Here is a 72,089-nt window from a genome sequence, read left to right on the forward strand (position 1 = left end):
TGGCTTCCTCCCACAGTTCAAAGATGTGAAGGTTAGGTGGACTGTTAATGCTAAATTGTCTGTAGTGTCCAGGGATGTGCAGGCTAGGTGGGTTAGCCATGGGAAGTGCAGAGTTACAGGGATAGAGTGGAGGAGTGAATCTGGGTGGGATGCGCTTCAGAGGGTCAGTGTGAACTCGATGGGCTGAATGGCCTTCTTCCACACTGTAGGGATTCCATGAAATGTTGACTCCCAACTTGAACCTACTGACTCAATTCAACACAGATGAAGAATATCAAAAGCATTTTCAACCCATCAAACCAATTTACCGTGTCAAAAAAAAGAGTGCACTGGCAATCAAACCTGTTTCACGAACTGTCCTATAAGTGCAAATGTTGAACTGAATCAACCAAAATGACCCATTTGTTTCTCTTTTTTACTATCAGAGTAAAAAAAATGTACATTAGACTTCAATATACTCAAAAATAACTTTTTATTATAAGCAAGATACATTCTTTAAACAAGTGGTAACAATGGTTAACAACTGAATTACTCTTGAGATCTAAACTATATTTCCTTGATTCCAAACACACACACATTCATAGGCAGACAAGACAAAACTAAAGCTGTGCAGAGTAAAAGGAACCCCTGTGGACAAACTGAACAAATTCAGATTTCCCATAGTTCTTTTAAGTCCCTTTCAGCGAGATCAAATTGCTGACATCCACTGAGGGAATATCTTCAAGCCAGACTTCACACTCATGTGGAAATCAGTTTGGAACCCTAACATTTAAACTTTATCAAGTTTCACAAATACTTTATTAAGAGATAGTTCAAATGGCCTTACTCCTGAATGAAAAGGGAGAAAGATAGTTTTGCTTTACCCTGCAAGTCTGCTGCTCAGTGATAAAGGGACATAATATTCACGTCTTACTTCTGTCAAAAGAATCCATTGGACTCTTCCCCCAAAATTACATCTTTTGTGCAGTAAACAGTTAAATCACACCATTCTTTGTCCTTTTGTTTGCAAGAAATCACATGATAAGCCCTCTTCCATTAACATAGAGTCTCACTTTCCATAAATATATACATTCTGAATAATATAGGTACACATATAAACAAGATTGCAGTCATCAAAAAAGTCCCTTTGGATCCATTTATCATGATTAGATTAGATTACTTACAGTGTGGAAACAGGCCCTTCGGCCCAACAAGTCCACACCGACCCCCTGAAGAACAACCCACCCAGACCCATTCCCCTACATTTACCCCTTCACCGAACACTACGGGCAATTTAGCTAACCTACACATTTTTGGATTGTGGGAGGAAACCAGAGCACCCGGAGGAACCCCAATCAGACGCAGGAAGAATGTGCAAACTCCACACAGATAGTTGCCTGAGGTGAGAATTGAACCGGGGTCTCTGGCGCTGTGAGGTAGCAGTGCCACCCAAGGGTTTCACAGATTTTTTTTAAGATTAGATTAGACTAGATTCCCTACAGTGTGGAAACAGACCCTTCGGCCCAACAGGTCCACACCGACATTCCAAAGAGTAACTCACCTAAACCCCTTTTCCCTCTGACTAATGCACCTAATTGACAATTTAGCATGGCCAATTCACCTAACCTGCACATCTTTGAACTGTGGGAGCAAACCGGAGCACCTGGAGGAAACACACACAGACACGGGGAGAATGTGCAAACTCCACACAGACAGTCACCCGAGCTTGCAATTGAATCCGGGACCCTGGTGCTGTGAGGCAACAGTGCTAACCACTGAGCCACCGTACCACCCCAATTTATCAGAGTAGAGATATCACAAAGCTGTTACATGGTTTAAACTGAAAGTTAAGTGATCAAAAATAACCATTTTTTTAAAAACAATTATAGAAGAATATCATTAAAATGTATTTTTATGACAAGTATCTTCAAAAGAATCTTTTTCAGATCAAAATGACTTTCAAACCCCCATTTTAGGAGTTAGGTATAAAACTATTGTCCGTATAGGCAGCATCACAAATATTAAACCCCTCATTCCACAAATCCCTGACATAGTCACTAACCAGGAACCATTACAGACAGTGGAAAGTGAGACAGAGAAACTGAGGCAGAACTTTCTAGAAAATGAGGAACACTTGTTCCATTTCAGTACAATAGGAGTCTGTCAGGTTTCTGATATCATTACAACTGCTGTTTTCCACTGGGTCAGTGTTGTTTAATCTCCAAGGGTTAACCTCAGTGGCACCTGTGTGAGCTGACGAAGGCCCAAGGTTGGGGAGATTATTAAAGGGATTAACTGAGAAATAAAAGTCACAAAATAAGGGAATGAGACTAAAGATAAGGTTGGAGGAGTATCAACTTACTCAAGAGTCTTTGTAAAGTGTGCAAATGCTGCAGAAAACAGTGCTCCTGGCGGAATGACAGATGACTTCCTGTCATCCCACCGTCTTAGCTCAGCGAAACTATTAGAATGATTTGCTGGTCACTCTCAGGCATGGGTCCAAATGGCCTAAAGCCAAACACTAGGAACACACACCAGGAGCCAGAGATACTGGGATTGAGTTACAAAGTCTCAATAACATCAACACACAGCCTGCTTCACTGGAATGAATGCAGGAATGGTAAGGTCCCTGAGAGACAGGGCTGATCGGAGCCCTGACAGAATTAAAACTAGGGTGCAAAATCCTATCATTGGGTCTCAAATCAGTAAGTATACAGTGGGTGCAGTATAACTCCAGTCCATTTTAATAAGCACACCTTCTGTTTATGGGCGCTTTACAAAATGGCATTTCAATATTCAATAAAGGGGCTGCTCCCATCATATTAATGATGACAGACAGACAGATCTCCCTCACAGAGGACCCAAGTGACATACAGCAAGTTGACACAATGTCTCTGACTCAGATACCAGCTCAAGACTGGTAGCTGGGGGTCAAGCTGTTTTCAAATAGTTGGGCAGATCCTCCCCAGTTTCTGGAGTCTTTCTATCTTAATTGTAACCACAGCTGAACAACAAGCTCAATTCCACAAAGTGACAGACCCCTTTGGTTCAGTTAAAACGTTTGAATATACAAGGACAGTTAATTATAAACATAGACCCATTTGAAGAGTGTCCATTCATTCAAGAGAAACAATAGTGCAAAGATTTCCCCTATTTTACAGAAAATTGCTGAAATCTTAAATAGAAAGCTGCAATTCATGAAACATTTAAAATTATATTTATCACTTTTAAAAATGAATGCTTGCATTTGTATGTATCTGGTACAATCTCACTATAGGCAAGGGACAGTGATTCAATCGATAAATAATGCCACCTGTCACAATGTAAGCTCCAATTTGTTCTCCTCAGATGAGACTGCAGAGTAAAAGATCAGTGGGGACAGGAATTGACCAAGACCCAAGAGCTTGGTGATTATTAAGGGATGAAATGAGAAGCACCACGACAAATAAAAATCAGGAAGGGCAAGAGACTAAAATTCACGTAAAAGGAGTATCTTAAGATTAGGTAATTGAAAAGGTTAGTCTTACTTGTTAAGAAAATTCAAGCTTAAGTCATAGCAGTTGAGGTCAGCCAAGTGAAGTGTGTCACCTGTCATATGTGGGAAGTCACGGACCCTATCCGTGTCAAAGATGCCCACATGTGCAGGAAGTGCTCCCCGCTGTGAGGCTGAGAGTTAGTTGGAAAGTAGGTTTCAGAGAAGTGGCCGCATCACAGCTAATGGGATTGGAGGAAAGGAAGGATTGGCTGACTGACGGACTGAAAGCAGAGGGTCATTATAAATGTGTCTTTCTCTGGATGATGAACTGTAACTAGTGGGGTGCTGCAGGGTTCAGTTCTCAGACCTCAACCATTTACAACCTACATTTATTGGTGTGCAGGCAGGGACAGAGTAAAACATAGCAACGTTCACAGATGGTACTAAAATAGGTGGGAATGCAGGCAGTGATGAGGAGATAGACAATGTTTCTGCACGTGCAGACCCAACTCCAGGGTGGTATTTTAGTTCCCTGTGCCAGGGTCAGGGATGTCATTGAATGGCTGCAGGACATACTAAAAGGGAAAAGGTCAAAAGTCAGAGATTGTGGTACATATGGCATGTAAGTGACCTCCAGCTAAATTGTACCTGATCTCCACAAACACTTGTAGCTGTAACCCCATATCCAAAGTGGTGCACCACTTCTCCAAAGGAGTATCCCAGCTCTCCAGAAGAAACCCAGAAAATTCAGACCTGCACTTATGAGGTCTACAGAGCACAGTTCGATCCTGTTTTGTTTTCCAAGATTATGATTGTCTCTGTTGAGGAGAAAATATTGGAAGGGGGTGATAATCTTGCATTCTGCCCTGGAAATCAGCATTTTTCATTCTAATTGGTAAGGGAGTGTCATTTCTGGTGGTCCCCAGAGGTAGTACATCAATGAAAATCAGATTCTGGAAGACCTAATGTCTGGGACCACAAGCGTGGAGTTTAGAGCAGGCAAAATTAGGTCAGTTCTCAATGTATTTCCTTTGGATATTGCTTTTGATATGATCCTAGGATACTTTAGAGTGGGAGCTTGGAATCTTAGGGAGCTGCATCTTTGCTTTAGCATTCCCACCTTTTCTTTGAAACATAATCTTTGGTGGGCGGGCGTGGGGGGGGGTGTTGTTTACCCTGACCTGCTGTGCTTTTCCAGCACCATTCTAATTCAGACACGGGTGTTGTTTACAGGTTATTTGATGGGATTAGGTGCCCTTTAAGACTCAACTTTGGGAAGAAGACTGTTTGTAAAAGCTGTATACTCCTCCTTGGAATTTTTCACCTGTTAAACAAAGTGTTGAGAAGTGAGAATTGTTGGGACATATCAGTAATGTTAATAAGTGTCGAGAACTGCCAAGAAGCATCAACTCATCAAAAAGGGTCAATATACATCAAGATTTGTTTTTTCTTTAGGAAAGGGCACATTTTTCAGTACAGTCTGCAAAGTAGACTTAAGTTATAGAGCTATGTTTGAATTCTTGCAAGGAGAGAATTAATCAGCTGGCATTGAAGAGGACAAGTGTGGAGACTAGATGTAGACGCAATGCTGGAGGGGTGCAGCGGGTCAGGCAGTATCCGATGGAGCAGGAGAATCAGCGTTTCGGACATATGCCCTTCATCAGGAATTATGCCCAAAGTGTCATTTCTCCTGCTCCTCGGATGCTGCCTGACCTGCTGTGCTTTTCTAGCACCACTCTTGTTGCACGGAAAATTATGAAAACAAAGTTAAAGACGAAGGTAGAAGTGCAGTTAGTTGAAAGTCTGAAAATAAAAGGCAGGGGCAGAATGTGTGAATATCATATTGCACCCAGGAATCATTAAAATGTCAGGAAATTTGACAGAATCCAGGCTTTGCATTGGAATGCACAACGCATTCGGTATAAAATTAACAAGTTAACAGCACAAATAACGGTGAATAGGCACAATTTGGTGGTTATTACTGAGATAAGGTTGCAGAAAGACCAGATTTGGAATTGAATATCTGGGGTACTCAGTGTTTCAAAAGGATAGGCAGGAGGAAAAAGGAGGTAGTTTATTTAGTTTTGTTAATGAAGGAAGAGACCAATGCTATAGTGAGAAATGATGTCACTTTTGCTAGAAATAAGAAATGACAAGGGAAATAAGTCCCCGGTGGGAGTAATCTGTAGGTCTCTTGACAGTGGAAAGATACAGATGAAGATACAATGAGATGAGGCCAAGTGGAACCTCATAGTATCAGCCATAGTGATTTGTGCGGTTGGCAGCGATTTTGTAGTAATTAGCAACCAATGCAAATATGCACACCAAATTAACATAGGATTGGTCTACTTCCAAAGAAGTGCCATCCTGCACTCGGAATGCTAATTTGGTTTCTCTCTCCACAGGTACTACCAGACTTGCTGAGCTTCTTCAGCACTTTACATCAGTTCCTCATATGTGCTTGGACAGAATTCACTAAACAAGTATTCTATTATAGACCGACTTCCTTTAATATGAGCTCTATGCCGGCCACTTAAAAAATTCCAGATATGGACCCCACGTGTCTTTGTGAATTCATTTCTAATCTCCTCACTGTTCTCGTTCCATGTACCTTCTTCAAAAAACCTTTGCCAGTTGGTGTATGGAACAGGGTAGAACCAGTTGCTGGACAGATACAGGATTCCTTTGCATTTTTTGTTCAGAAAGTCATCGAGATCATCAGTCCCACACCATTTCTTCAAAATCCGAGTCATCAGTTTAGGACCTTGATGGCCCCAATCTGCTCCATTGTAATCCTCAACAAAATCACTTAAGCAACTCTCAATAAAGGAATGAGAGTGGTTAAATCCCAAAGCTGCATTATTGGCACGATTATTGGATTCTTCACAGAGGAAGTTTTCAAACTGCAAAGGTTTGATTGAAATGACATCTGTGTCCAGGTAGATGCCCCCGTACTTCCACAGCAAGGCTAGCCGACAGCCATCAGCGAGCACATGGAACCAGAAAGTTTCCTTGCTGGGATCTACCTGTAAAAGAATAAAGGTTAGTAATCGCTATCTTTTGATACTTTAAATGATCCTTCTCTCCAAATAGTGTCTCCTCCCTCCACACAGTGCTCACTGGTTAAGTACCAGTTCCTGAGAGCACTTTGTAATGGGCTGCAAGGTGGGTCTTGAGGAGAGGGGAATCTGGGCTGGTTCAATTGTAAACTTGCACAGGGTCTTTCAATAGAGAAAAGCTGCAGCCTCTTTCCCCATTGCCCCTGGCATAGTCTCCAATTTCAACCACAAGAGCCAGAGTCCTGGGAACCACACCACAGCCACACGTCAAATAAAACTGTATTTCAAACGTGCATTAAAAAAAATCCCTCAGTCTTCAGATCGAGTGAGAGCCTATTGAGTATTTCTGACCACGTTCTTGCCTAATTCCGTGTCTTATGCTGAAATATTACTGTGGAATAGACAAATGTGTGTCTTTTTGAAATATAAAGGTGGGCTATCACAAGATTGAGTCACTGGATGAATATACCACATTGTCAATCACTCATCCTGCTCTTGCACATTGGATCCTTCAGCAAGGTATATTAAAGAGACAGGAGACAGCACACATGCTCAGACATAAACAAGTTATTACATTTAAAGTTTGTATAGTTATTAGAAAGCCTGATAAGCCTGATAAAAAAAAATCCAGTTGATAGAAACCGAACATTTCAAAACTAGTAGTTAACTTTTGAGCTTGATCCTCAGCGTTGCATTTATGTGTGTGTGTGTGTGTGTGTGTGTGTGTGTGTGTGTGTGTGTGTCACAGCTTTGTTGACCTTTACCTGACTTGAAATCACTTCAGCTGCAGCAAATACCCTCTACGACCAATAGCAATGGCTTCCAATGACCATCCATTCAGCCAACTGGACAGTATCAGTGTGCCAGCCTTTGACAGGATGATGAAGCTCCTGTTATTGTCTCCAACAGGAAAGCCGATGAGAGGATTACAGGACAATGGCACAGACAGTCCAAGAGAACAGAGACCAAATGCTCCCAGGATGATTAGGTGCCGACTTTTCATTTGCAAGTTTGAATGACACTGGTGTCATTGGAAATGCGGGACAATGCTGCCAGTAGCTGTTACTGTTCATGACTCAATAAAAATGTCAGCTACTTTCTGTTACTCATTTCTGTAAAAGCTAAAACACCTACAGCAATATCTGTGGTAAAGCAGTGATGATGCACTGAGCACTTCCACTTGATTGTTCCTCTACATGTTGGCATTAATATGGTTCTTGTACCTTTGAGGAATTTCAGGGATGGGGGCATTCACTTATGTGGCTAACAGGTTGTCACTAGTCCTGCCTAATACCACCAAAATTAGCCTTCCTCCAATTTAGAACTTGAAATTTACATCTGGTCTATCCTTTTCCGTCACTATTTTAAAATTGATCAAAATATGGTCGCTGGCCCCAAATGCTCCCCCACTGACACCTCAGTTATCTGCCCTACCTTATTTCCCAAGTGTAGGTCAAGTTTTGCATCTTCTCTAGTAGGTACAACCACATACTGAAATCAGAAAACGTTCTTGCACACACTTAAATTCCTCTCCATCTAAACTCTTAACACTATGGCAGTCCCAATCTATGGTAGGCAATTTTAATTTTCCAAACATAACCTCCCTATTATTCTTACAGATAACTGAAATCTTTGTTTCTCAATTTCCCGCTGACAATTATACGATCTATAAATACAATCCCATAAGATGATCATCCCTTTCTTATTTCTTGGTTCCACCCAAATAACTTTCCTGGATCTATTCCCAGGAATATTTTCCCCAAATACAGTTATCCCTTGTCAACATACCACTCCCCCTCCTCTCTTGTCCCCCTTTTTATGCTTCCTATAGCATTTGTATACTGGAACATTAAGCTGCCAGTCGTGCCCATCCCTGAGCCACGTGTCTGTAATTGCTATGATATTCCAGTCGCATGTTCCTACTCGTGCTCTGAATTCATCTGTCATCTTTGTTAGGCCTCTTGAATTGACGTAAATGCAGTTTAATTTATTAGTCCTACCTCGTTCTCTGCTTTGTTCCTGCCTGCCCTGACTATTTGACTCACTCCGTTTCCTAACTGAAACAGTCTCAGATTGATCTCTTTCCTCACTTTCCCCCTGGCCCCACTCCCCACCTTTGGGGCAGCACGGTGGCACAGTGGTTAGCACTGCTGGCTCACAGCGCCAGAGACCCGGGTTCAATTCCCGCCTCAGGCGACTGACTGTGTGGAGTTTGCACATTCTCCCCGTGTCCGCGTGGGTTTCCTCCGGGTGCTCCGGTTCCTCCCACAGTCCAAAGATGTGCAGGTCAGGTGAATTGGCCATGCTAAATTGCCCGTAGTGTTAGGTAAGGGATAGATGTAGGGGTATGGGTGGGTTGCGCTTCGGTGGGGCGGTGTGGACTTGTTGGGCCGAAGGGCCTGTTTCCACACTGTAAGTAATCTAATCTAATCTAATCTAATCAGAGGGAGATGGGTCTGGGTGGGTTGTTCTTCAGGGGTTCGGTGTGGACTTGTTGGGCCAAAGGGCCTGTTTCCATACTGTAAGTAATCTAATCTACTAGTTTAAATCATCCAGAGCAGCTTTAGCAAATCTCCCTGCCAGTATATTAGTCCCCTTCCAATTTAGGTGCAATCTGTCCTTCTTGTACAGATCGCTTCTACCCCAGAAGAGATTCCAATGTTCCAAAAAGTGAATTCTTCTCCCCTGCACCAGCTCCTCGGCCATGCATTCATTTGCTCTATTCTCCTATTCCTACCCTCACTTGCTCATAGCACCAGGAGTAATCCAGATATTACTACCCTCTAGGATCTTCTTTTTAAATTCTTGCCTAACTCTCTATATTCTCCCTTCAGAATTTTATCCTTTTCGCTTCCTGTGTGGTTAGTTCCAATGAGTACAATGACCTTCTGCTGAGCCTTCTCCCTCTTGAGAACATTCTGCACCCTCTTGGAGATATTCTTGATCCTGGCACCAGGGAAGCAACACACCATCCTGCTCTTTCGCTGCTGGCCGCAAAAAAGTCTGTCTCTATCTCGGACTAGAGAGTCCCCTAACACAATCGATTGCTTGGAACTCGCCGTACCCCTCATTACAATGGAGCCAGTCTCGATACCAGAAACGTGGCTGCTTGTGCTACATTCCCCTGAGAGTCCATCACCCCCTACATTTTCCAAAACAGTATACTTGTTTGAAATGGGGATAGCCACAGAAGACTGCTGCGCTACCTGCCTACCCCTCCTACCTTTCCCTGAGCTAACCCATGTACCTGACTGTATCTGTGGCTTTTCTCCCTTCCCATCCATCACATCCCTTAGCTCTTGTAAATTCCTCATTGCTTCTAACTGCCTCTCAAACCGATCCATGCAATCGGATAGGATTCACTACATTTCTCTTACCCACCCTCATCTATTCGAATCATGGCATCATTAACCTGACCTTGCATCTTGGCACCCTATCCACTTGACATGCCACTTCCTGCCCACATAGCATCCTACCACATGGTACCAAAGTCCCTATGGGGCAGGCAAACTATCCAGCTGGTACCCCATATATCTGGCACCTTGGATCCTACTCACCTGACACACCATTACCTGGCACTCTAGCATCTTACCGGCCCTGTACCCATCCCTGGAACATCTGGATAACAAAGGACATCTATGTCTACACTCCCATTTATTGATTTTACTTCTGCTTTCAACACCATTAATTCCAACAGAACTCATCTCTAAACTCAGAGACCTAGGACTCTACACCCTCCTCTGCAACTTGTTCCTTGCTGTCTACGGGTCAGGAAGTCAATCAGTAAGGATAGGTGACAACACCTTCTTTACCATAATCCTGCCCCACAAGGTTGTCTATCAGCCCTTACAATACTCTTTACACACTCACGACAGTGTAGCCAAATTCAGCTGTAACTCCATTTCTAAGTTTGCTGATGACACTACTGTAGTACATTGTATCTTAAACAACGATGAGACAGAGTACAGAAAAGAGATAGAGAGCTTAGTGGCATGGTGTAAAGATACCAACCTCTCCCTCAATGAAGCAAAATGAAGGAGCTGGCCAACTTCAGGAAGCGTAGTGGGGAATATGCCCTGTCAATGTCAAATGGTGCTGCAGTCGAGAGCTTTAAGCTCCTCAACGTAAATATGATCAACAATCCGTCCTGGTCCATCCACGTCAATGCCTCTACCTCCTCAGAAGGCTAAGGAAATTCAGTATGTCCACAATGTTTTTTACCAATTTTTAGAGATGCACCATAGAAAGCATCTTATCCAGATACATCACTGTCTCCCAGATACACCACAGGTTGGTATGGTAACTGCTCTGCCCAAGACCAGAAGAAATTACAGAGAGTTGTGTACACAGTCCAAGCCATAATACAAACCAGCTTTCCATCCATTGACTCCATCTACACTTGCCACTGCCTTGGGAAAGTGGCCAACATAATCAAAGACCCCACCCACCACAGTTATAATCTCTTCCACTTTCTTCCATCAGGCAGAAGATACAAAAGTTTGACAACAGTTTCAGGAACAGCTTCTTCCCTACTTTTATCAGACATTTGAACAGATCTCTCACATATTAGGGTTGGTCATTCACTGCACCTTCTTCGTAGCTGTAACCCTGTATTCTGCATTCTATTCTATTATCCTGATGTACTCTCATATCATATGATTTTTCTAGACAGCATGCCTAATGATACTTTTCACTGTATGACAGTACACGTGACAATAATAAACTCAAATCACTCTATCCCTATGTATTCGGCATTCTATCCATGGAACTGACCACTTCCCTAGCAGCACCTTACCCAGCTAGCAATCTACTACACTGGTATCCTGTCCCCTCAACCTCTACAATCTGTGTAAGATTACCACTCCTCAAAATCTGGTCCACATTATCTTAAGCAATAGATCACAAACAAATACAGAATACTGGAGGAACTCAGCAGGTCTGGCAGCAATGTGCTAGGAGATACAGAGATAACATTGAGTCTGGGATGACTCTTCAGACTTTTGTGCACAGATGCTGCCAGACATGATGAGTTTCTCCAGCATTGTGTGTGCGTTTGCTTCAGATTTTGCTTTTACAACAAAAGATTTGACCTGGATCTCCTCTCGTTTTGGATGAGGGAATAACTAGTTGAGTCACCAATTAAAACTGCTACATTCCTTCTGGGGCATGGTTCCCCTGACATCTACTGCCTAAACACCCTCTGTTTAAATGAGCCAAGCCATTTTAACATAGTATATGTGTAATTAACTGGGATATAGAGACAATCCTATTGTATCAAATGAACATCAGAGAGACGCAAAGCAAAACATTAGCTAACCTTTGCTGGATAAAGACAGAATTAATATTCTCTGGGGAGTTGCCAAATTAATGGTCCCCATACCACCAATGAACAAAGTCCAGTCTGAATAATTGAGATAAACATTGATTTTCAGAAAGAAAATTATCCTGGTTTTCTTTCAGATTCTCCAAATGATTTTGTCTGGACCGGAAACTGAAATTCAATCTAAAACCCACAAGAATTCCAGTTCAGCATTATCCATCATCGTATATATAGAAACTGGGATGTAGCTTGTCAGTGTAAAGTTTACTATTTCATTTGGCAGATTAGTGACTAATGGCAGCTATTATCATCCACAAAATCAAGCAGCCAGTTCTGTACAACTCCTTACCTTCTCATACCATCCAGCCAAGGGAGTGCTGCTAAACAGTTCTTTAGGATTCAAAGGCAAGATGAACACATTCTTGAATGAAGAAAGCAGAAGGATGCCTTTGTACTCAGGTTCTTGATACGCAGATATATCACCATTGAATGCTTTCATGAAGAAATAAACTGGCTTGTTTGGGTTTAGTCTAGCTGCCGATTCAACGCTGCACATGATCAACGGGGAAGGGTTTAGTTCACCGGATGTTTGCACAAACATAATTCCGGGCTCTGTGGTTGGATGCGGATGTTTCACAATCAATGCTTGAATCCAAGTGCTCTCAGTAGAGACCTGGCCAGACGTGGTCAATTTCATTTGGGAAGCTTCTGCTGGTTTGCTGGAGTTTCCCAGTTTATACATCAGGGTGTTTTGCTTGAAAGTTCCCTTGACTTCATCACATGAGTTATTGAGCATATAAAATAAACACACAAGCAAAAAAATGGTGATGATGCCCATCCCCATGCGAAGTGATATTTTATACTGCTTAATAACTGGATGTTTTTCTTGGATAACTCCTGTGAAAAGGAAGAACCATTGAGATGTCAGTAAAACAGCCAGGTCTGCTTTATACCTGTGACACGTACCAGCTATGAGTCCAATAGACAAAATGTTTGGTTGCTGAAAATCCAAATAAAAACAGAAAATGCTGGAACTTCTCAATAGGTTCTGACAACAGACCTTATTGGGGGTGGCACGGTGGCTAGCACTGCTGCCTCACAGCACTAGAGACCCAGGTTCAATTCCTGCCTCAGGCAACTGTCTGTGTGGAGTCTGCACGTTCCCTCAGTGTCTGTGTGGGTTTCCTCCGGGTGCTCCGGTTTCCTCTCACAGTCCAAAGATATGCAGGTTAGGTGAATTGGCCATGCTAAATTGCCCGTAGTGTTAGGTGAAAGGGTAAATGTAGGGGAATGGATCTGGGTGGGCTGCTCTTTGGAGGGTCGGTATGGATGTGTGGATACTGTAAAAAATCTAATCTAATCTAATCTAAAAACATTTATGGACAAAGAAGCAGAGTCAGAGACTCTTTACTGAAAACTCAGCTAATTTCAGAGAGTTTCAGAGAATGTTTCTCTTTGTGGGCCTCAGCAGCTCTTCTCAAACATTTCTCTGAAGATCAAAAGAACAAAAGAACAACAGGCCCTCCAAGCCTGTGACGATTATCATGCCCTAACTAAACTAAAAAACAAAGCTTCTGTTCTTATTCAGTCCATATCCGTCCATTCCCTCCCTATTCCTGTAACCATCCAGATGTCTCTTAAATGTCGCCAATGTGCCTGCTTCCACCACTTTTGCTGGCAGCATTCCACACTCTTACCACTTCCTGCATTAAAAACTCATCTTGTACATCTCCCTTAAAAACTTTCTCCCTTCTCACCTTGACTCTATGCCCCCTTGTAATTTAAACTTCAACCCTGGGATAAAACCTCTGACTATCCACCCGATCTATGCCTCTCATAATTTTGTAGACCTCTATCAGGTCTCCTCTCAGCTGCTGTCTTTCCAGTGAAAACAATCTGAGTCTTTTTAACCTTTCCTCATAGCCAATGCCCTCAAGACCAGGTAACATCCTGTTGAACTTACTCTGCACTCTCTCCAGAGACTCCACGTCCTTCTAGTAGTAATGTGGTGACCAAAACTGGACACAATACTCCAACTGCGACCTAACAAGGGTTTTTTTTACAGCTACAATATGATCTGCCAACTCTTGTAGTCCATGCGCCAGCCAACAAATGCAAGCACATCATATGTTGTCTTGGCCACCTATGTTGGCACATTTAGAGAACTATGGATCTGCATGGCCAGATCTGTCTGTGTGTTAATCACTTCAGGATCAATGCAGTATGCCACAATGATGTCTGGCTCATGTCTTTATGGTCTTGCTAGCTGCATGAATCCTCAAAACTTAGTGCCAACGCTATCTTTAAAACTGCTGTGCACCAGTCAAATGCTGTCAGTCAGGAGATCCTGAGTATGGGCCAGCATTAATTACTCATTCCTCATTGCCCTCGAGAAGGTGGCGATAAGCTGCCTTCTTATGCTGTTGATTGACCCACAATGCCCTTAGGGAGGGAATTCCAGGATCTTGACCCAGTAACACTGAAGGAACTGCAATGTATTTCCAAGCCATGATAGTGAGTGGCTTGGAGGAGAACTTACAGGTGGTGGTTCCATGTATCTACTGCGCTTGCTCTTCTAGATGGAAGTGGCCATGGGTTTGGAAGTTGCTATTCTTGGTGACTGTCAGTGCATCTTGTAGACAGTACCCATTGCTGCGACTGAGCATCTGTGGTGTAAAGAGTGGATATGTGTGGATGTGGTGCCAATCAAGTGGGCTGCTTTGTCCTGGATGGTGTCAAGCTTCTTGAGTGGTGTTGGCACTGTCCCCATCCAGGCAAATGGGGAGTATTCCATCACTCTTCTGTCTTGTGCTTTGTAGATGGCTTGGGGAAGTCAGGAGGTGGGTCACTTCCCACAGTATTCCTAACCTCTGGCCTGCTTTTGTAGTCAATGTGAGTCCAGTGAAATTTCTGGTCAATGGTATTGTCCTGGAAATGGCTGACAGAGTCACACTGGCACCCTGCTTTGCTGACAGGAATGTCAAGGTATGGTGGAATAGGTGATGGAGAAGGGGGTCACCAGAGGAGACTGTAGCACCAAACTCAGCCAACTTGGTCAGACAATGCCACCTGGGTCAATGTAGTGTCCACAGTCTGGAAGAATGCCCAGGAAAGTGGTAGAGTGCAAAAGCATAAACTCACAAACGAGATCACAGCAGTATTACCAAAACTGGAGGAAATTCCTGCCATAGTGCTAAAGCCCTGACTTAGCAAACATGAACAAGACTAATCTAGATGTGACTAGGAGTGTATAACCATCAGCTCAGCCTTGGGTTCAGGGCAAAGATTTGCCATCAGACATTGGGATTGAAGAGAGATCAGTCAGCCAGGGTGCAGTGTCCATCGAATGAATATACACACGAGTTTGAAGTGGGAGTAAACCATGCAGCCTCTCAAGACTGCTCCAATATTTAGTAAGATCACGGTTGACCTGATTGGAACCACATTCCCACATACTTCTGATAACCATTCAACCACCCCCCAACCTCCACCCCCCCGCCCAACCTCCCACTATAAGAATTTCCATACTCCTGGCTTAACGATATTCAAGGATTCTTTATCCACCGCTTTTCAGGAACCCGGTTCCAAATGAACACTCACAAAGTTCCGAGAGAAACAATTGACCAGAATTCTCATTGAAGTTGATGACCTTGTAACTATAGTCTATAGTAACAGGAATAGAAAGCTAACTAGCAGAAGGGACTTGCAAAGGGAATGTGTATGTGACTGTGAACTTGAATTAGATACTTGAATTAAAATAGATACTGCTTTATGTTAGCCTGCTGAGAGTTCATTATTGTTCCTTTTTTTCTGGAATGCATTTTCATGGTAACTTAGTACAGGAGAGCGAGATCAAAAAATATTGGCAGTAAAGCTCTTTAAGATATTCAAGGTTAAACTACTTAGAAATGAGGTGTCAACTTCGTAGAGCCACAATACAGGAAAACAGAGGATAAACAACATAAGGCAATCTGTGATAGATAGAGTTAAATGATTCAACATCCAAGATCAGATTTCAACTTTGGATTCCTGCCACATCATAACATTTAGAGTCATAGCGTCATAGAGATAGACAGCACGGAAACAGACCTTTCGGTCCAACCTGTCCATGCCGATCCCAACCCAATCTAGTCCCACCTACCAGCACCCGGCCCATATCCCTCCAAACTCTTCCTATTCATATACCCATTCAGATGCCTTTTAAATGTTGCAATTGTACCAGCCTCTACCACTCCCTCTGGCAGCTCATTCCATACACGTACTATCCTCTGCGTGAAAAAGTTGCCCCTCAGGTCTCTATTATATCTTTCCCCTCTTACCCTAAACCTATGTCCTATAGTTCTGGACTCTCCCACACCAGGGAAGAGACTTTGTCTATTTATCCTATCCTTGCCTCTCATTATTTAATAAACCTCTATAAGGTCAACCTGCAGCCTCCGACACTCCAGGGAAAACAGCCCCAGTCTAGTCAGCTTCTCCCTATAGCTCAAATCCTCCAGCCCTGGCAAATTCCTTGTAACTCTTTTCTGAACCTTTTCAAGTTTCACAACATCTTTCCGATAGGAAGGAGGCCAGAATTGCACGCAATATTCCAACAGTGGCCTAACCAACGTCCTGTACAGCCTCAACATGACCTCCCAATTCCTGTACTCAATACTCTGACCAATAAAGTTGTGCCCCACAAATGCCAGGCAATGACCATCACTACTGAGACACAAACCAACCACTGCCGATGGACATTCAATAGTGTTACCATCACTGAATTCCCCCACTATCAACATTCTGGGGTTATCATTGACCAGTAATTCAAATGGACTCAACACATAAACACAGTGGCTACAACAGCAGGTCAGAAGCAAAGGAACACTGCGGTGAGTAACCCATCTCCTGACCCCTCTCAAAGCCTATCCATCATTAACAAGGCACATGTCAGGAATATAACAGAATACGCCCCATTTGCCTGGATGGGAGCAGCTCCAACAATATTCAAGAAGCTTGACACCATCCAGGACAAAGTAGGCTGCTTGACTGGCACATCCATAACTATCCACTCCCTCCACTGACACTCAGCAGCAGCAATGTGGAGAAGGTGAGGACTGCAGATGCTGGAGATGGGAATCGAGAGTGTGGTGATAGAAAAGCACAGCAGGTGAGGCAGCATCCGAGGAGCAGGAGAAATGACATTTTGGGCATAATTCCTGATGAAGGACGTATGCCTGAAACGTTGATTCTCCTGCTCCTCGGACGCTGCCTGGCTTGCTGCGCTTTTCCAGCACCGCACTCTCGACAGCAGCAGCAATGTGTACTATCTACAAGATGCGCTGTAGTATTTCACCAAAGATCCTTAGATAGCACCTCCCAACTCACAACCACATTCACTTAGAGGGACAAAGACAGAAGGTACATGGGAATGCCACCATCAGCAAGTTCCCCTCCGAGCCACTCACCATCCTGTCTTGGAAATATTTGGCTGTTCCTTCAATGTCCCTAGATCTAAATCCTGGACCTCCCTCCATAACGACTTCATGGGTCTACCTACAGCACATGATCTGCAACAGTTCAAGCAGGCAACTCAACACCATCTTCTGAAGGGAACCAGGGACTTGGCCCAGCCAGCAACGCCCACACCCCATCAGTAAATGTTCAAAAATATCCAGTCATGAATCATGAATGGCAGTTGGCAACTAAAGAACCAACTGCAGCAGCAGTTTCCACAAAGACCGCCATCTGTAATGACAGAAGAGTTCAGCACATCAGTACAAAAGATATTGCTGAAGCATTTGCCAGAAGTCTTAGCCTCTCAGCCTCTCTAGTCGTCCCTTGGATCATGGATTGGTGTTCAGCTAATTCAATTCCTTGCATGGCACTGGATACTGAAACTAGGTGAAATACACCACTCATGGCCAAACTGGTGTTGTAGACAAGTTTAATGGAACCACTTTGCTTTTGTGTTATGTGTCCTTAGGATACTGAATATTTTATTACCTGCGTGATTGCCAACTTCAATGATTTGTGCTGATGTACATGCAGCTCTCTCTGCCCCTGCATCTACTTTGCGATTATATCCCTCATGGTCTGAATGCACTCTTACTAAAATATATAATCACTTCACATTTCTCTGCTTTGGATTTTATCTTTCACTTATCCAACTATTTCATGAACATTTCTGCATCTTTCCTAAGTTTTACCCCGTCCTCGCCATTTATGAAAACTCCAAGTTTCGTACCATCGACAGAGTTTGTCGTTCTATCCAGCAGACCAAGATCTGGATCATTCCGATATCAATTTACATCCCTCACCACTGAGGAAAGGATGATTTGTGGAGAGTCTTTTTGCAGTTACTTCTCTAATCGCGCAAACATGGGGAATGCAAGAGCTGACAGTGACTCTGTGGTGCAAGGAAACACTCAAAATTTGGAGAATTAAAAGAAATGCACTGGTACAGGGGACTACATGTTTTGGAGGGATGAGATGCTTTTTCCTAACATAGAACATAGAACAATACAGCACAGAACAGGCCCTTCGGCCCACGATGTTGTGCCGAACTTCTAACCTAGATTAAGTACCCATCCATGTACCTATCCAAATGCCGCTTAAAGGTCACCAATGATTCCGACTCTACCACTCCCACGGGCAGCACATTCCATGCCCCCACCACTCTCTGGGTAAAGAACCCACCCCTGACATCTCCTCTATACCTTCTACCCTTCACCTTAAATTTATGTCCCCTTGTAACACTCTGTTGTACCCGGGGAAAAAGTTTCTGACTGTCTACTCTATCTATTCCTCTGATCATCTTATAAACCTCTATCAAGTCACCCCTCATCCTTCGCCGTTCCAACGAGAAAAGGCCGAGAACTCTCAACCTATCCTCGTACGACTTCCTCTCCATTCCAGGCAACATCCTGGTAAATCTTCTCTGCACCCTCTCCAAAGCTTCCACATCTTTCCTAAAGTGAGGTGACCAGAACTGCACACAGTACCCCAACTGTGGCCTAACCAAAGTCCTGTACAGCTGCAACATCGCTTCACGACTCTTGAATTCAATCCCTCTGCTAATGAACGATAATACTCCATAGGCCTTCTTACAAACTCTATCCACCTGAGTGGCAACCTTCAAAGATCTATGTACATAGATCCCAAGATCCCTCTGTTCCTCCACCTGACTAAGAACCCTACCATTAACCCTGTATTCCGCATTCTTATTTGTTCTTCCAAAATGGACAACCTCACACTTGGCAGGGTTGAACTCCATCTGCCACTCCTCAGCCCAGCTCTGCATCATATCTAAGTCCCTCTGCAGCTGACAACAGCCCTCCTCACTGTCCACAACTCCACCTATCTTCATATCATCTGCAAATTTACTGACCCACCCTTCGACTCCCTCATCTAATAAAAATTACAAACAGCAGAGGACCCAGAACTGATCCCTGCGGAACTCCACTTGTAACTGGGCTCCAGGCTGAATATTTATCATCTACCACCACTCTCTGCCTTCGACCGGTTAGCCAGTTTTCTATCCAATTGGCCAAATTTCCCTCTGTCCCATGCCTCCTGACTTTCCGCATAAGCCTACCATGGGGAACCTTATCAAATGCCTTACTAAAATCCATGTACACTACATCCACTGCTCTACTCTTATCCACATGCTTGGTCACCTCCTCGAAGAATTCAATAAGACTTGTAAGGCAAGACCTACCCTTCACAAATCCGTGCTGGCTGTCCCTAATCAAGCAGTGTCTTTCCAGATACTCATAAATCCTATCCCTCAGTACCCTTTCCATTACTTTGCCTACCACAGAAGTAAGACTAACAGGCCTGTAATTCCTGGGGTTATCCCTATTCCCTTTTTTGAACAGGGGCACAACATTCGCTACTCTCCAGTCCCCTGGTACCACCCCCGTTGCCAGTGAAGACGAGAAGATCATTGCCAACGGTACTGCAATTTCCTCTCTTGCTTCCCACATAATCCTAGGATATATCCCGTCAGGCCCGGGGGACTTGTCTATCCTCAAATTGTTCAAAATGTCCAACACATCTTCCTTCCTAACAGGTATCTCTTCTAGCTTACCAGTCCATTTCACACTCTCCTCTTCTACAATACTCCCTCTCGTTCGTAAATACTGAAGAGAAGTACTTGTTCAAGACCTCTCCTATCTCTTCCGACTCAATACACAGTCTCCCACTACTGTCCTTGATCGGACCTACCCTCGTTCTCGTCATTCTCAGGTTTCTCACATACGCATAAAATGCCTTGGGGTTATCCTTGATCCTATCCGCCAACGATTTTTCATGCCCTCTCTTAGCTCTCCTAATCCCTTTCTTCAGGTCCCTTCTGGCTATCCTGTATCCCTCCACTGCTCTGTCTGAATCCTGTTTCCTCAACCTAATGTAAGCCTCCTTCTTCCTCTTTACCAGACATTCAAGCTCTCTCGTCAACCAAGGCTCCCTCACACGACCATTTCTTTCCTGCCTGATAGGTACATACATATCATGGACACGTCGTATCTGCTCTTTGAAAAAGTTCCACCTTTCCACCACATCCTTCCCTGACAGCCTATGCTCCCAACGTATGCTCCTCAAATCCTGCCTTACAGCATCGTAATTTCCCTTCCCCCAATTATAAAATCTACCTTGTTGTGCGCACCTATCTCTCTCCATAACCAAGGTGAAAGTCACAGAATTGTGGTCACCATCACCAAAATGTTCACCCACTAACAAGCCCACCACTTGTCCTGGTTCATTACCGAGTACCAAATCCAATATGGCCTCCCCTCTGGTTGGACAATCTACATACTGCGTTAGAAAAGCTTCCTGGACACACTGCACAAACACCGCCCCATCCAATCTACTTGATCTAAAGAGCTTCCAATCAATATTTGGGAAGTTGAAGTCGCCCATGACTTCGACCCTGTGGCTTCTGCACCTTTCCAAAATCTGTTTCCCAATCTGTTTCTCCACTTCTCTGCTGCTATTGGGGGGCCTATAGTAAACACCCAACAAGGTGACTGCACCTTTCCTATTTCTGACTTCAGCCCATACTACCTCCAGAGGCAGATCCCCCTCAAACTTCCTTTCTGCAGCCGTTATACCATTTCTAATTAGCAATGCCACCCCCCCTCCTTTTTTCCCACCCTCCCTAATCTTACTGAAACACCTGTAACCAGGAACCTCCAACAGCCATTCCTGTCCCTCATCTATCCACGTTTCCGTGATGGCCACAACATCGTAGTCCCAGGTACCGATCCACGCCTTAAGTTCACCCACCTTATTTCTGATACTCCTTGCGTTGAAGTATACGCACTTGAGCCCATCTCTGTGTCCGCAAGTACTCCCTGTCAGTGCTACCTTCTCCACAGCCTCCCTACAGTCTTGGGCATCCTGACACACAGCTAGCTTACTTGCTGGACTGCAAGTCCGGATCCAATCCCAGGAATGAAAGTCCAGATTGCTATGTAGGCTGCCCCTTGCCTGGATTCAGGATGTCTGCTCATGTTTGGATAGGATTATGTGAGGAATTGGGGTCCCCTTTTGGTGGTTCATATTTGGTACAATAACATAGATAAGACTTGGAAAGAGGATCTGTTTGTGCAGCTAAGGGCCAAAGTTCAAAACAGGACCACAAAGACAATATTCACTGAATAACTTCCTGAACTGCACACATTAGTTAAATAAATAACATTAGCAGTTGAATGCGTGATGATGCCCTGATATCATTGTTAGACTATTGATCCAGAAACCCAGTTCATGTTCAAAGAATCATAGAATCCCTACAGTGTGGAAACAGGCCATTCAGAACACAGAGTCCATACTGACCCTCCAAAGAGCATCTCACCCAGACTCAGCTCTCTAACCTATCCCTATAATCCTGCATTCCCATGGCTAACCCACCGAGCCTGCACATCCCTGGACACTATGGAAAATTTAGCATGGCCAATCCAGCTAAGCTGCACATCTCTGGACTGTGGGAGGAAACCCACATAGACCCGGGGAGAACACAAACTCCACACAGTCGCCGAGGCTGGAATCAAACCCGCGTTCCTAGTGCTGTGAGGCAGCAGTGCGAACCACTGAGCCACCTTGTCGCCCTGCTGCAGTTGAAATGAGGAATCTTTAAAGTGAGGTACAGGCACCACTGGGACCCAGGTTCAATCCTGCAACAGCAGATAGTGGAATTTGAATTCAATTAAAACAAAACTGGATTGAAGAATATTCTGATGGCCATGAAATCATTTTCGATTGTCAGCAAAGACTCCATCTAGCTCACTGACTCATAACTCTCTAAACCTTTCCCATCCGTGTTTTTTAAATGTCATGGGAAGTTGAAGGAGGCAGGGGAAGAAATTGCAGAGATTTTTGCTTCATCTTAATTGCTTCATCTTAAGCCACTGAAGTTCCAGAAGACTGGAAGGTGGCAAATATTGTTCCATTGTTTAAAAAAGGTAGCAAAATCAGCAGGCGGGTGAGCCTGACATCAGTGGTAGGCAAATTATTGCAAAGGATACTGAGGGACAGGATCAACAAACATTTGGATAGTCAAGGTCTGATTCGGGACAGTCAGCATGGATTTGTGCGCAGGAAGTCATGTCTGACAAATCTCTTGGAAGAGAGAGCCAAGAGAATAGATGAGGGTAGGGCAGTGGATGTTGTCTATATGGATTTTAGTAGGGCCTTTGACAAGGTCACACCCAGCAGGCTAGTCATGAAGGTTAGCTCATATGAAATCCAGAGAGAGCTCACTAATCGGATTCAAAATTGATTTGATGGTAGGAAGCAGAGGGTGATGTTTGAAGGCTGTTTCTTGGAGGTCTATGACTAATGGTGCACCAAAGGGGCCTGTGCTGGGACCTTTGTTATTTACATATAGATGATCTTGATATGAATGTGCAAGGCATGACTAGTATGTTTGCAGATTACACTGAATTGGGAGGTCCTGTATCTCTTCCAAAGGAAGGTAATGTAAAATCACAGTGGGATCTTGATCAGGTGGGGAAGTGTTGGTAAGGAAAAACCAGGGAACTATAGACCAGTGAGCCAGACGTCAGTGGTGGGCAAGTTGTTAGAAGGGGTCTTGAGGGACAGTATTTACATATATGTGGAAAGGCAAGGAGTGATTAGGGATAGTCAACATGACTTTGTGTGTGGGAAATCATATCTCACAAACTTGATTGAGTTTTTTGAAGAAGAAAAAGAGAACCGATCAGGGCAGAGAGCGCTCTATATGATCTATACGGACTTCAGTAAGGCGTTCGACAAGGTTCCCCATGGGAGACTGATTAGCAAGGTTAGATCTCATGGAATACAGGGAGAACTAGCCATTTGGATACAGAACTGGCTCAAAGGTAGAAAACAGAAGGTGGTGGTGGAGGGCTGCTTTTCAGCCTGGAGGCCTGTGACCAGTGGAGTGTCACAAGGATTGGTGCTAAATCCATTATTTTTGTCATTTGTATAAATGATTTGGATGTGAACATAGGAGGTATAGTTAGTAAGTTTGCAGATGACACCAAAATTGGAAGTGTAGTGGATAGCGAAGAAAGTTACCTCAGAGTACAATGGGATCTTGATCAGATGGGCCAATGGGCTGAGAAACAGTAGATGGAGTTTAATTAGATAAATGTGAGGCGCTGCATTTTGAAAAAGCAAATCAGAACAGAACTTATACACTTAATGGTAAGATCCTAGGGAGTGTTGCTGAACACAGAGACCTCAGAATGCAGGTTCATAGCTTGAAAGTAGAGTCGTGGGTAGTTAGGATAGTGAAGGCGGCATTTGGTATGTTTTTCTTTATTAGTCAAAGCACTGAGTATAGGAGTTGGGAGGTCATGTTGCAGTTTTACGGACATTGGTTAGGCCACTGTTGGAATATTGCATGCAATTCTGGTCTCCTTCCTATCGGAAGCATATCGTGAAACTTGAAAGGATTCAGTCAAGAGTTATAAGGATGTTGCCAGGTTGAGCTATAGGGATAGGCTGAATAGGCTTGGGGCTGTTTTCCCTGAAGCATCAGAGGCTGAGGGGTGACCTTACAGAGGTTTATAAAATTATGAGGGGCATGGATAGGATAAATAGACAAAGTCCTTTCCCTGGGTGCGGGAGTCCAGAACTAGAGGACATAGGTTAGGGTGAGAAGGGAAAGATATAAAAGAGACCTGAGGGGCAATTGTTTCATGCAGAGGGTAGTACATGCATGGAATGAGCTGCCAGAGGAAGTGGTGGAGGCTGGTACAATTGCAACATTTAAACGGCATTTGGATGGGTACATGAATAGGAAGGGTATGGAGGGATATGGGCCAGGTGCTGGCAGGTGGGACTAGACTGGGTTGGGATATCAGGTCGGCATGGACGGGTTGGACCGAAGGGTCTGTTTCCATGCTGTACATCCCTATGACTCTATCACTCTACTGGAATGGAGGTGAGGTAGGGGGAGTTGCAGATGGGGGGGGGGGGGGGGGGGGGGGGGGGGAGTAAGGCAAAGGTTATGGGTGGTGTGGGGGGAGTTGAGGTGGTGATAGGTGAATATAAATGGTAGGCACGACCTGGTAGTTTGATAGGAAGAATGAATCCAGTTGGTAGCTGGAAGGAGGGGTCAGTCGGAGAGATGAAAGAGAGGAAGCGGGGCTGGGAAGGGATTTGGAGGATGGGTGGGAAGGTTATTTGAAATTAGAGAACTCACTGGGGAGTCCTCCAGGCTGTAGGCTACCCAGGGGGAAGATGAGGTGTAGTTTCTCTAATTTGTGGTCTGATTCACTGTGGCAATCGAGAAAACCAAGGATGGACATGTCGGAGAGGGAGTTGGAAGGGGAATTGCAATGGCGGTGACTGAGAGATCAGGCTTGCTCTTTGGGCCCAGCTGAGATGCTCAGCGAGACCACATTGGGAGCTCCGGATACAATAAATTAGATGGGAAGAGAGGCAGGTGAACCTCTGTCTCACTTGGAAGGACTGTAGAGAAGCAGCGACTGCAAAAAGAGGTTCCATACTACAACAGAGTATTTGCCTGGACTTTCTCTGAAGTCTCTCCAGCCTATAAGGGCGTCTGTTTGAATTTACCTTTTACCAAGGGGTGTGTATATGGGATGTTGCAGGGTTTGGAACATCCTTCATAAGTTGTGATAATGGGTCTTAAAACATGTTAAGTTATTCTAAATTCTGTTTTCCTTTGTTCATGTTTCATCCATAGTTTAAATAAATTCTGTTTTGTTTAAAGCTGACTGGCTTGTGCATCATTCCTGGAATAACCACTTTACACTTGCCTTTACAAAAAGATAACAAGTTAGGGACTGGGCTACCTTCTTAAAATATTTTGAGGGGTCTGGCCTGGTCCATAACAGAGGTGTGGATGTGGAATAGGCTGCCCGAGAAAGTTGTTGAGGCGGGTACAAGAGCAATATTTAAATAGGTTCATTGGTGGGAAGGCTTTAAAGGGGTTAGAACCAAATGCAGGCAATTGGAACTAGCTGAGTGGGCACCATGGTTTGGGCCGAAGGGCCTGTTTCCATGCTGTATTACTCTGACTCTAAATGTTGCAACTGTATCTGTATCTACCACTACTTTTGGCAGTTCATGTCACACACAAACCATCCTGTGTGCACAAATGCTGCCCCTCCAGGCCCTTTGCTATCTTACACCTCTCACCTTAAAGTTATGCCCTTTAATTCTGAACTCCTCCCACCCTCGGGAAAAGACCTTTGCCATTCACATTATCTACGCGTCTGATGATTTTATAATGTCACGCTTCAACACCCTACTTGAGGCAATGGAGTGACCCGGGAAATGATAAACGGAATGCAACAGGAAAATACAGAGCATAAAAGATGGAAATTTACCAGCAGATCAGATCAGAAGGTGCAAGAATTATAAAAAAAACCGAGTTAAAGCCCCTGAATTTAACACACACAACAGTCATCATCAAAGCTTACAATGAATACACTAATAGAAATAATTAAGTCTGATCTGACACCCATTAGGGAGACTACATTACAATGAAACAAACTGGGACTTGAACATTTTCCAAAAATACTTCAGAAACGTTTCAGCCTCTCTGCTCTTTACACTATAATTATCCTAATATTCACTCAGATAATAAGTCACTAACTATAACAATTTAATCCTCGTACTGCTCTGTAATTTCCCCACAAATCTATTTGTCTTTATAAAAAGAAAATGTCTCACACTTCTACTGTGGTTTTTCACAATCAACAAACCTCTTAATTTGCATGACAGCCAATGAATGATTTGTGTCGGCTGGTTACTGTTAAAATAGAGAAACAGGCGTTCATCCTGCACTCCCCAGACTTCCGCTGACACCACGGAGATGACTGGATGATCTGTTCTGTTGATGTTGACTGGGGGATACACGCCAGTCTGGAATAACACCTTCTTGAACATGTTAGAGTCATAGAATCATAGAGATGTACAGCATGGAAACAGACCCTTCAGTCCAACCCGTTCATGCCGACCAGATATCCCAACCCATCTAGTCCCAACCTGCCAACACCCAGCCCATATCCCTCTAAACCCTTCCTATTCATATACACATCCAAATGCCTCTTAACTGTTGCAATTATACCAGCCTCCACCACTTCCTTTGGCAGCTCATTCCATACACGTACCACCCTCTACATGAAAAAGTTGCCCATTAGGTCTCTTTTATATCTTTCCCCTCTCACCCTAAACCGATGCCCTCTAGTTCTGGACTCCCCGAACCCAGGGAAAAGACTTTGTCTATTTATCCTATCAACGCCCCTCATAATTTTGTAAACCTCTATAAGGTCACCCCTCAGCCTCCGAAGCTCCAGGGAAAACAGCCCCAGCCTGTTCAGCCTCTCCCTGTAGCTCAGATCCTCCAACCCTGGCAACATCCTTGTAAATTTTTACTGAACCCTTTCAAGTTTCACAACATCTTTCTGATAGAAGGAGACCAGAATTGCACGCAACATTCCAACAGTGGCCTAACCAATGTCCTGTACAGCACAGCATGACCTCCCAACTCCTGTACTCAATACTCTGACCAATAAACGAAAGCAAACCAATCGCCTTCTTCACTATCCTATCTACCTGCAACTCCACTTTCAAGGAGCTATGAACCTGCACTCCAAGGTCTCTTTGTTCAGCAACACTCCCTAGGACCTTACCATTAAGTGTATAAGTCCTGCTAAGATTTGCTTTCCCAAAATGCAGCACCTCGCATTTATCTGAATTAAACTCCATCTGCCACTTCTCAACCCATTGGCCCATCTGGTCCAGATCCTGTTGTAATCTGAGGTAACCCTCTTCGCTGTCCACTACACCTCCAATTTTGGTGTCATCTGCAAGCTTACTAACTGTACCTCTTATGCTCGCATCCAAATCATTTATGTAAGTGACATAAAAGCAGAGGGCCCAGCACCAATCCTTGTGGCACTCCACTGGTCATAGGCCTCCAGTCTGAAAAACAACCCTCCACCACTACCCTCTGTCTTCTACCTTTGAGCCAGTTCTTTATCCAAATGGCTAGTTCTCCCTGTATTCCATGAGATCTAACCTTGCTAATCAGTCTCCCATGGGGAACCTTGTCGAATGCCTTACTGAAGTCCATATAGATCACATCTACTGCTCTGCCCTCATCAATCTTCTTTGTTACTTCTTCAAAAACCTCAATCAAGTTTGTGAGACATGATTTCCTACGCACAAAGCCATGTTGACTATCCTGAATCAGTCCTTGCATTTCCAAATACATGTACATCCTGTCCCTCAGGATTCCCTCCAACAACTTGCCCACCACCGAGGTCAGGCTCACCGGTTTATAGTTCCCTGGCCTGTCTTTACCCCCCTTCTTAAACAGTGGCACCATGTTTGCCAACCTCCAGTCTTCCAGCACCAAACCTGTGACTATTGATGATACAAATATCTCAGCAAGAGGCCCAGCAATCACTTCTCTAGCTTCCCCCACAGAGCTCTCAGGTACACCTGATCAGGTCCTGGGGATTTATCCACTTTTAACCGTTTCAAGACATATTGCCATAGGATCGATGATAACCGGCAGAATCAGCAGATTGGGCCTCTGGCTGAGCCAAAAAGCTGCACTTCTGGCAGTGCAACACTTCCATGGCGCCACACTCAAGAGTCAGCCTTGAGCCTTAACCAACCTCCCCCTCCCACACTGCCACGTGGAGGTTAATTATGGTGTGCAATCTGACATTGCTGTGTCAGTCCCTGAGGCTGGGTGGAGGTGAGAGGGAGCAGAAATTGCCCTGCCATTCCATCACTTTGTAATAAATCAGCTGCTGAGCTCAGTGATGACCCAGTGGTGGGCAATGTTGCATTTCCCGCTGCACTTTCCAGGCGTCAGACTGGAACACGTTTGAGGGGCAGCTTTACAGTTGCCACAAGGAGATGGCACAAGTGGCTGGAATAATGGGCTCTGCCCACTGGGATCAGGAATGGATGGAGCAGCAGATTCTGCAGCTGGAGCTGCCAGTCTCTATCTTTGATTCATTTCATTTCGTTCTTTCGGAGCCTGCTATAGGGATTGAGGGGACACGGGCTCTTTACACTGGGGGCTGACAGGGAGTTCCTGTTTGTGGAACAGAGTCTTTGTCTCACAGGGTCCTGGCCGAGATTCCCCACTGAGCACTGAGCCGACTCCCTGCCCACTGCTCATTGGATAAGCTCCAGCCTAGCTGACCCTGACTGGGTGAGGTCGAGCAGTGGATAGCCAGTTACTGGGTGGATTGGGCTCAGAGGGAGGGTCAACACAGTTACACTAATCTCTCTTACATGCACCCCACCTCACACTTTCTTGCTGCTTGTAGAGTCAGTCTGGTTGTGGGGCAAAGAGGGGAGCTGACATTAGTGGTCAGCGATAGCATGGATATGTGCTGGGATGAGGATGGCGTGAGATGGCTGCCTTGGGCATTATGCATTGGATTGGGGTGGCTAGGATGAGTCAGGAGGAGAGAGGGAGGTCGCATAGGGCCTGATGAGAAAGATAGAACTATGAAGAAACAAGGATCAAAATACATGGGGCCAACATTGGAAAACAAGTTTTGAAGTTACTTTTCAGTAAAACAGCAAAGCAGGTTTAATTTTAAAAGCACAGAGCTGACTTGCAAGGACTGCACAGTTAACAGCCTTCACAAGAATTTGCCATTACTGATAAAATAAAAATCGCGCACACCTAAAAAGGGTATCAAACAGTTCCCTGAAAAGGAGCAACATGCAGAGTGATGGGTGAAAAGCATGAAAATGGGTTTATATGGAGTGCTCGATTGGAGAGCCAGTGCAGACATAATGGGCCTCCTTCTGTACACCAAAATAATTGTCAAACTGTGATCAGTCATTGATGTGGATCTGGAATCATATGTAGGTCAGAATGAATAAGAGACAGATTTCCTTCTTTTTAAAAGGGCATTAGCGAACCAGATTTTTTTAAATTACAGCAATCTAATGATGGTGGCTAATCTAGATAGACTAATTGAATTTAAATTCCACTAGTTACTATGATACAATTCAACCACCTCTGGATTATTAGTTCAAGGCAATCAGCACTGGCTCCCTATGTAGAACAGCCTCAGTTATCTGAACATCAATTATCCGAATTTTGGATTACCGAACAAGATCTCAAGATCCTGTAAAACCATTATCCAAACAATCTGTTGTCCGAACAGATTGCCTGTCTCATTCAGATAATTGAGGTTGTTCTATATAGGACAAACACTATATAGGACAAACAGGAAGACAGCTAACAATCCGCATACATGAACATCAACTAGCCACGAAACGACACGACCAGCTATCATTAGTAGCCACACACGCAGACAACAAGCAACATGAATTCGACTGGGACAACACTACTATCGTGGGGCAAGCCAGACAGAGAACAGCCAAGGAATTCCTAGAGGCATGGCATTCATCCACAAACTCCATCAACAAACACATCGACCTGGACCCAATATACCAACCACTACAGCGGACAGCTGAAACTGACAACCGGAAGCGGCAGGGACAGACCACTATAAACACCGGAGGAAACATCAAAGAAGCGCTTCGCAGGAGGCTCCCAAGCACTGATGATGTCGCCTAGCCAGGGGACGAAACGTTTGCAACAAAAACTTCCAGCTTGGCGAACAGAACCATAACAACGAGCACCCTAGCTACAAATCTTCGCACAAACTTTGAGGTTGTTCTGTCTATAACATCAACTATTTTCAACATCTAACCTTTCACCCACAACTGTTCTGCATTAGCAAGCCATTGTACAGTCTTCTCCAGTATTAACAGAAACAAGTAAATGAAATTGTTCCAAGGAAGGGCACAGTGCTCAGGATGTTATCTGGGCTGAAAAGTTCCAATTATGAAGACAGATTTGATAGACTGGGGTTTCACTTCCTTGGAGTAGGGGAGGCTGAGGCAGGGACATGATTGAGATGTATAAAATGATGAGGGGCATAGAAAGAGTAGACAGGAATAAACCTTTCCCCTTGATGGAGGGATCATTGACCAGGGGCATAGATTTAAGGGAAGGGGCAGAAGGTTTGGAGGAGATGTGAGGAAAAACATTTTCACGCAGAAGGTGGTGGGTATCTGGAACTCACTGTCTGCAAGGGTGATTGAGGCAGAAACTCCTTAATAGTTAAGAACTATTTAATTATGCACTTGCGATGCCAAGGCATACAAGGCTATGGACGAAGTGCTGGTACGTGGAATTAGAAAAACGAGGTGGCTGTTTTTCACCAGTGTGGAGCAAACAGGTCAAAGAGCTTTTCTCTTTGCTGTAGCTCTCTGCGACTCTAAAGAAAACAGTGCGACAACACCCGCGATGTTTTTCATGGGTGGCTTACAGAAATGCTCAGTCAATTAAATTTCAGTTCCAAACAATTCACATGCTGTTGTCCCTGCTGTTAGAGTAGGCTCAGAACAGAGGAATGTAATCTTTTGAAACAAAGACAAGTCATTCTACTTTTGCAAAGCATTTAGGGCTGTGTTTATTTCCAGATCGAACCAAGTCAAAAGTCCATGTTAAGGATCAGCAGCTTTGGCATGTAAATAAAGGCCAAACACAGGAAAGAAAGGTAGAGAGAAATGTAATTAGATATTTCTATAACCTCTGGACTGAGTGACAGATGGAGATGAATTTAGATAAATGTTTGGTAAGGCAAACAAGTGCAGGACTCCTACAGTTAATGGTAACACCCTGTGGATTCAGCAGGCAACTCAGTGCTCTCAGACTTGGGTAGCCATTAACTGGCCAGACTGACAGAAGACTGGAGTGTTTATACTAGGGCAGGGTGGAAATTCACTAAGTTAACAAGAAAAGAGAAGACTGTAGTGCTGGGTAGTGAGAGAGTTCAGAAACATTTACTCAGTTAATACCCTGTCAAGCTCCACTAATATCTTATCAGTTTCAATCATACCACCTCCCGTTCTTATCAACTCCAATGAGTCCTGGCACAACCTTCTCAACTTTCCTTTCCTTATAAAATAATCTCTTCATTCTGGGAATTAGCATTATAAACCTGCACTGAATTGTTTGCATTACAAGAATATCCTTTCTTAAATAGATAGACTAAACGTATACCTATCACCCCAGATGAGCTCTTAACATTGTCCGACACAATTACAGAAAATTGGGAAACCTTGCTATACCACCTCCATCTTGCAACAGTCAGCATGGATGGGTTGGACCGAAGGGTCTGTTTCCATGCTGTACATTTCTATGACTATGACTCTATGACTATGACTCTATGATTATTTGATGTGGCTTTTTAAATAACTATTGCAATTGCAGACTAGGGGGTAATTATACCTTGTCTTGGAAAAGCAACTAAGTGCACAAGGAGTGAAGAGAAAGTGATGCCAGGTCAAATGGAACTGAAGTCTGACTCGGAGGGATTTTGGAAGATGTCCATCCTTGACATATTGTTATATTTAATAAAGCTTGTTAATTTTCATTTACGTGGTGGTAGATGGTGAGTAGACCCACAGAATCAGAGACAAAAAGTGTGTAGAACCTGAAGTGAGGACCCAGGGACAGTATAGTGGATGAAGGACTATAACACCAATTAGGGGAGGGGGGGGGGGGGTTGGGGTTCACAGATGACACAAACAGCTCTGCTGGAGAAAAACTTTAACTTGGCCAACCAAGGAATTCACGAATGCTGGTCAAATAACAGCCTGACAGGTATGATTCCCTGAAAATACCTATGTCCCAGACAGGCTCCAGGTTGATATGGTATATTGGGGCCTGATAACCAAACCCTGGGGCTGCTGGACCCAGGTTGGGGACCAACACCATGATCTGTGATTTCTGACTCCAGCCCTGGTTCCAGATGTATGGCTGGGTCCTGCCCCATCGGCACAACAGACCTCTAACAGGCGGTAGACCAGTGGTAGACAGTTAGGAAGGAGTTGCCCTGAGCATCCTTAACATTGACTGCAGTTTTTAAATCGAATTGAAATTTCAGCATGTGCCATAGTGGAATTCAAACCTGGGTCCCCGCTCCATCAGAGCTGAAAAATGTGTTGCTTGTAAAGTTTTTCAGCTCTGATCTCCAGCATCTGCAGCCCTCACTTTCCCCGCTCCATCAGCTGAGTTTCTGAATTAATAGTCGAGCGATAACACCATTTAGCCAAAGCCTCCATGCCTGGTGCTGCCAAGCCATTCTTGGTGGTGGAGTTTGAAATGTATTTCCTCCCAGAGTATTTCTGCACCCTTGCTACCCTCAGTGCTTCATCCGACAATTGTTCAACATGGAGGAGTGCTGATTCCTCAGCCAAGGAGAGCATGGTTGGCAGTAATCAGCAGGCAGTTTCCTTTCTCACGTTTGACCAGACACCTAGACTATTAATCCAGAAACTCAGCCAATGTTCCGGGGATCCAGGTTCAAATTCCGCCATGCTGAAATTTCGATTTGATAAAAAATATCTGGAAATATGAATCTATTAATTACCTTGAAACCACTGCTGATCATTCAAACAACCCCTGTGGCTCACTAATGTCCTTCAGGGAAGGAAATCTGCCATCCTTACCTGGTCTGGCCTGCATCTGACTCCAGACACACTGTGGCTGACTCTCAACTGCCCTCTGAAATGGCTTAGCAAACCATTCAGTTGTATCAGTCACTATAAAGACTCAACAAAGAAATGAAACTGGACGGATCATATACCCCACTCAACCATTACCACCAAGCCATGTTCAATGAAGAGTGCAGGAGAGCATGATAGGGCAGCACCAAAAACTGGGGAAAGGTGAGAAAAGAGTTAAAGGGAATCAGGATAGGACGCACAAAAACTGAAAAGGCCAAAAAAAGAACCCACAGTCAAAAAGGTTTGGGATCAACAGCAGGAGACAGTCTCATGAGGCTGGATGGTAACAGCAAAGCTCTACTGGCTGCAGAAAGCATGAAAACCTTTACACGCCTTGCAGGAGGTGAGGCAACCAGTCAAGAATAAAAGGTGCTCAGGAGAAGCTTCCCAATTTTACAAAGACTGACATCAGGGAAATAAAATTAAAAATTGGGTCAAAAAGAGATCTCACAAGAGGGAGTGAGCCAGAAATCGATCTGGCAAAAGCTGAACTGTATGGGCACTATTTCAGGGCAGTTCTGGTGCAAATGAACCAACCGGGAGAGGGACTCCATACTCAGTTGGCTGACTCAGCAGAGCTGTTGAAGGTAGGCTGCTCTATTTCAGCCTGGGTGGTCACAAAACAACATGGAATAGAACAGGGACTACTCCATCCCCACAAGAACTGAGTTGGAAAAAACAATTACTCCTCCAGAGGCAAAACAGCCCTTTAACCAAGTAGAGGATAGTTTGACTCTACTGGTGGCTCCCATGGCCATCCAAATCTGGTGTGCAAGACTCAGGCTGGGGAGCTGGAAAAGTAGCAATGATGCTGGAGTGAGATCAGCAGAGGTTGAAGGAGAACTAGCAAGCATGGCAGGATGACTCCACCCAACCTGGGATAAACAAGAGCACTGAAAGCTCCCAGACGCAGATAGATTGTTTAAAAGGAAGCCTGAACTCTTGTTGAGTTGGGAGGTCTGGCGAACTGAAACCTTCCTTCCGTATTTAGGTAGAGACCCAAGAGATGAGAAAGCTACCTCACCTTGGTTTTTAAGGAAGACAGTCCCTAACCTTGGTCAATGAGTGTGAGTTCTTGTTAGCTAAAACATTCTTCTTCTTGAGTTTTGAAGAAAGAGGCTCCAAAATAGAGCCCTCGCTGGTGTCGAAGCTGCTGTGAGACAGAGCAGCTGAAGCTAGACCGATGCCTGTGGCTGAGAGTGTCCCTAGAGATAGGAGGCAAGACTGGGATGTGAGAAAGGTCCAAAACCAGGGAGCAAAATTCATGAAGATAAGCGGCAAGTTTGGTCAGTTGTCTGCATCCTTTCAACTTAGACAGGGAGAACAGGGAGGTTCCCAGAGGTGGCCAGACAAAGAGGGAGATGCCTCACCTGGATGAACAGCTGCTGTCCAGTGCAACAGGAGATGGACTGCCATCAGAGCGGCAGTTTGTGTCCCAAACACACCCCTCCATAAATTAACAGGATACAACAAGTTAGTACCCTCCCAACTGTGATTGCCACTGCCATACGTCGGTCATCAACAATCTACCTATCTCTGCTTTAAAAATATGTATAGATCTTGCATCCACTGTCTTTTAAGGCTAGGAATCCCAAATATAGGGCAAATAACCAAAGTCTTTTCCCAAAGGTAGGTGAGTCCAAAACTAGAGGGCACAGGTTTAAGGTGAGAGGGGAAGATTTAAAGGGGACCTAAGGGGCAACTTCTTAAATATAGAGGGCGTGCATGTATGGAATGAGCTGCCTGAGGAAGTGCTGGAGACTTAAAAGGGATGAGATAGTGAGAGATCAGAAACAGAATATTCTTCTTAGGGTGAAAGGAAAGGCTGGTAGGTGTAGGGAATGCTGGATGACTAAAGAAATTGAGATTTTGGTTAAGGTATAGACAGCAGAGATTGAGTGAATCCTTAGAAGAGTATGAAGGCAGTAGGAGTATAATTAAGAGGGAAATCATGAGGGCAAAAAGAGGACATGAGATAGCTTTGGCAAATAGGGTTAAGAAGAATCCAAAGGGATTCTATAAATACATTAAGGACAAATGGGTAACCCTCAAAGATCAGCAGACATGTGTAGAACTGCAGGAGATGGGGGCGATACTAAACTAATATTTTGCATCAGCATTTACTTTGGAGAAGGACATGTAAGATACAGAATGTGGGGAAACAGATGCGGCATCTTGAAAAATATCCATATTACAGAGGAGGTGGGGCAGGATTTCTTAAAACACATAAAGGTGGATAAATCCCTAGGACCTGATCAGATGTACCCTAGAACTCTGTGGAAAGCTAGGGAAGTGATTGCTGAGCCCCTCGCTGAGAGATTTGGCTCATCAATAGTCATATGTGAGGTACCAGAAGACTGGAGCTTGGCTAATGTGGTGCCACTATTTAAGAAAAGTGGTATGGAAAGGCCAGGAAACTATAGACCAGTGAGCCTGACATGGCAAGTTGTTGGAGGGAATCCTGAGGGACAGGATGTACATGTATTTGGAAAGGCAAGGACTGATTAGGGATAGTCAACATGGCTTTGTGTGTGGGAAATCATGTCTCACAAACTTGACTGAGTTTTTTTGAAGAAGTAATGAAGTGGATTGTTGAGGGTAGAGTGGTGGATGTGATCTATATGGATTTCAGTAAGGCATTTGACAAGGTTCCTCATGGTGGACTGTTTAGCAAGGTTACATCATATGGATTATCAGGAGAACTAACCATTCGGATGCAGAACTGGCTCAAAGGTAGAAGACAGAGGGTGGTGGTGGAGGATTGCCTTTCAGGCTTTGGCCAGTGGTGTGCCACAAGGATCGGTGCTGGGTCCACTTCTTTTTGTCATTTATATAAATGGTTTGGTTGTGAATATAGGAGGTATTGTTAGTAAGTTTGCAGATGACACCAAAATTGGAGGTGTAGTGGATAGCAAAGAAAGTTACCTCAGAGTACAATGTGATCTTGATCAGATGAGCCAATGAACTAAGGAGTGGCAGATGGAGTTTAATTTAGATAAATGTGAGGTGCTACATTTTGGAAAGACAAATCAGGGCAGGACTTATACACTTAATAGTAAGGCCCTGGGGAATGTTGCTGAACAAAGAGACCTTGGAGTGCAGGTTCATAGTTCCTTGAAAGTGGAGTCACAAGGAGATAGGATAGTGAAGGTGGCGTTTAGTATGCTTCCTTTTATTGGTCAGTGCATTGAGTATAGGAGTTAGGAGGTCATGTTGCAGCTTTACAGGACATTAGTTAGGGCACTTTTGGAATATTGTGTGCAATTCTGGTCTCCCTCTGATAGGAAGGATTTTGTGAAATCCTTGAAAGTGTTCAGAAAAGATACACAAGAATGTTGCCAGGGTTGGAGGGTTTGAGCTACTGGGTGAGGCTAAATTGTCTGTTTCTTCTGGTAAATTTGTGGATGACACTAAGGTTGGTAGAGTTGTGGACAGCGTCGAAGGATGTTGCAGGTTACAGAGGGACATGGATAAGCTGCAGAGCTAGGCTGAGAGCTGGCAAATGGAGTTTAATGTGAAAAATGTGAGGTGATTCACTTTGAAAGGAGCAACAGGAATAAAGGGTACTGGGCTAATGGGAAGACTCTTGGCAGCGTAGATGAGCAGAGAAATCTTGGTGTTCATGTACATAGATCCCTGAACGTTGTCACCCAGGTTGATAGGGTTGTGAAGAAGGCATATGGTGTGTTAGATTTTATTGGTAGGGGGTTAGATTTCAGAGCCATGAGATCATGTTGCAGCTATACAAAACGGCACGGTGGCTCAGTGGTTAGCACTGCTGCCTCACAGCACCAGGGTCCCAGGTTCTATTCCAGCCTCGGGCGACTGTCGATGTGGAGTTTGCACATTCTCCCTGTGTCTGTGTGGATTTCCTCCCACAGTCCAAAGATATGCAGGTCAGGTGAATTGGCCATGCCAAAGTGCCCAAAGTGTTAGGTGCATTAGTCACAGGGAAATGAGTCTGGGTGGGTTACTCTTCGGAGGGTTGGTGTAGACTTGTTGGGCCAAAGGGCCTGTTTCCACACTGTAGGGAATCTAATCTAATTGAAACCTCTGGTGCGGCCAGTGCTCTGCAGCTTATCCATTGAAACCACTTGGAGTATTGCGTATAGTTGTGGTCACCGCATTGTAGGAAGGATGTGGAAGCTTTGGCAAGGGTTCAGAGGTGATTTACTGGATGTTGCCTGGATTGGAGGGAAGGTCTGAAGAGGAAAGGCTGAGGGACCTGAGGCTGTTTTTATTAGAGAGAAGGTTGAGAGGTGACTTAATTGAGACATAAAAGATAATTAGAGGGTTAGATGGGGTGGACGGTGAGAGCCTTTTTCCTTGGATGGTGATGACTAGCATGAGGGGACATAGCTTTAAATTGAGGGGTGATAGATATAGGACGGAATTCAGAGGTAGTTTCTTTACTCAGAGAGTAGTAGGGGTTTGGAGTGCACTGCCTGTGAGAGTAGTGGACTCGTCAACTTTAAGGGCATTTAAATGGTCATTGGATAAACATATGGATGAGAATGGAATAGTGCAGGCTTCAGGATGTTGCATGGACCTGTGGAACAATTGGGGGCCAAAGGGCCTGTATGTGCTGCAGGGTTCTATGTTCTACGTAAAATGTGGGGTTATGGGGAATAGGGTATGGTGGGGGGTCTAGATGAGATGCTTACTGGAGGGTCAGTATGGACTTGATCGGCTGAATAGTCGGCTTTCACCCAATGTACAGACTCTACAATTCTGCAAACTTTTCCTATTCTTGTATTTACCTAGGCATCTTTTAAACATTGTAACTGTGCCAGCATCAACCCCTTCCTCAGAAATGTTTACTCCACAAGCGAACCATCCTCCTTGTAAAATAAAATTACCCTTCATGTCTTTTTAAAAATCTCTCTGCTTAAAAATATGCCACCTTGTCTTGAAACTCTCCATCCTCGGGATTCAAGGGAAATAAAATTAGTAAAAGGGAGTCGAACAGCAGTTAACAAAAACAGAAGTTCTGCAAGCATTGATTTTGACCAAAATGGAGAACAAAGTTAAAAAGACGAAGTTGAAGAGAATTCATTTGAATATTTATAGCATTTGCAAAACACTAATTATGTAAACGCACAGTGAAGGAAACAAATGTTATCTAACTGGCATTAAAACATCATGGCTGCATGGAGACGGAGATTGGGAACTAAATATGCAAAGATATTCTACAGATAGGAGGAAGAGACAAAAAGGAAAAGGAGGTGGGACAGCATTCCTCATTAGTACATTAAGAGACATCAAGATGTAACATTAGTTTGGATTACATTGCAAAAACATTTATTTATGGAACACCAAACTGTAATGTAAATGTTCAGTACACTACAAAATCACCGTGGGCGGCACGGTGGCACAGTGGTTAGCACTGCTGCCTCACAGCGCCGGAGAACCGGGTTCAATTCCCACCTCAGGCGACTGTCTGTGTGGAGTTTGCACGTTCTCCCCGTGTCTGCGTGGGTTTGCTCCGGTTTCCACCCACAGTACAAAGATGTGCAGGTTAGGTGAATTGGCCATTCTAAATTGCCCGTAGTGTTAAGGGGTAAATGTAGGGTATGGGTGGGTTGCGCTTCGGCGGGTCGGTGTGGACTTGTTGGGCCGAAGGACCTGTTTCCACACTGTAATGTAATCTAATCTAAACTACAAAATCAGAAAATTAGAGATGCATGTAATGTGGGTAACATAATAACATTGGGCAACTTCAAATTTGCATAGAGACTAGCTTAAGCGATGAATTCCTTGAGAATGTACAAGATGAATTTATTTTACAATTTCAGAAATGTGGCGCTGGAAAAGCATAGCAGGTCAGGCAGCATCAGAGGAGCAGGAGAGTTGACATTGAGCATAAGCCCTTTGTCAGAGCTTATGCCTGAAACGTCGACTCTCCTGCTCCTCGGATGCTGCCTGACCTGCTATGCTTTTCCAGCACCACACTTTTGGCTCTGATCTCCAGCACCTGCAGTCCTCACTTTCTCCTAGTTCTTTTACAATTTGTTGAGGAGCCAACTGGGGATCATGCTAATATGGTTTTGATATTGCGTAATGAGAAAGGAATAATGAACTTTTCTGCACATGAACTTTTGGGAAATAGCGAGCATAACATGATAGACTTTTAAATACAGCATGAATCTGACTAAAGGAAGCTATGAGAGCATGAGGAGAATATTGGCTGCGATCAATTGTGAAAATACATTATGTTTTGATGGTGGATGGTCAGTGGCTTGTATTTAAAGAGATACTACAAAGTTTACAACAGATATACATTTCTCTGAAAATCAATATTGAAAGGGAGGTGACTGAACTATGGTTAACAAAATAGGTTGAATATTTCAATAGATCAAAGGAAGTGGTTTGTAAGAATACCAGAAATAGTGGTAAGCCTGAGGATTGGCAGCAATTTAAGACCCAGCAAGAGGGGCAAGAAATTGATAAAGAAAGGAAAATAAGAGAGCATGAATGCAATCTAGTGAATAATATCAAGATTCTATTGATCTGTGACAGGAAAATGGCTAGCAAGGATAAATGTAGGTCCATTGCAAGTGGGGACAAGAGAATCTTCATGGAAAATACATGAAATGTGGAGAAACTAAATGGTTACGTAGCACCTTCATGGAAGATGGCACAGAAAACCTCTCTGCAATACTCGGTGCCCAAGGGACATGTGTTACTATCGTGCTGAAAGAAATTAATATTGGTGAGAAGGTATTTGAAAAACAAGCTAAATTGAGAGTTGATAAATCTCAACTAGGAGAAGGAACTGAAGGAACCCAAGATGCTGAAGGAACTAGCAATAGAGATAGCTAAAATGTTGATGGTTATCTTTTGTGATTATATGGCTTCTCAAAGAGTTCCTGCTCTCAGGAAGGTAGAAAATGCAAGCCTAGCATTTAAGAGGAGGAAGAGGGAAAGTGGACAGTCATTTGTTTGAGGTGACTGTGAAAGATGCCCCTCATTTGTCTGTGGACTGTGTCAACCTGATTCTCAGAAATGATCTGGTGGACTCAAAGGTAATAGCATCCCCAGTCATCTCCTAGAAATCCACTGAAGTCAGGCAGATTAAACAGGACTGCATGAGAATTTCTCTTAATTTCTCTGGCTGTGTGGTCATGTGGCCAAGTGAAAGCAAAAGATCCTATGACTGGTTATCTGAAACCATCTTCAGGATTCTGGAAGAGGTGCTGGAAAAGCACAGCATCAATTTTACTGCTCCTCGGATGCTGTCTGAACTGCTGTGCTTTTCCAGCACCTCTAATCCAGAATCTGGTTTCCAGCATCTGCAGTCATTGTTTTTAACCTAGGATTCTAGAAGATTCAAGGAGGTCAGAATTAGCACTTCTTTGGAAGGATACCAATAATTTCAGACTTGCCTCTTATTTCTAATCCACATTTGTGTGTGCTACATTCCTAGTTCTTCTTATGTCAGAACAAACTCACTCCTTGTTTACACAAAGTGTGGTACAAAAGACAAGTTCATTTGAGTCTGGGTGAAAGGGATCCACAGAGAGAAGGGATTTTTTTTAAAACTAACCTTGTTACAATCAATCATTGTAGGGTGAGGGTGAATAGAAGGGAGCCAGTTTGTTCCTCTGTGACTATTACGAACTGATCTGTCTAAAGGGGTTTTCTTTGTTCGGGGCCTCTCTTTGACTCGACTTCGCATGGACCTAGCTTGGACAGGCTGTAATAAACTTTAGAGTCAAGATAAGAGTGGTGCTGGAAAAGCACATCAGGTCAGGCAGCATCCAAGGAGCAGGAAAATCGACGTTTCGGAAAAGAGCCCTTCCTAATGAAGGGCTTGATTTTCCTGCTCCTCGGATGCTGCCTGACCTGCTGTGCTCTTCCAGCATCATTCTAATCTTGACTCTAATCTCCAGCTTCTGCAGTCCTAAACTTTAACTGTTTTCAGAAGTTGATGTGTGTGAATTGCAGCTCATTTGCAAAACCTTGGGAAAAGAATCTAACACTGGGAGCTTAACAGTTTTGTGTATCTAATCTGGAACCATAACAATCTGGGAACTTCACCAAGGGTATGGTTGTACCAATAGACAGAAAGTCGAGAATTCAAATGGGGCGTCACAAGGGTCTGCACTATGTCCATAAGTGTTCATAATTTATACAGTCCATTAAGATGTGGGGGCCAATTATAATATTTCTAATTTACTGATGACAAAGAAGTGGAATGGAATTTGCATGGAGTGTGCAAGGAGGTTTCAAGGGAACTTGGCCAGGCTAAGTGAATGGTCTAGAACATAGCAGATGGAACATAGTGTAGTTGAGTGTGAAGTGATTCACTTTGATAGACACAAAGGTTGGGAAGTGAGAGCATCCACAAGGTGGCTCAGTGGTTAGCACTGCTGCCTCACAGCACCAGGTTCGATTCCAGCCTCGGGCGACTGTGTATGTGTGGAGTTTGCCCATCCTCCCTGTGTCTGTTTTGGTTTCCTCCGGGTGCTCTGGTTTCCTCCCACAGTCTGAAGATGTGCAGGCCAGGTGAGTTGGTCATGCTAAATTGCCCATAGTGTTAGGTACATTAGTCAGAGGGAAATGGGTCTGGGTGAGTTACTTGTCGGAGGGTTAGTGTGGACTAGTTGGGCCGAAGGACCAGTTTCCACACTGTAGGGAATCTAATCTAATATAATCTAATCTAAAGAGAGTATCCTTACTCACGAGTCACTAAAAGCTAGCACGCAGCAGCAAGTGATTTGTCAATGTCGCATTTAAAGCAGATCCCAGTCCAGAAGTAAAGATGTCTTGCTGCAGTCGTGTAGATCCTTTGGGAGACCTCATCTGGAGTTTTGTGCATAATTTTGATCTCCTTACCGAGCAAATGATACATGTGCCATAGAGAGTTTGCTTGATTAATCCCTAGGATGGCAAACTATCTCCTGAGAGTCTGAGAAGACTTGCTCTGTATTCTCTAGGGTTTTGAAGGATGAGGGGTGCTCACAGTGAAATTGATAAGATTGATATCGATGGGATGTTTCCCTGGTTGAAGACTCCACCTGATGAAGGAGTGGTGTTCTGAAAGCCTGTGATTTTAAATAAACCTGTTGGACTATAACTTCTAACTTGGCAGACTCTAGAACCAGTTGACATAACTGAACAGTTCATTAACTTTGCCAACACATTGATGACTGTATCTGCGCCACCTCATGCTCCCACGAGGAGGTTGAACACTTCATCAACTTTACGAACACCTTCCACTCTGACCTCTAATTCACCTGGACCATCTCAGACATCTCCCTCCCCTTCCTGGACCTCTCCATCACAGTCTTTGGCAACCGACTAACCACAGACATATACTACAAGCCCACCGACTCCCACAGCTACCTAGACTACACCTCCTCCCACCTTACATCCTGTAAAAATGCCATCCCTTATTCCCAATTCCTCCGCTTCTGCTGCATCTGTTCCCACGATGACCAATTCCACCTGAGAAAGTCCCAGATGGCCTCTTTCTTCCACGATCGCAACTACCTTTCCCATGTGGTTGACTATGCCCTCCAGCACATCTCCTCCACCACCTTTGAACTCCACCCCTCCCAACGTAATAAGGACAGAACCTGCCCGCCCAGTCCTCATCTTCCACCCCACCAACCTCCGCATACATCGCATCATCCTCTGCCACATCAACCACCTCCAAACAGAGCCCACCACCAAAGATATACTTCCCTCCTCACCCCCAACAGCATTCCAAAGAGACCATTCCCTCCGTGACTCCCTCGTCAGGTCCACGCTCCCCCACCAACCCACACCCCACTCCTGGCTTCTTCCCCTGCCACCACAGGAAATGCAAAACCTGCGCGCACATTACTCCCTCACCTCCATCCAAGACCCAAGGGATCCTTCCTCACTCATACGAAATTTACCTATACCTCGACCAATGTCATCCACAGCATCCATTGCATCCGGTATGGTCTCCTCTACATTGGGAAGACAGGACGCCTTTTTGTGGATCATTTCAGAGAACATTTCTTGGACACCTGCATCCATCAACCACACCGCCCCATGGCTGAACACTTCAACTCCCTCTCCCACTCAGTCAAGGATATGCAGGTCCTGAGTCTCCTCCACTGCCAAACTGCTACCACCTGATTCCTGGAGGAGGAATGCCTCATCTTCCACCTTGGGAGCCTGCGTCTACATGGGATAATTGTGGATTTCAACAGCTTCCTCATTTCCCCTCCCCTCACATTATCCCAGTCCCAAGACTCCAACTCGGCACCAGCCTCTGAACTTGTCCATCACTCCCCCCTTTGACCTATCACCTTCTCCCTCACCTTCATCCACTTATATTTTCCCAGCAACCTTCCCCCCCTCCCCCCCCAACCCCACACCACTCCCATTTATCTCTCAGCCCTGACCCACAAGCCTCATTCCTGATGAAGGGCTTATGCCCAAAACATCGATTCTCCTGCTCCTCGGGTGCTGCCTGGCCTGCTGTGCTTTTCCAGCACCACACTCTCGACCCAGGTGATGTAACCTCAGGATCAGGGAAGGGCCCTTTAAATCTGGGTTAAGGAAGAATCTCTTTGTCCAAAGGGTGATGAATCTTAAGAATTCTGTACCCCAGGGGGGCTGTGAAGGCTCAACCATTGAGCAGGCTCAAGATAGATTTCCGGAAATTCATGATGTTAAGAGACAGTGTAGGAATGTAGCATTGTGAAGACAACCAGCTATAATCTACCCTTGGGGGGAGGCTGTACTGGATATACTGAGTGCCCTACTCCTGCTCTTGAACTCTGACACACCCTGGCCAAGGTGAATCCTCAAATGAAGAGCTTGTGTCTGGGATGCGTTACTATGACTGTGAAACTGAGTGTCACAAAAAACTCGCTTTAGTGTTTTGAGACAGTTCTGGTTCTGGGATGAAAGTGGCCTGGGATCACAGTACGTATACTATTATGGGTGGCACGGTGGCACAGTGGTTAGCACTGCTGCCTCACAGCGCCAGAGACCCGGGTTCAATTCCCGCCTCAGGCGACTGACTGTGTGGAGTTTGCACGTTCTCCCCGTGTCTGCGTGGGTTTCCTCCGGGTGCTCCGGTTTCCTCCCACAATCTAAAGATGTGCAGGTCAGGTGAATTGGCCATGCTAAATTGCTCGTAGTGTTAGGTAAGGGGTAAATGTAGGGGTATGGGTGGGTTGTGCTTCGGCGGGTCCTTGTGGACTTGTTGGGCCGAAGGGCCTGTTTCCACACTGTAAAGTAATCTAATCTAAAACCTGCACAATGACTAAAGCAAGTGCAGCCTCAGAGGCAGAGAGACGACTCAAGGAGACCTTCACACAAGAGCTGAGAAATCCTGTAGTGTCCACAGCAGCATTTGCCATCTGCAGATCGGCCTTGGCGGTTACATTGATAACCACTACCTTCCCCCACCCCCAGCTCGCCCAGGCTGTGAAAACATTCCCACCTCAGCAAGCACACAAAACGTACCTTCGGCATCAGATGAAGCCATGGTGTCTCTCGGTGTTAACAGTATCAAACACATTAACTTGTGGTTGAAGGACAAAGGTCAGCTTTTCTCGACCTACTCGGGCGTAAGCAGCCAAGATTGTCTCTCCAACACAGTTTGCCCCGCCGTTAGTTTGCACGGCTTCCTGTTTCACAGCAGACTGTGGGAGTGCAGCAGACTTTACCGGGGCCAACTCTCTCCAAGATCCAGCTGTAAACTTCACCCGAGCCTTTTGTCCACTTCGGCAGCATTCTCTAACCCTCTCCCCTCCACGTAGTCGAGCGTGCTTGCGGGTCTGTTCCTGCTGGGGTCTGTTCTTCTTCCTATTCAGTGCGTCATCTGATGCACTTCATTTCCTGCAATTCTGGCACCGTTTAACACGTCAGGAGCTGAAATATTCTCTGCTGTAGGTCTTTCCCCCAACCCTACCGTCAACAGCAGCCCGCACCCAGTTAAACCAGCTCCATTACTAGCCAGCGGGAACAACTCGAGTTGTCACTGTGAAAAGTTGGTTAAAAGCTCTCGGGTTGCAGCTCACTACCCCGAAGCTACAAAGTCGCTGGACGCTTTCCACATAGTGCAGCTGCAAACCCTGGTATGAAATGCATTGACTCAATTTTCTTCAGATCTCAGTGTGGTTTCACTGTTTCACCCAGTTCAGGCCACACTGGGCTGCGAGTCACAGTTTCCCCACACCCTTCAATATTTCGAGAATACAGTACCCCAGACTCATTTCATTACCTCAGACACTGACCCACCGAAGAAAGTAAAGTGAACAACAACTCCAGTCTCTGGGCGTATGGAAATGGATTAAAAAGCAAAAGCAAATCGCTGGGATAATTGGGTGAAAATAGTCACACTATAACTTGGCTGGACATTGCTTCACTTCCTGAGGTTTAGATTGTTGTAGATTCAGGCTCCAGTCCAGGCTTTTAAAAAAAATGTCAGAGTGTGTTGCTGGAAAATCGCAGCAGGTCAGGCAGCATCCGAGGAGCAGGAGAATCAACGTTTCAGGCATATTCCTGATGAAGGCCTTATGTCTAAAACGTCGATTCTCCTGCTCCTCGGATGCTGCCTGACCTGCTGTGATTTTCCAGCACCACACTCTTGGACTCTGATCTCCAGCATCTGCAGTCCTCACTTTCTCCTCCCTGTTTAAGAATTGGGCTCAGGAAAGCACTTCAGTGACTGTCTGGACTGTCACCTTTCACACAAAATGATAAATAAAGAGCAGCGTTGTGAGAAACAAAAGCTCACTCACTTTAATAATTTCAGTCCGAGAACAAAAATCTGAAACAGTGTTGTTTATTTGTACACTTGCAAGTGGATGCCATGTCTAATGCCAGGTAAGGCAATGACAAATGCACACCAAATCCAACAAACTCTCGAAATTTATAGAGTTTGACTCCCCATATTTTTTCCTTATTCCATTGTTTGCCCCCATCCTCCGCTTACGTCATTCATTTCCTTAAGACTGATCCCACAACTTCTGTTTATCCGGCCTTGTCAGTGACAAATGCCTATCTCTGGCCCCCCATAAGGTTGTTTGACGTCATCCCATCCTTTGCTTACCATTATCTACTCCCTCCATCTGCGCTGCCCCTCACAGCATCTTATCACTAAGCCCTTTTAATTGGGGTTTGTTCCTGTGTCTCTGTACAAGTGGGAGACAGATGTCTATAAAGGCCTCTTTTCACAGCATTTTATCTAGTGCCTGTATTTCTACCATTGTTCTGTAATCACGTCTCATGCTAAGTCCTTCCTCTATGTAGTTCCCATTTTTGCTAACTCAGCTCTTAGCTGAGAAAACGAACACAGACTAATGTGAATTCATTTACTCTGTATCAGAACTTATAATTTGCAGAAATAATATTAATTCACCTATATCCCACAATTTCCCCTTTTTCTTTTCATTACCATTTGTTATCTTCTGCATTTTTGTCTCTTTTTTTTTAAACATCATTCCCAAAATCCGCAAGCATCATTTCAGAGATTTCATCCATCTTGGTTTCACTCATCTCCTCATTATTTAGCCGATAAAGTTCCTCTGTCTGATTCCCTCTTAGGGGCATCTGTTTCATCAAGGCTGTTTCAATCAGTCTCTGGGTGAGCCCTTGTATACAGGATATGACACAACAGCCAAAGGCCACCAATACCCCGACTACTACTATCAGGGAAGTAAGGATAGAAACCACCACCCCCTTCCATTTTCCAAACCAGGATTCAAGCCATCCCGTGAGAGATGTGTTTACTCCTGAATTCTCAGCCAGTTCCTCTGCTAAAGTAGTCAATCCCCGTAAGGCCCGAGTAATTGAACCATCAGGCGCAGTATTATTAGGAATAAAGGTACAACAGCTTCCTCCTAACATCACACATACACCCCCTTTTTCTGCTAAAATCGTATCAAGGGCTATTCTGTTTTTCCATGCCATCCTACTTGTCGCATCAAGCTGTTCTGATATTCCATTAACCGCCTCTCTTGTATAATTTATAAATCGCTGTTGATTATATAAAATGTAATTTATCCAATCTACATTTTTATTAATTGTTACCCACCAAAAGAGAGCTGACTCAAAGCCTGCTGCAATCTGGTTACGAGCTTTGAATTCATCAGGTACCCCCCTAGGAACTCCTACCGAATCAAGATAAATCCTGTCATCAAAAGAAGTATCAACAGTAATCTCTTACCCCTTCCCGTTTTCCCTACGATCTTTTCCTTCTCAAATGCCAGGGTAAATGAAATTGCCAATTGTACAAGTGCACATATCCCTCTCCAATCCGGAGGGAGGGTGGGTCTCAATATTTTGCCTCCACAGTACCACCACAGATCCGCTCGGGGAACCTTTAGTGCTGAGTAGTTCCCTCCCTTCTCCGTTTAGGTAACATTCTTAATCTCTGTACATAATTTCAGCTCCCACAAATCTCTCGACCGACTTGTACATTGCCTGCGCACACACGACATGTGATTTCCAACTGCGGCGGAAAATGTGGGGGGAATTTTTACATCTTTCTTCTCCAAGGGAGGGAGCATCAGAGATAGGGAAGTACAATTCCTATCATTCCATGCAGTCTCATCCTGGTACAGGGCTATCATACATTTCATGCCCTTCCTGTCTTGCTTCCACCCGAGCGGAAAGGGAACCACCTGGGCCACTGGCCTACCGGAGGCACATGCACAGCAATTGCTCTTGTTCAGACTTTTTACAGTATACTTTACCCATTCAACCCAGGCATTTGCATCCCCGTACCCAGTTTCTATCTCGATGGTCTGTTTCAAGTCTTTTACCTCTGTAATTTTTACTACTTTAGGATCATCGGGAGGGGTGAAATGTTGTATCTCATTATTCAGTAATTCTACCCATTCTCCCTGTCCTACACTAATTCGAAAACAACAGCCCACGAACTCCTTCCCATTTGTTTTCATTTCAATCCCAAATGTTTCATTTAATTGTATCTCATAAGTGCCCCCCCCCGCAAAAAAACTGCTTCGTGCCATGTGGTTTTCCTTATCGTTCAGTATATTGGGTTACACTTCTTATCGAGACAATCGCGAGCTGGTCAGAAGGGGGCCCGGTGTACTGTGACGAGACCATTATACCAAGTACCATCCCCATAAGACTTAAGATGTATCTCTGAGCTGCGGTATTGTCTCTGATTAGCTACATTCCCACAATTTACTCAGCTGCATGCATCAGTGTCTATTACTTGTGAATTATCAGACTCAGGAACCGTTAATAATACATATGAAAATGATATTTGACAAAATCCCAATACCAAGAGGGCTAGCATCATAACTCTAAACATTCCCAGTATTCTAATCATCATGCTGAAGCACAAAAAGGCTTAATATACAATCTTACTGAAATAATCCCGCGCTCGCGTCGCCACTGTATAGTCGGTTACTCAAAGTCTCTTTAGTCTGAGTTTTAGCGGGTCTTGCGTTGATTCGGCTGTCCAGACTTCTTCCTCAACTGGAGGGTCCACAGGCCCTTTGATCCGAGTGTAATGAGTCCAGCCTTTTTCCTCCGTCCTTAGTGCCGTTTCGGTAGTCAAAAGAGCCTGGTACGGCCCTTCCCAGTCCGGCTGCAATTTAGTCTCTGTCCATGATTTTACTAAGACCCAATCTCCTGGCCGGATGGGGTGAACAGCGAATTCAAGTCTGTGCCAATAGACCCTGTTTTCTGAGGAAAGATAAAGAGGAGGACAAGCCCAGTATATACTTCTTTAAAAACAAATCTTTAGTTTTGGGAATTGGCAATTCTCCATTCGTTCCCAGATAAGGTAATCCAAATAAGATTTCATAGGGGGATAGTCCCAAATCTTTCTTCCGCCAAGGGACAAGCCCAAAAGGCATCCTTTAAATCTATCACACTAAACCATCTGTAATCATGAGGGATCTTACTTAATAATGTGTAGGGGTTTGGCACCACTGGGTGCCTGATCTGTACTATTCGATTCAATGTTCTCAAATCCTGCACCAATCAATAAGTTCCATCAGATTTCCGCACTGGTAGAAATCTGGGGTATTGTAAGGAGACATACATGGCTCCAACAGTCCATCTCTAATCAGTCCCTCAATTACTGGCTGCAGTCCTCGTTTACCTTCTATGGAAATAGGGTATTGTTGTTCACAGACAACGTCCCCTTTCCGTTTTAAATTTATTAAAAGGGGAGGGATCAGTAGTTTTCCACGATTCCCTTCTCTAGCCCATACAATAGGGTCTATCTGTCTCTCTGCATCCTCTGTCAACATAGCCAGTTGTACAACTAATTCCTTTTCCTGAATTCCAATCTCCAGTCCTAAAAGGATAATTAACTCTCTCCCCAGTAAGTTACTTCCTATATCAGGGATATACACCAGTTCCCCTGTGACCCTATCCTTAGGACCTTCTATCATCATAGGTTCAAATACTGGAACAGTAAATCCTTCCCCTTTTACCCCCGAAACAGTAATTGATCGTGTTGACATTCCTACCTTCTTTGTTTTAAAATTCAGCGATGACCGTGCTGCCTCCGTATCTACTAGGAAGACTGCCTCCTCCCTACAGGGTCCCACCTTCAAGTTTATCAAGGGCTCCTGGTGGGCCCCCGAGGGCAGGAACCCCTGACACCCCTATTCGTCAACAAAATTCATAAGCGGAATTGCCCTTTCTTCCCTTTGTAGATCAGGACACTCCTGCTTAAAATGCCCTATCTTTCCGCAATAATAGCATCCTGCCTGTGGAGACTTCCATCTCTGCCCCTGTCACCCAAACCCTCTATCAAATGTTCCCCCTTGTCCTCTCCCTCTCTCTCTCTGTCCTACATGCTGCCACCCGCCGCTCCGGTTGCTCACTATTGGTTCCATTCTCCCCTTAATTACCTCATCAACCATAGCTACCATCATTTTCGCCTTCTGTTTTTGTCTCATCCTCCCTCTTTACAAACACTTTCTGTGCCTCTCTCAACAATTCATCTAATGGTTTTTCACTCCACCCTTCTATCTTCTGTTTCTTTCTCTGTATGTCTGGCCATGCTTTTGTCACAAAATGTACTTTCAAAAGACCCTGTGCCACTGGGTCCTCAGGGTTCATTCCAGAATATTTCCGCATTGAGTCCCTTAATCTTTGCAAGCAAGCTGAGGGAGTCTCATCTTTCTCCTGTCTAACTTCAAAGGCTTCAGTCAAATTCTGTGACTTTGGAACTGCCTCTCTTATTCCTTTTAGAATCAGGTCTTTCAATTCCTTCATTTCTTCTCTATGCTCCGGGTTTTGGTTTTCCCACTGGGGGTCTCTGAGGGGAAACTTCACCTCTCCCTGTCCAGCATCCCCATCACCAATCGGGTGTTCCCTGTCCCATATTTTAATAGCAGCTCCCCGTATAAGTCCCCTTTCCTCCCCAGTAAATAGTATATTCAAAATAGACATTAACTCAGCCCAGGTATACAGACTGGGCCCCAGAAATTGATCAATGTGTTCAGACAACCCCACCGGATCCTCAACCAGGACCTTCATTTTATTTTTAAATGTTCTGACCTCCCCACTAGTGAGGGGGGCACTTACAAACCCAATCTCTTTGTCCCCTATGGGTACCTCCCGAAGGGGATAAGTCGTTACGTTCTTCCCCTTTTTCTTTCTTTAAAGAAATATTGCAATATTTCTAGCTCCCCATAACTTCAAACACCAGTTCATCAATTCATGCTTGACTAACCTTTAAAGCCTGTTCCAAACTTATAAATATATTTATATATTTACGTTCATTTCTTCAGTATTTAATAGTTAAAATGCAAAATGCATACAGTTCCCAATTTTGCAATTCACTGTAATTACCCAGTTTTAGTCCTTTAATTTAAATCCAAAATTAGTTTTCTTAAATAGTCCTGACCGATCATTGCTCAATTACAATACTATAGGTCGCAAAATAATCAGAGCTGCCTTAAAAGAATTTGTCTACTCAAGTTTTAAAAAAAAACTTCTAATGCATGAACAATGGCTGAATCCAAGGTCACAGATATTAACCATAGAATTTTGCTTTTACTACAATCCAATGTTGAACTGAAACTTCAACTGTCCTCCATAAATCGCTTTTATGTAAAGATAAAAGAGATTAGTTAGAAACTGATAGTAAGGCAGTCATGATCTGTAAAAAGAACAGGAGTTATCATTCTTTTTTTTCATAATCTCGATAGAATCCTTAACCTTAAAAGAAATCATGTTAAGTTTTCATAATAAAAATCAGATTCAAAACAGTCCTGGAACTCAAGCTCCAGGGAATAAAACACAAACATTCAATCACCAACAAACAAATGTTCACTCAAACCAAATCACAAAGGGTTAAACTTCCTACCAGCTGTATAGCTCTTTTCATTCTCTCTCTCTCTCACACATTGACATATAAATTCAGATATTTACAAACCCAGTCTTCGTTCGATCTGTACTTTGGCCAGAAGACAGTGGGACAAAGAATGGATTCCTTAGTCCATACAAAGCAACAATATTTAATCATCTTTCTCCCTTGTACAAGTATTATCTTGCCAATTCCACAACATCCTGCCCAAAGGACTTTCCGGAGGTATGTTGTAAGGGACCCCGCCTCCATTTCCATTGCCTTTTCCTTACTTTGTTTTCTCGGAGGCTTTTTCCTCACCCACAGCACAATCCATATTGAGTTCCTTTGTTAGACCCTTATTAACTACTAAAACTCAATCCCGGCCACCAAGGCAATACTTAAAAGTCAATTTTCTTACCTTGGGCTGTGCACAGAGTTGCCTGGCCCCTTTTTTCCGTATTGTCTATCAACCTCCTATCACTGTCTGATTCAGATGTCTCTCTTGTAGGATTCACACCAGTCACCCAAGGGAGCAGACCAAACCGGGATACGAGACCGCTCCTCAATGGGGAACGGGACGCATCTTCCCAGGGTCCAAGGCCAGCCACTCCCCCTGGCGATGGAAGAAAATCCCGGACAGCCCCCAATTGTGAGAAACAAAAGCTCACTCACTTTAATAATTTAAGTCCTAGACCAAAAATCTGTAACAGTGTCGTTTATTTGTACACTTGCAAGTGGATGCCATGTCTAATGCCAGGTAAGGCAATGACAAATGCACACCAAATCCAACAAACTCTCGAAATTTATACAGTTTGAATCCCCATATTTTTTCCTTATTCCATTGTTTGCCCCCATCCTCCGCTTACGTCATTCATTTCCTTAAGACTGATCCCTCAACTTCTGTTTATCCGGCCTTGTCCGTGACAAATGCCTATCTCTGGCCCCCCATAAGGTTGCTTGACGTCATCCAATCCTTTGCTTACCATTATCTACTCCCTCCATCTGCGCTGCCCCTCACAGCATCTTATCACTAAGTCCTTTTAATTGGGGTTTGTTCCTGTGTCTCTGTACAAGTGGGAGACAGATGTTTATAAAGGCCTCTTTTCACAGCATTTTATCTAGTGCCTGTATTTCTACCATTGTTCTGTAATCACGTCTCATGCTAAGTCCTTCCTCTATGTAGTTCCCATTTTTGCTAACTCAGCTCTTAGCTGAGAAAACAATCACAGACTAATGTGAATTCATTTACTCTGTATCAGAACTTATAATTTGCAGAAATAATATTAATTCACCTATATCCCACAAGCATTCTCTCAGATCCAGTGTCCATTCTCATTAAAACTGTTGACAAGTTCTGAAGAGGGTAGGAGAATAGTGTGATCTTATTGTTTGTCACAGATGCTCAACAACAAACTCTGCCACCTCCTTCGATCGTCAAGCCCAGCATTTCCCCTTCAACTCCTCGAGCTGTTCGCAGTTCAGACAGAAATAGACTTCCTGGCATAAACAGCTGCTGACAGGCCAAATGACTGCAAGCAGGTGGCAAGACCAATGAAGCTGCTGATGAACAGTAAAGATAATCTTTGGCAACATTCAGCCTGAAGTAAGGCTGAGTCCAGATTGAGTCATGGATTGAAGTCGGAGGATTCTAGATTTGAAATGAAATCCAGGAGCCCCCAGGGAATCTATGTGATGTAGATTTTCCTGCGTGAACCCAAACCCAAAATCCCAGCTCTCAGATCTATCCAAGATCTGACCCCCTTCTTGGCTCAAGGTCTCCATTCCAATCTTAAGCCGTTGAATTAACCCCCAGGATTAAACCCTTGCCCCTATCTGCCCTGATGCCCTGCCCTTACACACTGAGCCCTTCACACAGGTTCATGATTATCTCATCATGAGACTCTAATGTCCAATCTTGTTGACAAGCTCCTCTCTGTGCGGGATTTACAGCTGGTCCCATTGATCCAGCTCCCCACTCAAACCATCAGCCCAATCCCAACTCCTTTCCCATCATCAACTCCCTCCTGACCACCCACTCCAGTTAACCAACTCCTCATCAAACCACCTTCAATCAACATCCCCTTCCAACTACCATCCCTGCCACAGACCCTCTTTGCCCCTCCAAACCAAAGTCTAATTGCTGCTTCCTGTTATCCCACCCTCACAATCAAAGACTGCAAGACCCACGATTCACCTTCGCTCCTTACCACTCTCCTTTCACCAGAACCTGTCTCTCTGGTCCAACTCACACCTTCCACAGAATCAAGCCACTCTTGGCCACAAATTGACTGCTGTCCTTATCACATTCCCCACCCCACCATCCCCAACTCCTCCATCAAAATCTCAGCAATTATGTTTATAGAAGACGTGATGCCCTCTGTAGTGTTGGATGAGATGCCACCCATGCTCCATTGGCAGCCTCTCTCAGATCAGCTGGGGTTGCCTACCTGGCTAGGACATACCTGAAGAGGGAGTGAATGCCACACCACTGGCACATCCTCCACCCAGGCTTCCTCAGCTGCTCAACTGCAATGTTCCTTGCAGCCATCAGAACAGAGAGATGAGCAGGGAGGCTCTACCCTCCTCTGGGGCACTGAGGAGCGAGCTGCATGAGAGTGTATGAATGCGGAAAGCCAGTTGTTAGTTCATTAAGTTGATCCCTCTTCCTTATGTTTAGCCCTCAGTGACAGCCTCCCAGTCTTGAGTAGGATCCAGACTGGTTCATCATACTGATATCTACTGACTCCCGTCTAGCGAGGTAGGGGCACAAGGTAGCAGGTGTGAAACTAAGTATTTTGGTTAGGTTGGGGTGAATGAGAGAAATTGGAACCAACGGTGAGTGGGAAGGATTGGGGTTTGGCAAAGGGTGTTGGTAGGGTCTAGCTGGGGGAGGGTTGAGTTCCATTCTGCACTGGAGGGGTCCATGTTAATGAATGGTTGGAACCGATGGCATGGGGCAGGTCTGATCACAGTGGAAGAGGGAAGGTCATGGTGGGAATTGGGTCAGGTTGGATGGGGATGGTGGTGGGGTGGGGGGGGGGGGAGGGTGGTGAGGTGGTGAGGATGGAAGAGTTGGGGGATTGTGTCTGTAGATTGGGGTATGTTGAGTCCTGGGTCAAAGGCATAACATCCTGGAGGTGTCAGGTAAACTTCTGAGGGCATTACAGTTTGGGGCTGTGAGAGGTAGCTGTGAAGTCAATGTAACATTTACTCAGGAGAAGTTAAATACATGATCTAACACCTGAGTACAGTACTTGTTAATGTTAATGTTTAAGTCTCCCTTTGTCTACTATCACTTCATTGACACTTAGGAATTTTCCTTCTCTGAATTCATGTGCCAGTGAGTAGTATGGTGACATTGTGCTGAAACCATTGACATGCTCTGGAGTTGAGTTCAGATATTATTCTTGCAACAATCTCTTTCTCAACAAACAAAAATCTAACTGTGAATCTAACTTTACCTTTCACCTTTCTAAATTGGAGCCTGCAGTAGTCAGAGGGAATTTGAGGAACAAATATGTAGAGTTCTCAGATCCAGGTAAGAATAATAAGCTTGTAATGATAGATGATTTTAATTTTCCAAACATTGATTCAGATTATCATAATGTTAAAGATTTGGATGGTGAAGAATTTGTTAAATGTATTCAAAACATTTTCTTTATCAATATGTAGATGTCCCTACTGGAGAAGGTGCAAAAGTTGACCTTCCCTTGGGTAATAACGCAGGCCAATTGACTGAAGTGATAATAGGGAACCACTTTGGGTCCAGTGATCACAATTCCATTTGTTTTAAAATAGTTATAGAAAAGGATAAGCCTTCCATAAAAAGTTAATATTTTTAATTGGAGTAAGGCAAATTTTAATGGTACAAAACAAGTACTTTCAAAAGTTGATTGAAGTAGACTGTTGCCAGGTAAAGGGATGTGTGATAAGTGGAAGGCTTTCAAAAGCGTGATAATGAAAGTTTAGGGTCATTATGTTCCTGTTAGAGTGAAAGGTTAGGCTGGTAGGATTAGAGATCAATAGATGCATAAATATATGGAGGTTCGAGTCAAGAATAAAATGAGTCATATATTAGATACAGAAAACTGTGTTCAACTGCATCGCTTGAACAGTGTAAAGAGTGTAGGGGCATTCATAAGAGGTAAATCAGGAAGGCAAAGAGGGATATGAAACAGCCTTGGCAAATAAGGTTAAGGATAAGCCAAAGTACATTAAGAGCAAGACAGCAACTAGCTAGAGAGTAAGGTTCCTTAAAGGTCAAAGAGGCCACCTATGTGTTGAACTGCAGGACATGGGAGAGATACTAGATGAATATTTTACATCAGTTTTTACTGTGGTGAAAGAAATGGAGGCTAGAGAACTCAGAGATTTAAATCTTGATGTTTTGAAAACAGTTCACATTGCAAAACCATCAGCCCATAAGACATAGCAGCAGAAATTAGGCCATTCAGCCCATCAAATTTGCTCTGCCATTCAATCATGGCTGATAAGTTTCTCAACCCCATTCTCCCGCTTTCTCCCCGAAAGAGGAAGTACTGGAGGTCTTAGAAAATATAAAGGGACCTGATCTAGTGTATCCCAAGATGTTGTAGGAAGTTAAGGGAGGAAATTACAGGGCCACTTGTGTCATCTATAAATACGGGTGAGGTGCCAGAAAACTGCAGAGTGGCAAAGGTTGTGCCTTTCTTTCAGAAGGGATGTAAGGAGAAGCCTGAAATTATGGACCTGTGAGTCTGACTTTAGTGGTTGCTAAGTTGTTGGACGTGATACTGAAATAAATGATTGGATTTATGTGCATTTGGAGAGGCAAGGAATGAATATGGATACTCAGCATAGTTTTATGCAAGGGAAATCGTGTCTCACAAACTTGATTGAGTTTTTTGAGGAAGTAACCAAGAAGCTTGATGAGGGCAGAACAATAGACATAGTTTGTTTGTACTTCAGTTAAGCCTTTGGCAATATCCAGCATGGTAGACTAATTAGTTAAATTAGATCACATGATTCAGGGTGAGCTTGCCAATTGGATATGAAATTAGCTTAAGAGTAAGAGATAATGAGTGATTGTGGGGGGTTATTTTTTGAACAGGAGACCTGTTTTCAGCAGAGATCAGTGCTGTATACACTTTTGTTTGTCATTTATATAAATGATTTAGATGAGAATATAGACGGGATGGTTAGTATGTTTGCGGATGACACCAAAATTGGTGGTTCATTGGACAGTGGGAAAGCTTTTGAAGATTGCTAAGAGACCTTGATCAATTGGGTCAATAGGCTAAGGAGTGACAGATGAATACATTTTAATTTGTGTAAGTGCAAGATATTGCATTTTGGTAAAACAAACAAAGGCAGGATTTATGAAACTAAAAATAGGACCTTGGATAGCGTTGGCAGAACAGAGAAACCTAAGGGTTCAACGACATAATTCTTTGAAGTTTGCATCACGTGTAGACAAGTGGTTCAGAAGGAATTTAGCACACTTGCCTTCTTTGCTCAGAACTTTGAGTGTGGGAGTTGAGACATCATGTTGAGACTGTACAGGACGTTGGTGAGGCCTCTTCCGGAGTACTGAGTGCAGTTCTGGTCGCCCTGTTATAGGAAGGATATTATTAAGCTGGAGAGAATTCAGAAAAGATTTACAGGGATGTTGCCAGAGGTGGAGGTTTGAGTTAGAAGGAGAAGCTGGATAGGCTGAAACCTTTCCACTGGAGAGTGGGAGGTTGAGTGATAACTTTATAGAGGTTTATATAATAATGAGGGGTAGAGACAAGGTAAATAGCAGGTGAATTTTCCCTTGGATGCGGGGTTTTCAAGACTCTGGGCAGATCTTTAAGGTAAGAGGAGAAAGATTTTAAAAAGACATAGAACATAGAATGTTACAGCACAGTACAGGCCCTTCAGCCCTTGATATTGTGCTGACCTGTCAAAATAATCCGATGCCCATCTAACCTACACCGTTCCATTATTATCCATACGCATGTCCAATGCCCATTTAAATGTACTTAACGTTAGCGAGTCTACTACTGTTGCAGGCAGGCCGTTCCATGCCCCTACTACTCGCTGAGTAAAGAATCTATCCCGATATCTATCCTAAATCTATCACCCCTCAATTTAAAGCTATGTCCCCTCGTGTTAGCCTTCACCATCCAAGGAAAAAGGCTCTCACTGTCCACCCTATCTAACCCTCTGATTACCTTATACATCTCAATTAAGTCACTTCTCAACCCTCTTGTCTCTAATGAAGGTCTCCTCATAAGACCTTCCTTCCATACCAGGCAACATCCTAGTAAATCTGAACCCTTTCCAAAGCTTCCATATCCTTCCTATAATGTGGTAAGCAGAACTGCACATAATACTCCAGGTGTGGCTTTATCAGTGTCTTGTACAGCTGAAGCATGACCTCGTGGCTCCAAAACTCAATCCTCCTACCAATAAATGCCAACGCATCATATGCCTTCTTAACAACCCTATCAACCTGGGTGGCAACTTTCAGAGATTTATGCACCAGGACACTGAAAACGACACTGCCAATAATTTTACCGGTAGCCTAATTCTCGGCATTTCTGTTACTTCTTATGAAGTGAACTACTTCACACTTTTCCATATTAAACTCCATTTGCCATTTCTCAGCCCAGCTCTGCATCTTATCTATGTCCCTCTGTAACCCATAACATTCTTCGGCACTATCCACAACTCTGCCTACCTTAGTGTCATCTGAAAATTTACTAACTCATTCTTCTATGCCCACATCCAGATCATTTATAAAAATGACAAATAGCAGTGGCCCAAAACTGATCCTTGTGACACACCACTGGTAACTAAGCTCCAGGATGAACATTTCCCATCAACCACCACTGCCTTCTTTCAGTTAGCCAATTTCAGATCTAAACCGCTACATTACCTTCAATCCTGAAACTTCGTATCTTGTGCAATAGTCTACCGTGTGGAACGTTATCAAACGCCTTACTGAAATCCATATGCACCACATCAACGGCTTTACCTTCATCCACCTTTTATCACCTTCTCGAAGAACTCAATACGGTTAGTGAGGCATGACTACCCCCAATCAAATTATTCCATTCCAGAAGATTATAAATCCTATCTCTTAAAACCTTTTCCAACACCTTACCCACAACCGAAGTAAAGCTCACTGGCCTATAATTACCAGGATTTCCTGACTCCCCTTCTTAAATAAGGGAACAACATTTGCTGTCCTCCAGTTTCTGGCACTACTCCTGTCGATAATGATAACATAAAGATCAAAGCCGAAGGCTCAGCAATCTCCTCCCTGGCTTCTCAGAGAATCCGCGGATAAATTCTATTTTCAGATCTTCCAAGATTGCTAAAAACCTCCTCGTTGTCAACCTCAACCCTATCTAATCTTGTAGCCTCAGTTTTCTCACTAACATTGCCCTTTTCCAATGTGAATACTGATGAAAAGTATTCATTAAGTACTTCTCCTATGTCCTCAAATTCCACGCACAACCTTCCACTACTATCTTTGATTGGCCCTAATCTTACTCTACTCATTCTTTTATTCCTGATGTACCTATAGAAGACTTTCGGGTTTTCCTTGATCCTAACCGCCAACAACTCCTTATGTCCCCTTCTGGTTCTTCTTAGCCCTCTCTTTAGATCTTTTCTGACTAACTTATAACTCTCAGGCCCTCTAATTGAGCCTTCATGCCTCATCCTCACATAAGCCTTCTTCTTCCTCTTGACAAGAGATTCAACTTCATCATTAAACCATTGCTCCCTCTCTTGACAACTACCTCCCTACCTGATAGGTAAATACTTTTAGGATGTAGGTTTGCTCGCTGAGCTGCAAGGTTCATTTCCAGACGTTTCATTACCCTACTAGGTAACATCTTCAGTGGGCCTCAGGTGAAGCAATGATGAAAATTCCTGCTTTCTATTTATATGTTTGGGCTTCTTTGGGTTGGTGGTGCCATTTCCTGTGGTGATGTTATTTTCTGTGGTGAAGTCACTTCCTGTTCCTTTTCTCAGGGGATGGTAGATGGGGTCTAACTCGATGTGTTTGTTAATAGAGTTCCGGTTGGAATGCCATGCTTCTCAGAATTCTTGTGTGTGACTTTGTTTGGCTTGTCCTAGGATGGATGTGTTGTCCCAGTCGAAGTGTGTCCTTCCTCATCTGTATGTGAGGATACTAGTGAGAGAGGGTCATGTCTTTTTGTGACTAGTTGGTGTCATGTATCCTGGTGGCTAGTTTTCTTCCTGTTTGTCCAATGTAGTGTTTGTTACAGTCATTGCATGGTATTTTGTAAAAGACATTAGTTTTGCTCATTGTCGGTATAGGGTATTTCAAGTTCATTCGCTGCTGTTTTAGTGTGTTGGTGGGTTTGTGGGCTACCATGATGCCAAGGGTCTGAGTAGTCTGGCAGTCACACTGAGTTAGACCCCATCTACCACAGAACAGGAAGTCACTTCACCACAGGAAATATCATCACCACAGGAAGTGACATGATTCACCCAAAGAAACCCAAACATGTAAATAGAAAGCAGGAATTTTCAGTATTGCTTCACCTGAGGCCCACTGAAGATGTTACCTAGTAGGGTAACAAAACATTTGGAAATGAACCTTGCAGCTCAGTGAGTAAATCTACATCCAAAACCTCAACCTGAGCTACAAATCTTCTCAAAACTCGTTTGGTATATACTTAGCAAGGACCCTCAGTAGCTGTTCCTTGAATAAGCTCCATATTTCAAGTGTGTCCATCCCCTGCAGTTTCCTTCTCCATCCTATGCATCCTAAATCTTGTCTAATCGCATCATAATTGCCTTTCCCCCAGTCAAACCTCTTTCCCTGCAGTTTATAACTGTCCCTGCCAATTGTTATTGTAAACATTACTGAATTATGGTCACTATCGCCAAAGTGTTCACCTCCCTCCAAATCTGACACCTGGCTGAGTTCATTCCCCAGTACCAATCCAATATGGCATCACCTCTCGTTGGCCTGTCTACATTCTGTGCCAGAAAACCCTCCTGCACAAATTGAACAAAAACTGATCCATTTAAACTACTTTAACTATAGTATTCCTAGTAAATATTGGGGAAGTGAAAGCCCCCATAACAACTCTCCTATTACTCTCGCTCCTATCGAGAGTCATCTTTGCTATCCTTTCCTCTACATCCCTGGAACAATTTGGAGGCCTATAGAAAACTCCCAACAAGGTGACCACTCCTTTGCTGTTTCTAACCTCAGCTCAAATTACCTCAGTGGATGAATCCTCAAATATTCTCTCAGCTGCTGTAATACTATCTTTGATTCATAATATCACCCCCCACCCCCATTTTATCATCATCTTTGTTTTGCTGAAACATCTAAATCCCAGAATCTGCAACAATGAGGGACGACCTTTTTTATGTAGTAAGTGGTTCATATGTGGAATTAACCTCTGGAGGGAATGGTGGATGAGGGTACAGTTACAATATTTCAAAGACTTTTGGATATGTACATGAATAAAAAATATTTAGAAGGATATGGGCTGAATGCAAGCAGGTGGGACTAGTTTAGTTTGGGACTGTGATCGGCATGGACTGGTTGTATGACAAATATGACACTATGTATAGAAATATTTAATAATCTTTTATCATTTAGAGAGGGAAATCTTGATTCTGTGTGAACAAATAAGCTCTTGGAAGCTTCAATGGTCAGGGTAGAACCACTTTTTTTTAATAATTCACAGAATGCAGACACCACTGTCTGGGTCAACAATTAATGTCCATCCTTAACTGCTCTCGAGAAGGTGGGGAGTGAACTGCCTTCCTGAACTGCTTCAGCCCTTGGAGTTGGGGCTACATGCACAGTGCAGTTCCAGCTCCTTAACTCGATGGCACTAAGGGAACAGCAATGTCATGCCAAGTCAGTATGACCTTTGTAGCACGCATGTTGTGAGCCACTTGTCAGCCCAGCCTACATATTGCCTGGATAGGACACAACTGTTTCAGTATTTGAGGAATCACAAATGGTGCTGAACATTTTGCAATCATCAGTTAATGTCTCCACTTCTGAACTTATGTTGGAGAAAAGTCATTGATGAAACAGCTGAATTTGTTCAGCCTCGACATGTCCCTGAGGAACTCCTGCAGAGATGTCCTGGGGGTGAGATAACTGACCTCCAACAACCATAACCATCTTCCTATGTTCAAGCTATGACTCCAATCAGTGGAGAGATTTCCCTTGATTCCCATTTTCATTTTTCTCATGCTGCAGTAATTCTGGAGCACAGACTTCAGCACTAATGCCAGAATGTTGTCAGGGGCCCATAGTCTTTGCAATATCCAGTGCCTCAATCTATTCTTTGATATCATGTGGTATGAATCGAAATCATTGATGACTGACATCAGTGATGTCGGGGACCGATGGAGAAAGCCAAGATGGATCATCCAGTCAAGCATTTCTGGCTGAAGACTGCCCCAAATGCTTCAGCCTTATCTTTTGCACTGATGTGCTGGGCTCTTCTATCGTCGAGGATGGGAATATTTGTGGAGCCTTCTCCCCCATTGGGTTGTTTAATTGTCATCCACAGTTGTGAATGTGGCAGGATTGTAGATCTGACCCATAGGTTGTGGGATCACTTAGCTCTGCCAATCATTTCCTGCTTATGCTGTCTGACATGCGGGTAGTCCTGTTTGGTAGCTTCACCAATTTCAATGGGGCAGTTTCAGTATAGCCAATTCACTAACCTGCACATCTTTGGAGGAAGCCAGAGCACCCAGAGGAAACCCACGCAGACACAGGAGAATGTGCAAACTCCACACAGACATGTTTAGATATGCCGGGTGCTGCTCCTGGAATGCGCTCCTGCACTTTCCATTGAACCAAGGATAATCCCCTGGTGTGGCGGTCTAAATATTAACTTAACATTTACTGGGTTAGAGAAATGAAATGAAATTTGAATAAAATGAGGAGAAAACATATGAAGCCTGGTGAGGATCTAATGATTCAGAAGCCGTCCTGGGTTTTTAAAGTGTTTTTGCATTAGGCTGAAGCAATGTGAGTGCATGTTTACATCAAAAATTGAATTCCGTAGCAATGAACTGAACTGTCACAGCAACTCTGAAAAAGCTGAGCTTTTGTTTGAAACAAACACAGATTTGATAATGTGGACTATTTATCCACTGAATTTGTGCTTGTCATTGAATTATACTGTGAAAATGTCATGCAGCTAATGGATATTATCCGGTTGAAGAACAGCGATTGTAAACTAAAAGTTTATTTCATAGAATCACAAAATCCCTACAGTGCAGAAGAAAGCCCTTCAGCACAATCAAGTTTGCACTGAACTTCTGAAGAACATCCCAACCAGACCACCTTTCTTACCGTATCCTGTAACCCCATGTTAATCCACCTCGCCTGCACATCCCTGGACACTATGGGGCAATTTCAGTATAGCCAATTCACTTAATCTGCACATTTTTGGATGAAGCCAGAGCACCCAGAGGAAACCCACGCAGACACGGGAGAATGTGCAAACTCCACACAGACAGTCAAGGTTTATTGAAAGACACAAACAAGTCCTAATGATTTAATTGATCTAACCCATGTGGAAAACCGTTGTAAAACTAATCATTGACTGGAGGTTGGATAGTATCAAGACTGTAAGTGCAGAGCATCATTGTAACAGCTTGCCTCACAGCAAAGGTTTAACTAAGTTTGGGCAGCACAGTGTCGCAGTGGTTAGCCCTGCTGCCTCACAGTGCCAGGAACCTAGGTTCAATTGTAGCATTGGGTAATGGTCTGCGTGGAGTTTGCATGTTCTCCCCATGTCTGCATGGATTCCTCTAGGTGCTCTGGTTTCCTCCCACAGTCCAAAGATGTACAGGTTAAGTGGATTGGCTATGCTCAATTGCCAATAGTGTCTACAGATGTGCAGACTGGGTGGGTTAGCCATAGGAAATGCATGATAACAGAAATAGGATGGGGGGATTGAGTCTGGATGAGATGTGTTTCGGAGGGTCAACAGGCCAAATAGCCTGCTTCCATGCTGTAGTTATCAACTTCAAGAAGCTGAGATTGAGTGGACTGATCACCTGCTCTGGTCTGATCTTTGCACAAGTCCAAGTAAAAGAGGTCACCTGTGACTGAAAGCGTTGTATAGGTAAGAGATGTGCAGTTATTGTGTAGTGTGGTGTAGTTTGCTTTAAAAAAGAACTTTGTGCATTTTCCATTGTGAGAACTGCCTTGTGATTTTGCTATCCAGAGTCAATCCGACAGATCTGGGGAAGTGGAAATACAAACCGATAATGTAAAGGTAAAGTAAGGATTATGTCAATCTGTGACATTATAGACTGTGTCGAATACAATTCTGTTGCTGCTGATGGTCTACAGTAATGGGCGGCACGGTGGCACAGTGGTTATGGGCGGCACGGTGGCACAGTGGTTAGCACTGCTGCCTCACAGCGCCTGAGACCCGGGTTCAATTCCCGCCTCAGGCGGCTGACTGTGTGGAGTTTGCACGTTCTCCCCGTGTCTGCGTGGGTTTCCTCCGGGTGCTCCGGTTTCCTCCCACAGTCCAAAAGATGTGCAGGGTCAGGTGAATTGGCCATGCTAAATTGCCCGTAGTGTTAGGTAAGGGGTAAATGTCGGGGTATGGGGTGGGTTTCGCTTCGGCGGGTCGGTGTGGACTTGTTGGGCCGAAGGGCCTGTTTCCACACTGTAATGTAATCTAATCTACCTCTGAGCTACTCAGTTTTGAGTTGTTTAGATATGCTTAAAATCTAGAGTCAAATAGTGTGGCACTGGAAAAGCACAACAGGTCAGGCAGCATCTGAGGAGCAGGAGAGTTGATGTTTCGAGCATAAATGTGCTGGGGGTAGGGCGCTGAGAGATAAATAGGAGGTGGGGGTTGGGGTGAGGAGAAGGTAGCTGGGAAGGTGATAGGTAAGTTTAGGTGGGGGGTCATCATGATAGCTTGGAGGGAGGGTGAGGCAGATAGGTGGGAAGGAAGATGGACAGGTAGGACAGGTCAAGCAGGCTGTGCCAAGTTGGAGAGTTGGATCTGGGATGAGGTGGAGGGGCAGGGGAGATTAGGAAACTAGTGAAGTCAATATTGATGCTGTGTGGTTGGAGGGTTCCAAGGTGGAAGATGAGGCATTCTTCTTCAAGTTGTCGGATAGCTTGGATTTGGCAGTGGAGGAGGCCCAGAACTTGCATTCCTTGGTAGAGTTGAAATTGAACTGATCAATCATAGGGTGATGGGGTTGTTTAGTGTGTGTGTCGCAGAGATGTTCCCTGAAACGAGTTGGTGTCCTGTCTCCCCAGTATAGAGGAGACCACATCGAGAGCAACAACGCAGTAGATGAGGTAGGTGGATGTGCAGAAAAATCTCTGTCGGATGTGGAAGAATCCTTTGGGGCCTTGGATAGAGATGAGGGGCGAGGTGTGGGCATAGGTTTTACACCTCTTGCGCAACAAGGAGGGTGCTGAGTGTGGAGGGTGGGTTGGTTGCAGGGGGAATTGGGAATGGATCTAACGAGGGTAACAAGGAGGGAATGGTCTCTGTGGAATGCAGATAGGGGTTTGGAGGGAAATATATCTCTGATGGTGGGGTCTGATTGTAGGTGGCGGAAGTGGCAACACATAATACATTGTATCTGGAGATTAGTGAGGTGGAAGGTGAGGACCAGTGGGGTTGTATTCTTATTACGGTTGAAAGAGTGTGTGCTTGAAATATATCCAATTTCAAATTGTGATCATGCCACACAACATAATGCAAAGTACCCCCTCACCTTGTAACTTTGTCTCCAAAAGTTTTGTGCTGTGCAAACTCCCATCAATGCTGCCAGGTTTATTAGGCATTAGGGAGTTTGGAGAGGACAAGGTCAAATATAAGGTTTTCCCTCTTATTGGTTCCACCACCACCTTGCACAGAGTTAGTCCAGTAGTTATGTAGCTCAGTCAGTAATAATCCTACTGAACCATTCTATGAAGCCTCCTACCAAAAGAATATTTTGTGTACTTGCCACCCTCAGTACTTCCAGCAATAGGTGCTTAAAATGGAGGAATATTGATTCATTAGCTGAGAAGATTAGGAGTGAGGGGTGTGCATTAATTGGTGATCAGCAGGGGCTTCCCTTATTCATGTTTGACATGATGATATCAGATTTCATAAACTATCCTCTGTCTGTATAATACCGTTCCACCACCTCTAATGGCTCTGTGCCGCTAACGGAATAGGAGTTACCCAGAAATGGGGATAATGGTGTCTGGAACATTGTTGTTGAGGTACAATTCCGTGAGTATGACTATATCAGGCTGTGGCTTGACTAGCCTGTGAGACATCTCTCCCAGTTTTGGCACTGGCCCCCAGATGTTAGTGAGGAGGACTTTGCAGGGTCAACAGGACAGTTTCTGCTGTTGTTGTTTCTGGCTTCTAAGTCAATGCCAGATGGTTTATTTGGTTTAATTCCCTTAATGTGTGCCAAGTCCCCAGTTGACCTGCTTGATGGACTCAGGTTACTGAAAATTTAGACCTGGGTCTGTAGATGACAAGAACAACAATTTATTATAAATAAATAGTTTCTAACCACAGGTTAACAATGATAAACTGTCAATGTATCACTTTATTAGTTAATACTCTAAACTCCTTTGAAAATCCCTGTACACAAAATTGACAGACAGGCATAGGCAGGCATTGGTGTAATGGATGGAAGGATAATAAAAGTCCTGGGAAACAGTTCAGCACCTCCTGTTCTGAAGATTTCCTTTCATTTGCCAGCTTTTCAATGACCTGATCTAATCTTTTCTTTCAGGTTCTTTCACCTCTCCACAGGAGGCACAGTGCAACCAGTTAACAAATTATGAAGTCTTTGACCTCTTGGTTAAAATCAACACCCTGCAGCAACTGGTGGGATAAAACAACTGACCTTATTTCACTTCCAGACCCCCGAAAACGTCTCACTATATCATTCACACCCAGTAGCTGTTCAGCTCTCCAGGAATCAAGCAGGAGGTTGTCATCAGGCTGATGCCTTTTGTCATCCAGAACTGGTCATAATCTTAGAAACCAATCAGCAGCCTGCTGCTAGCCAAATCACACTTTGTGAACACAGCTCAGTGCCATACCATCTCCTCTTACACCTTCCTCCACTCCTTGCAAACAAGTGCAAATATGAATTAGTGTTAGTACTTTAAGTAGATTTGCAGAATAAAGGGAACCGGACTTTCAGGTACATAATTCTTTGAAGTTTGCATCACAGGGTGGTTAAAAATGCATCTAGCACGCATGCCTTCATTGCTCAGTCCTTTGACTATAGGAGTTGGGAAGTCATTTTGGGGTTGTACAGGATATTGGTGAGGCCTCTTCTGGACTACTGTGTCCAGTTCTGGTCTCCCTGTTATAGGAAATATATTATTATGGGCGGCACGGTGGCACAGTGGTTAGCACTGCTGCCTCACAGCGCCAGAGACCCGGGTTCAATTCCCGCCTCAGGTGACTGATTGTGTGGAGTTTGCACGTTCTCCCCGTGTCTGCGTGGGTTTCCTCCGGGTGCTCCGGTTTCCTCCCACAGTCCAAAGATGTGCAGGGTCAGGTGAATTGGCCATACTAAATTGCCCATAGTGTTAGGTAAGGGGTAAATGTAGGGGTATGGGTGGGTTTCGCTTCGGCGGGTCGGTGTGGACTTGTTGGGCCGAAGGGCCTGTTTCCACACTGTAATCTAATCTAATCTAATCTAATTATTAAACTGGTGACGGTTGTATTAGGAGGATGAAGGTGCTTGCTGGTTTCTGCAGATCATCTCAGTTATGGGACCAGATCCTCCATTGAAACAGTGATGGGGGTCAGGGGAGTGAAGAGGGAGGATACGGAGGGGGGTGGTCTTTAGGGGTTCCTGGCTAGACAGAAGTGCATTTGGGCTGTTGTGTGCGATGTTCTGGCTGAGTGATGTTGCTTCGGGTTTTGGGGCCATGGAATGAGATATTTGGGATGATTGGTTCACAGCATTGCTAAAGACATGCTACCTAACCCACAGAAGCATAGTTAGATGCCAACAGATATGGATAAGCAGGGCAGAATGTTAGCAGACCACAGAATGTTTGGGAACAAAGGTTAAGTGATGAACATGTGACCAATAAGCGAATAAGCACAATGTGCTTGAATCTGATGAGTAGATGTGTAATGTATGGTGATTTGATTAAATTAGCTGCACAATGAAATTGATGTAATTAACTGCATAGTTAATGTTTAGTTTGTAGACGTGTGTGATTTTGATGTAAAAGTGTATAAAGGTGCGAGTTGTGCGAGTATTCTGTAGAGCGTCCTGTGTGTAAGTCTTGAGTTCCTTTCCTTGCTGTAATTGATTGCCACTTGAACAAACCACCATTCCTGCTGAACTCCCAACGTTCTCAGAGTCTTCTTGTCACATAGACAACTCCAACAGGGTTCAGAAGAGATTTAACGGGTTGTTGTCAGGTATGGAAGTATTGAGTTTATAAAGAAAGGCTGGACAGGCAGAGACATTTTTTCACTGGAGCATAGAAGGTTGAGAGGTGACTTTATAGAGGTTTATAAAATCATGAGGGGTATAGATAGGGTTTGATGATAGTTGTCTATTGCTTAGAATGGGTGTTTTCAAGACTAGGGGCATATTTTTAAGGTGAGAGGAGAGAGGTTTAACAATTACGTGAAGGTAAATATTTTACATGGAGGGTGGTTTGCCTATGGAATGAATGAACTTCTTGAGGAAGTAGTGGAATTTAGGTCCACCTACAATGTTTGAAAGGCATTTGGATTGCAGATGAATAGGAAAGGTTTGGAAGGATATGGGCCATGAGTAGACAGGTGGGATTAGTTAATTTAGGATTACGGTCAGCATAAACTAAAGGGTTTGCTTCTGTGTTGTATGAATTTATGACTTACAATGAGTTTCAGTAATTTGCTTTTAAAAGTTACATCAATACCTTCTTCAGTATTTGATTGTAAAACAGCCCTTTTCCCAATTCTCAATCCCGAAAAAATCAAAAGGTACATACTTTACAATCGGAATTTAGATCTATATCCCTGAACCGTTACTAGCCCAGTGACATTATCACTCGTGTATACTTCAGATGCTTGTTAAATCCTCTTTCTGCTCTGTCTTCTGATATGTCTTTCATATATTACGTATAGAATAACAGGTTTTCAATGTTTACTGGTAGATAATTGATCTGGCAGTCAGCCTACGCTTCTCTCTTTGTTTAATGCAACTTTTGGAGAAATTCTATCTGCATCATGTTAGATACAATATTTCAGGCACAAGCAGAGCATCAGTTTCCACAGGGATGTTATTTCTGACAGACTAGTCCATGATAGCTGCTGTGACTCACCACATCATTCCTGGATCACTGGCTGAGAGAGAAGACACTCTCTGGTTAACCCGAAAGTTGTTGGACTTCCAGAACAAGGAGATGACCTCGACCGAGTGTTGCAGACTAGTATACTCCAAGGTCCAGGACTATGTGCTGAAAGATGCACCAAAGCTCAGGGCAGCTGCTGCCAAGGTGCAATTGGAGAAGACCACTGTCTGAGATCTTCCTGCTGAAGCTAAACAGGGGTCCGTTCAATTATCGGACGCTCCAGGTGCCTCAAATGCATGAAAGTATAGTCTTATAAGACATGTCTTTGACTTGTTTGCTTAGTCAAACTGCAATGCTTGTTTCCTGGCAGCCAGGTCTCTGTCACTGAGTGTGACTCTGTGGCTCAGAAAGGAAAGGGAGTGAAGAGGAGAGTGATAGTGATAGGAGGTTCAACGGTTAGAGGAACAGACAGGAATATCTGTGGTCACGAATGAGATTCCTGGATGGTATGTTGCCTCCCAAGTGCAAAGATCAGGGATGTTTCGGATTCAGTCTACAGGATTCTTAAGGGTGAACAGCAGAAGTCATGGTACACATTGGTACCAATGACATAGCTAGGAAAAGAGATAAGGATGTGAAAAGTGATTAGAGGGAGTTAGGTTGGAGCTAAGAGATAGGATGTGGGGTTATGTAATCAACTCCCAATAAAGTGACTGCTCCTTTCCTGTTTCTGACTTCCACCCACAATGACTTAGTAGACAAACTCTGCTTGACAACTTCCCTCTCCGCAGAAATACTATCCCTGATTAGCAATGCCACTCCCGCACCTTTTTTTCCTCTCTCCCTATTGCTTTTGAAACATCACAACCCTAAGAACACCCAACAACCATTCCTGCCCCTGTGACATCCAAAAATCCATAATGGCCACAACATCATGGCTCTAAGTACTGATCTATCCTCTAAGTTTATCCCTCTTATTCATGACACTTTTTGCTTTAAAATATATACACTTCAATCCATCCCTTTGATCTACCAACTGTGTATCTTTCCTAAAAGGCATTCTATTTCCACCCATTCAACAACTCCTCTCCTCTGATCTGTAGTTCTGGTTCCCATCCTTCTGCCAAACTGGTTTAAACGCTCCCCAAGTGCTCTAGCAAATCTCCCACCCAGAACATTGGTGCCCCTCCAGTTTAAGCGCAACCCATCCTTCTTATACAGGTCCCACCTTCCCCAGAAGGTACCCCAATCATCTACACATCTGAAGCCCTCCTTCCTTCACCAGCCCTGTAGCCACACGTTTAGCAGGGAATTCGATCCCTGTTCCTCACCTCACTATCATGTGGCACCAGTAGTAATCCTGAGATTACTACTCTACTCGTCCTGCTTTTTAGTTTCCAACCTAACTCCCTGAAATCACCTTTCTTGGTGCTCTGTGCAGATATTCCTTTTTGAGTTTGAAATGAGATAGAGATGTGCGAATTTTTGGACAGATAAGTAGAAAAGTGTCAAATTACTGAAGATTCTGGCAGGGTGGCAAGGTAATACTAATGTGTACAGCGCAATCAAATCAGTTAACCTGGGGATGGACTAACTGCTGCAAACATCTGGAACTTGTGACATCAAAAGGGGTGGCACAGTGGCTCAGTGGTTAGCACTGCTGCCTAATGGAGTTTGCATATTCTTCCTGTGTCTGCATGAGTTTCCTCCAGGTGCTCTGGTCATTTCCACAGTCTAAAGATATGCGGTTTAGTTGGATTGACGATGGGAAATTGTCTGCAGTATCCAGGATGTGCAAAGCTGGGTGGGCTAGCCATGGGAAATGCAGCATTCCAGGGATAGGCTAAGGGGGTGGCATGCCTTTCAGAGGGTGGGCTCGATGGACCAAATGGTCTGCTCCCACACTCTCAGGATTCTATTCTATGGTGCACTGTTGGTGACAGCAAAGAATCCTCATCAGTCTTTTCTTGCCAGTGGAAACCTTTGCCCTAAGGCAATAAATTGTAGGAACAGAGGTCGGCCATTCAGCCTATTAACTCTTCTATCCTAATTCAATGAGGTTGAGGTTTATCTCAGTATTTTTTGGGATCCTGGAAAACGCATGACAAGATATTCGACTTTGCACTCACCATTATATTGATGGGTGACATGGTAATCTGTAAGAGGAATCGAGGGTTATGGGGGAAAGGCAGGAAAGTGAGTTGAAGATTTTCAGACTAGCCATGAGCTCATTAAATGGTGGAGCAGAGCTGATGGGCTGAATGATCTACTTCTGCTTCCATGTTTTATGCAAGAGAACACTTGGTCTGTAAGTTCACCACCGCACCCTCCCCCCACCCCACCCACCCCCATCACCCAAACAGTGCTGACTTGAAACTTTGGGCAGATTGGGAGGATTGGTCATGCTATATTGCCCATAGTATCCAGAAATGTGCAGACTGGGTGGATTAGCCATGGGAAACACAGGGTTACAGGGATAGGGTAAAGAGGCGGGATGCTCCTCACAGGGTCAATGCGGACTTGTTGGGCCGAATGGCCTGCTTCCACACTGTCAGGATTCTATGATTCTTAAGTTGAAAGTGTAGTTCCAGCAATTGCCACTAATCAGCAGTGGCACCACTGAGGCTCCAGCTCTCTGCAGCAGGAAACTCTATGGGCTGTCATGATTAAAAAAAAACCCCAACTGCCGCTTGCTGCCAAACTCAGCAACAGGGATTCCACCATCACCATAAAACCTCAGCCTATAATCGCCATTTCTGAGTCAAAATTCTCATTTTCCTTCCTAATAGCACGAAAACCTCAAGGACTGCAATGGTCAAGAAGACAGCTCACCTTCTCCAGGTAACTGAGGATGGGCAATGACTGCTGATTTTGCCAGTGGTTACAAGACCAATGTTTGAGCATGGAAATGCACACATTCTATCAAGCCTGCAGTACCAGGTAGTCTAACTTTAAACATGAGCAAGGTCAAAAAGAATCTAAAGGAAACACAGAAATAATGGAATTATTAGGAACGTACCATAGGTTATGAAAAGCAAACAGTATATAAAGAGCATCTCATTTCTGCTTGGAGATCCTGCGGCCCTTCAGGATCAATAATTTTATGTCATGAACACATTCTTCTGTGTCCTTTCCCACCCCCTCTATCATCACCTGGGCTGCTTTCAGCACAGCCAACCATTTTCACCTACTTCTGGTCCCCATTATCAGCTTTCCTTTCTCCCAGGCTCACATTATCTATCCCTCTGTCTGTCCAACTGTTGTTCTCTTTGGGCTATATCTCCACCTATTCGCTTATTGCTCCTCTCCACCCTCTGTCTTCAATGTACCTACTACCTTTTCTGAGCTACAACCACTTCTGAAGGAGGGCCATTGGGCTTGAGACGTTGATTCTGCTTTCTCTCTCCACAGAGGCTGCCTGACCTGCTGAGTTTCTCCAGCAATTTCTGTTTTCTGTTTCAGACTTCCAGCAACCGCAGTCCTTTGTTTTATTTTAGCATATAGAGTGGTATCATTCAGAATCATATGGGGGTCTTAGGGATGTGGCATGATCTATGGAATAACTGAATTGAGTCTGATCTCAATGTTGGGGACATCTTACTTCATCTTCC

General features: G+C 44.1%; 1 protein-coding gene across 2 annotated transcripts; it reads right to left on the reverse strand.

Moving 5' to 3' along the window:
* Nucleotides 1-455: 455 nt before the first annotated feature.
* Nucleotides 456-51,343, reverse strand: LOC122555683 (lactosylceramide 4-alpha-galactosyltransferase-like). 2 transcript variants are annotated; one of them, XM_087993890.1, is made up of 3 exons: nucleotides 51,267-51,343; nucleotides 12,183-12,730; nucleotides 456-6,480 (listed from the first exon to the last, which is right to left on the reverse strand). In XM_087993890.1, exons 2-3 carry the CDS (start codon nucleotides 12,675-12,677, stop codon nucleotides 5,893-5,895), a joined length of 1,083 nt encoding a protein of 360 aa, XP_087850016.1. In that variant the 5' UTR covers nucleotides 12,678-12,730; nucleotides 51,267-51,343; the 3' UTR covers nucleotides 456-5,892. The 2 variants fall into 2 exon arrangements, with proteins under 2 accessions (XP_087850016.1, XP_043557632.1); XM_043701697.2 differs by lacking the exon at nucleotides 51,267-51,343 and adding an exon at nucleotides 44,354-45,178.
* Between the last annotated feature and the right edge of the window lie 20,746 nt (nucleotides 51,344-72,089).

The sequence above is a fragment of the Chiloscyllium plagiosum genome, unplaced genomic scaffold, assembly GCF_037043375.1.
Source record: "Chiloscyllium plagiosum isolate Xiang-an unplaced genomic scaffold, Cpla_swu_hap1 HiC_scaffold_13, whole genome shotgun sequence".
NCBI classification, from domain to species: Eukaryota; Metazoa; Chordata; class Chondrichthyes; order Orectolobiformes; family Hemiscylliidae; genus Chiloscyllium; species Chiloscyllium plagiosum.

What these genes read in the sequence shown, in the direction of transcription:
- LOC122555683 (XM_043701697.2), bottom strand. Translation starts at nt 44,408, where the DNA reads ATGTGTTTGATACTGTTAACACCGAGAGACACCATGGCTTCATCTGAT. An exon ending in GGCTTCATCTGATGCCGAAG is followed by an intron (nt 12,731 to 44,353) that starts GTACGTTTTGTG and finishes TCCTTTTCACAG; the next exon opens with GAGTTATCCAAGAAAAACAT. An exon ending in TGGCTGGATGGTATGAGAAG is followed by an intron (nt 6,481 to 12,182) that starts GTAAGGAGTTGT and finishes ATTCTTTTACAG; the next exon opens with GTAGATCCCAGCAAGGAAAC.